The sequence below is a fragment of the Rhinoderma darwinii genome, chromosome 2 (genome assembly GCF_050947455.1).
Source record: "Rhinoderma darwinii isolate aRhiDar2 chromosome 2, aRhiDar2.hap1, whole genome shotgun sequence".
In the NCBI taxonomy this organism is placed as follows: Eukaryota; Metazoa; Chordata; class Amphibia; order Anura; family Rhinodermatidae; genus Rhinoderma; species Rhinoderma darwinii.
Genome location: NC_134688.1, coordinates 126,128,853 through 126,200,941, shown reverse-complemented (window position 1 = coordinate 126,200,941; position 72,089 = coordinate 126,128,853).

The following is a 72,089-nucleotide window of genomic DNA, read 5'->3' as shown; positions in this document are numbered from 1 at the left end:
TCCCATTTTATTTAGGTGTATCCATATAAATGGCCCACCCTGTATAATAAATCTAAGAGGACATCGCAAATTTTTCCCTTCTCCTACGGGATGTTACATACGTGTAGACACACAGACAGTATGAATGAGGTACACCGATGCTCGCTTTTGCCATCCTCAGGTACTTTATAAACACTTCCCTTTCTCTTCATTTATTACTAGGGACTATTCTATATATTTACGTAATTTAATCTCAGTCTCTTATTTAGTACAACTGACTTACTTACCTGTTCCCACTTCAAAGATGGCTGCATCCGCGTCTTCGCTGTATTGCGCATGCGCGGCTGCATGCCGGATATCACTGATGCCCTGAACGAGCCGTAATTACTCACGCATGCGCAGAAGCGCTTCCTGTTCGTTGCTATGATGGAGTCGTGTATGTGTAGTTCCATGAGGTGATTTTCTTTTAATTAATTTTAATACTTACACATGTATTGCCCATATGTTTACACTTTACTCTATTGGATACTTTAGACTGGATGTTATCTTTTATGATACATGCTTTGGATTATCCATCTTATTTAGACACATTGTTTGTATTTTATCCACTGTTTTACATGGTATGCTTTGTACATTGTTTATATAATGTTTTGATGCATATTTTGCCTAATTGTATTGCTTTTGTAGTGTTGATTGACACCATGTTATATACGCTGTAGTAATCACATGTTAGTTGGAAAGATCTATTCTCCATCTTAATATGTAGAAAAAAATGCTAAATTGATTGACATACTGTCACAAGGCCTGTGGAATAAATCTGTCACGAGGCCAGCAAAGAGTGGTGTAAATCCACCTTGTCACCAAGGGATTTTACGTAGGGCTAAATCGGGGAGCGGAGTCTGTACTTTACTGCAGGTGGACCCAAGGTCGCTATCTCCAGAGTAGTCTCCCTTGGTGACGGCCAACTTAATAGGTGAAGTGCAACTTAAGTACAGTAAGCAGAGTCAGGTATAGCAATAGGTCAAGGCAGGCGGCAGAGGTTTGTCACGGTCACTAGCCAGAGGTCAGGGCTGGTGGCAGGCAAGGATGGTCAAAAGAACCAGCAGATAAACGCAAGGCAAGCTTGGGTGAACCAAATTGTTTTGGCAAATCGCACAGGCAGTGGAGGACTCTTTATAGCCAGGAGAAGCTGGGCGGAATATTTTGGCGCGCTGGCCCTTTAAGAAAGCGAATATCAGCACGCACGCGCACTGGGACCCAGAGCAGAGCGTATGCAGCGTGGGAGGATGCCAGACGCAGGCCTTGTAGAAGAGGAGCATGCCCGGCCAGGAGAAGGAAGACGCTGGGAGCAGGTAAATAAAGAACAGGCAGTGATGGTATAGAATACCAAGATAGGTGATGATCTCATTATTCCCAGATAGAAGTGCAATACATAACATATTTCATAGGAACGCGCTTTGACCGATGGTTGTAACTTCTCTCCGTGGTAAAGGTCTTGACCACATTGAAAACTGTGTTGCTGTGAATCACGCTACCTCTTTGTAGCAGCTAGAAAAGTTATTTCCAGCCCAGCATGATCCACAGCACAGTGAGATTGTGCAGTGAAAGAAGCTGGGCTGGAACAATGAGAAGTGTAGGACACTGATTGGTCACTGATTGGTCAGCCTCATACACTTCTTTACAACACCCACTTGGTCAAAAGTAAAAACACGCCCAGTTGGGCATTAAGAAACTAAATCTAAAATTGCTCATAACTTGCTCAAAAATGTTCGTTTTTCAAAATAAAAACCACTGCTGTTATCTACATTTCAGTGCCAAACCGATTATGTAGAAGATAGGGCACTTATAACCTGGTGACAGAGCCTCGTTAACTAGGTGGTGCCGCCTCATGGAGCCCTCTGCAGTCAGTCAGATGCTCAGCCCCCGTCCCCTTGAAGTATAGTAAATACTGAGAGCTCTATGGGGGGGTGGGGGAATTATTTCCCCCATAGTGCCTTCTGCTGTCAGCAAGATGCTTAGACCCCCTTGCTGTATAATCCACCCCCAAAGCATAGGCCGATCACTATTAAATTAGTGGGGGCAGGAGGCTGAGCGCAGTAAATGGCGCTCTGTCAGCCTTACCTTTCAATTCACAGGCCCTTCTGCTCCTCCTGCTGACCTGCTCCTCTCTGGTGGTGTGTGCTGCGAGCAGCATCAGAGAGGAGGAGTATTCTAGCAGATGTGCGCCTATCCTGCTGCACGTCTGCTAAATAAGTGCTGCCTTGCCCTGAACCCCACCCATGATGGACTACCCCCCTGCCCAGTCCGTACCTGGCTCCTCGATGGGATCAAGAAGACACAAGTAGACAAAGTAAAGACTGTGCACAAAATGCCGCCCCCCTTTTTAACTAGGTGGTGCCGCCTCATGGCAGGTCCAGCCCTGAGGTAAGACACTGGTGTTGGAAGGGAGTGCCTGGCTCACAATCTCTAACTGTTCCCACAAAGTTGGAAGCATACAATTGTCCAAAATGTCTTCTCTATGCTGAAGCATTAACGGGGTTGTCCATGACCAGACAAATGATAACCTATCCAAAGGATAGGTCATTAGTATAAGATCGGTGCGGGTCCGATACCCGGACCCTGAACCAATCAGCTGCCTCCAGGCGACCAGATGTTTTGAATGGTATGCAGTAGCCAGAAGCAGAAGGCTCCGAACACTGCATCGCGGCCGTTCTGTGGTTGGGCCGCTATTCTGTGACTTGAGCCATCTGCTTCTGGCTCCAACTACTGCATAACATTCAAAACATCTGGTCGCCTGGAGGCAGCTGATCGGTGCAGGGTCCGTGTGTAGGACCCCCACTGATCACATACTGATGACCTATCCAGTAGATAGATCATCAGTTGTCCGGTTGTGGACAACCCCCTTTAACCCCTTTAGTACGCAGCCTGTTTTGGCCCTGTCGCACAGCCGATTTTTTTAAAATCTGACGTGTTACTTTATGTCGTCATAACTTTAGAATGCTTTTACCTATCCAAGCGATTCGGAGATTGTTTTTTCGTGATATTGTACTTTATGTTAGTTCTCCCGGGTATGGAGATGCCATATATGGGGATGCAAACTGCTGTTTGGGATCGCTGTAGCGTTCAGAAGGGAGGGAGCGCCATTTGGCTTTTGGAGCGCAGCTTTTGCTTGGTAGTACTTTTGTTTGGGGTTTTACTGGCATTTTAGTTTATAACGTGGGGGCATATGTAATCTGTGCGGAGTACATCAGGGTATAATAAGAGGGTATAATAATGGGGTAAATAAATAAAAATCCACAGATATGTGGCCTGTGTCGCACTGATAAATGGTGCCCAATCTTATCTGCACATGTTGTGTTGCCATATTCTGAGAGCAAGAACTTAATTTTTTCTCCACCGGAGCTGTGTGAGGCCTTATTTATTGCGGCACAATCTGTCATTTTATTGGTACCATTTTGGGGTACATGCGATTTTTTTATCACCTTTTATTCCATTTTTTGGAAAGCAAGGTGATCAAACACAAGCAGTTCCGACAACGGTTTGTATTATTTATTTTTTTTCAGTGTTCACTGTGCGCTATAAATGTCAATTTTATTTTATTCTGCGAGTCGATACGATTACTCCGATAACATATATATATATATATATATATATATATATATATATATATATATATAGTTTTTTTTATGTTTTGCAGTGTTTGCACAAAAAAAAGAAAAAATCACCATATTCCGAGAGCCATAACTTATACTTATAACTTAACATATTTTTCAACTAGAAAGAAGTATATGCCGGTGGCTTAGTTCAAAGTTTCGGTCACAATTGACCTTCATCAGGCACTGTGAAAATATATTAGAACAGTTTTTAGAGAATATATTAACTTCATATAAAATCAAGTAAATGTCATAACTTATATACAATAGAACAACATGTGCGCAGACATGTATACAAACAAATGTCATATAGTGACAAGCAGAGACATATAGTCAAAATCTTGGGTTAGGGTGCATGGTGCAGGCGGACATATCCTGTTAGGTAGCAAAAGCAGGATAATAGAATTTTAATGGAGAAACAGAGTATAACTATGCAAAAAAAGAAGGCAATAGTGATTATAGAGGGACACAAATAGTCAGCAGAAAATCCTCAATTAGGCCCTATGCACACGACTGTAAAAATTCTCCGTAATTGCGGACCAATTCAGTTCTATTGACCGCGGACACCTTTCTGTATCGCTACGGATGGGTGTCTGTGCCATAGAACTGTGCCGGGAATTATGGAGCATGTCCGTTTTTTGTGTTTTACGGGCCGTGCTCCCATACTAGGTATGGGAGCACAGCCCGAAATAATGGAGTCAATGAAAAACTGCTCCAAAAACGTTGCAAGAAGGGACATGCACTTCTTTGACGCGGGCGTCTTTTTACGCGTCTTCTTTTGACAGCGACGCGTAAAAATACACCTCGTGGGAACAGAACATCGTAATTCCCATTGAAAGCAATGGGCAGATGTTTGTAGGCGTATTAGGGGCGTTTTTTCAGGCGTAATTCGAGGCGTAAAACGCTCGAATTACGTCTGAAAACAGTGCGTGTGAACATACCTTTAGGGTATGTTCACACGCAGTAGCAAAATACGTCTGAAATTACGGAGCTGTTTTCGCCTGAAAACAGCTCCTGATTTTCAGACGTTTTTGTAACTACTCGCGTTTTTCATTGCGTTTTTTACGGACGTTATTGGAGCTGTTTTTCAATGGACCCATGCAATTCAATGGGGCCATTCACACATGCGTTGTTTTTCACGCAGCGTGTGTCCGTTGCGTGAAACTTACTGCATGTCCTATATTGGTGCGTTTTCACGCACCTACTCGCCCATTGAATTCTATGGGTGCGTAAAAACCACCGACATCACACAAACGACATCAGTGTGCTGTCCGTATTTCACGCATCAAATACATTGAAAAGCAGAGAAATAAAAAAAAATTCAAGTTCTTGCACGGACGTGAAAAACACATACCACACGCAAAGCACACTGATGCCAATACGCAAGGCACACGGACGAGAAATGTGCGTTTTTTACACGCGCAAATTGGACACGCTAATCTGAATGTAGCCTAAGGGCTTGTTTTTTGCGGGATGGGTTGTAGTTTTTTAAGCAACTCACGTTTTTCGCAGCGTTTTTTTTACGACTGTTTTGGAGCTGTTTTTCTCCAAGTCAATGAAAAACGGCTCCAAAAACGTCTCAAGAAGTGACATGCACTTCTTTTTCGTGGCCGTTTTTTTACGCGGCTGTTTTTCAAAACGGCTGCGTAAAAAACGCCTCATCGGAAAAGAACGCCATTTTTTCCATATAAATCAATGGGCAGATGTTTGGAAGTGTTCTGCTTCCGATTTTAAGCTGTGTGAACATACCCTTAGGCCTCATGCACGCGACCGTAGCCATGCGCACGGCCGTGATTTTCGAGTCGGCCGGGGGCGGAGTGTCACCCGCGAGCCGCCCGCAAATCGTGGGACGTGCACATGGCCGCATCCATTATTTTCTATGAGCATGGACCACAGAATACGGCCGTAATAAGACTTGTCCGTTCTTTCTGCGGTCCAGGCTCCTGGGCCATGCACGGACTGTGGAAACCACAGTCGTGTTCATGTGCCCATAGAAATGAATGGGGCCGCAATTCTCCCGTGGATTTTCGGGGAAATTGCGGCCGGAAAAAAGCACGTTCGTGTGCATGGGGCCTTACAGTACCACATTTAAATTCAGTGAGCTCTTTAGAACAACCCCTTCTTTCACAAACGTCTGTAAAGGCAGACTGCATGGCTAGGTGCTTCATTTTAAACACCTGTGGCAATGGGACTGAATGAAACACCTGAAGTAAATGATAAAGAGATGTGTCCCAATACTTTTGTCAATATAGTGTATTTCTATACACATTTAAGATGCATTTTCCTTTTCTTTTAATTCACAGGCAGAGCTAATGTATTTCTCAGATTTTCGGTTGCTAAATGTTAAGAAACAAACCATTGCTTATTTATAACTAAAAAGGTTACATTTATTTTTTTTTTGTGAAATCTATGAACTGTAATTCCCAGTGGTACTGCTCTAAACGAAGAAGGAAAGTCATCTTTTGGCATCACTCTGGAAATAATAAATACATATGTTACCATTTTTCTACTTAAAGGGGTACCTAAACACGTTTTCCCACAGATTACAATTGATGGCTTATGGTCCCAGCAGCAGGACACCCTGTGGTCAGATTATCTTTGGGAAAATCCTTCTAACAAACAGGGATTGTCTAAAGAATTATACATGGTTTGGTGCAGAAGTGGCATAACACAGGATCCGTGGCCAGTGCCAAAAAATAGACAACTATGTGTTCGGACACCCATCGTTCTTGCAGATATCTAGGAGAGGATTATGAGGAGCCCAAGGAAAATCGATGTGAAAATGATCACAGAAGGTGCCAGTCACAGAACAATATGTGTACTAAAATCCCTTCACCTGAAGCCATACAGAGTGTCAGTTGTGCAAGAGTTTAAAAGTAACTGTACTTTTGAAAAACTTTTATGTCATAAAGACAAAGACTGGGTGCGGAGGCAGCCGCCATAGTTGAAACGAAGGGACAGAATCACTCAGCTGAAAGCTTCTGCAACTTGATTGGCTCTCCTCCTGAGGGTATGTGCACACACACTAATTACGTCCGTAATTTACGGACGTATTTCGGCCGCAAGTCCCGGACCGAACACAGTGCAAGGAGCCGGGCTCCTAGCATCATACTTATGTACGATGCTAGAAGTCCCTGCCTCGCTGCAGGACAACTGTCCCGTACTGTAAACATGATTATACTACGGGACAGTTGTCCTGCAGCGAGGCAGGGACTCCTAGCATCGTACATAAGTATGATGCTAGGAGCCCGGCTCCTTGCACTGTGTTCGGTCCGGGACTTGCGGCCGAATTACGTCCGTCAATTACGGACGTAATTAGTGTGTGTGCACATACCCTAAGGCTGAAGACAGGCTCACATAGAATGTCTATAAGTCCGTCTTCAACCTAACAAGGAAGGTGCAGAGATCTCAGCTGAGTGCTTCTGTCCCTTCGCTTCAACGATGGCAGGGGGTCTCAGCACCGAGACCCCTACTGAGATATGCCGAGTTCATTCAGCATTCACAGAAGAACATACTGTGAGCAAAGGGTTGTGGCCTCCATGGTCAAGAGACCGAACGTTGTGCAACATTTAGGGTATGTTCACACGCAGTGGTTTCAGAGGTAATTCAGGAGTTTTACGCCTCGAATTACGACTGAAAAAACGCCCCTAATACGCCTACAAAAATCTGCCCATTGCTTTCAATGGGAATTACAATGTTCTGTTCCCACGAACCTTTATTTTACGCGTTGCTGTCAAAATACGGCGCGTAAAATGACGGCTTGTCAAAAGAAGTGCAGGACACTTTTTGGGACGTTTTTGGAGACGTTTTTCATTGACCCTATTGAAAACAGCTCCAAAAACGGCCGTAAAAAAACGCCGCAAAAAATGCAGCGAAAATCGCGAGTGGCTTAAAAAATGTCTGATAATCAGAAGCTGTTTTTCCTTGAAAACAGCTCCGATTTTCAGACGTTTTTGGTTAAGCGTGAGAACATACCCTTATATGTGTAGCCGACGTTTTCTTGAAAACTAATCCTCAGACAGTACAAAGATCTAAAACGTGTCTTGCAAAAGGTATTTGTGGGCATGTTAAGACAGGCACAACTTTGCATAGCAGCTGGCGGAAACCACTTTCAGCATCTCCTGTAATGGGTAAGTAAGTAATTCTTCCATTATCCTGCACAAACCATACAAGGGAAACTGGGTTCTAGTTTTGGTGGCTCACAATATTTTATATATACAGTAAAAGAGTTGAGGGATGGAGATAAGGGAGGAGCTGCAGGAATCGGGGGACACTTCAACAGATGTGATAGGGTGGCCTGCTGGCCATGTATTGAGTTTGACATGTGTGTAGGCAGTGGCATACCAGCAGGGTCACAAGATCGCTGTTGCAACTGGGCCCCAAATCCTAGGGGACCCAGAGGTCCCCCTGCCACATCACTGGCATAACCACGAACAAAGAGGAGTCTGGTCTTGGGTCTGAATTTGTTTTGGGATCTGAAATAATTCAGAAGTCTAGTCTGGGGTCTGAATACATTTTTGGGTCAGGTCTGGGGTCTGAATTCATTTGGGAGTCTGGTGTCTAAATTAATGTAGGTGTCTGGTATGGGGTCTGATTCATTTGAGGGTCTGAAATAATTTAGGGTTCTGGTTTGGCGGTCTGAATTAATTTTGAGTTTTGATCTGGGGTCTGAATGCATTTAGGGCTCTGGTCTGGGGTCTGAATTAATTTAGGGGGCTGGTCTGGGGTTTTTATTTAAATTAGGGGTCTGGGGTATGAAGCCATTTTGGGGTCTGATCTTGGGTCTAAATTAATTTTGAGGTCTGATCTGGGGTTTAAATTTATTTTGGGTTTTGGTCTAGGATTTGATGCCTCCCATGTCTCCATCCTGCATTTTTTTTACTTATGTACCGGCATGCTCTGATCATTTATGAGGTGATGCTAGGAGTTGTACTTTTACAAAAGTTGTGGTTATTTTTACCGCTACTTGGCCAGCAGGTGTGTCCTCTACCTCACTTTCACATGGATGTGATAAATGCTGAAAGGGGAAATTTACTATAGGGCCCAGAACTTTCTAGTTATGACCCTGTGTGTAGGGTATGAGGTCAAAGGAAGTGGGGAAAATGCATTTTTAATAAGAATGTCAGGGATGGATGAGAAAAGGGGGGACATAGGGGCAAACTAAATGAAAGATTGTCTATCTAAGGGTATGTTCACACGGCCTATTTACGGACGTAAATCGGGCGTTTTTGCCCCGAATTACGCCCGAAAATAGCGCCTCAATAGCGCTGACAAACATCTGCCCATTGAAAGCAATGGGCAGACGTTTGTCTGTTCACACGAGGCGTATATTTACGCGCCGCTGTCAAATGACGGCGCGTAAATAGACGCCCGCGTCAAAGAAGTGACCTGTCACTTCTTTGGCCGTAATTGGAGCCGTTATTCATTGACTCCAATGAATAGCAGCGCTAATTACGGCCGTAATTGACGCGGCGTTCAAGCGCCTGCACATGCCGGTACGGCTGAAATTACGGGGATGTTTTCAGGCTGAAACATCCCCGTAATTTCAGCCGTAACGGACGCCCTCGTGTGAACATACCCTAACAGCTGCCATATTAAACTTTAGGAACCAAGGGTTGTTGAGACACATTCTGAAACCATTGCCTTAGGTACCAAGAGAGCTTGTCCAGCCCCTGCTTCCTGGTAACGTATGCAAATGACATAGGGTAGTGATATGTCGGCATTGCCTATAGCAATGTATGAACTTTCTGATGTTAGACTTTAAAATGCATGGAAATATTGTTCAGAGGTACTAGAGGGATTAAGAGCACTATAACATTTATGATGGGCCTCGTGCAGAGAAAATATATTCATATTCATTTTCATATTCATTTCTAGTTTTCTACAAATATAGCGTCCTAATCCTCAGTGTCTAGTAATGCAGGTGCCTTCATCGACAACACAGGAATCTGTAAATGTTTGTAAAATTAATAAGAATTTTACTAATTGAACTACTTGTAGTTGCTTTAAAATCACACAGAAGGGGAAATTTGAACATAGGTATTTACAATACCTTATACAGTACACTTTTGCATCATTTTTGTGACAGACAGAGATCCTGAAAGGTAATACTATTAATAAAGCTTTAATTAATTTTTAGGTTTTCACTGTAACATTTCAGGGATGTTTAGTTCTGTTCTCCACTTAACATCTGTCTTCCAAGTTCAGTGTGTCGGTTTACTTGTGTCCATTGTTAGCACAATATAAGTGACATCTCTCTTCTAGGACTGTGCGCATGCCACCATCCTGCAAAGGCCAGGGGGGGAGGGGGTTTAACTATAACCCTTAAATAATTAGACCGACACCAATTTCCTTTTAACGTGGGTTGACTCGAGGGTCGGCCACAGCTTTATTTATTATTTCTTTATTATCCAATTTCCACATAACTTATTAACCGTTTCATACCCGTATGCCAGCCTGCCTAGGGCAGGGCATGTAGGTCACTTTTCTTATAACAAAATAACGCCACGAGGAGGATGCGCATTCTCAACTGCGCACCCCTCCTCCCCCACGACCCCCGGTCAACCTGAACAAAGCCTCCTCCATGCCATCCTGGATACCGGACAAAAAGATGTCCAGCCCAATATCCGTGAGGTGCACCCCATCCGGCAACAGTAAACATCTATTATCCCCTTCCAACTGCCTATGCCGAATAACCACCCCCCCACCAGCTCTGACATACCTCGAGATCCTGGTGTTCAACAGGCGCCTCCCCCTTTCGATAGCGTTAAGGTCACGTTCTCCCGCCCATTCCGCCCGCGGAATCACCTCAGACCATACTAAAACCAACTGGGAGAAAAATGACGTAAACCTTTCTAAATCAGACTGAATCAACGCTATCAGCTCTCCCAACCGCACCGAACACAGGTTATTCCCTCCAACATGTATCACCAACACAGTAGGAGCCGCCCGCTGCCTACTAATCGCCACCACCTCCGGTAAGACATCCAGCCATCTTAGTCCCCGAACTCCTCTCCAGTGCACATCAGCTCCCAGGATCCCCAACGAAAGACCTCCTGGCCGTATAGAAGCCCGCCGTTCAGCCCAAAAAACATAGGAATGGCCGATAATCCAAATAACCGGACGAGGACCTGCAATAAACATAGTATTAATGTAAAATCAAATCCGGGCGAATATAACCAGCAAAACACTCAGAACGCCAACGCCCTATGCGCCGCACCTCCCCATCGGGCAAACCCAACTCGCTGGCCGTAGTAGCAGCACCTATCCGGAATGAGTGAGTACCAAACTCCTTGGGGGGAAAACCAGCCCTGGATAAGGCGGACCTGAACACCGCCGTGAACTGGAACCTGGTAAGAGGTTTGCCATCTGCATGGGCTAGGAACTGGGCCCCGGGCAACCTAGCCCGCGCGTATTGTGAAATGGCTTGTACCGGGCAAGCCGGCCCAGGTACCGGCCGCAGAGAAATCCAACAACCCTTCCCAAACGTATCTGTCTTGGACCTACGTATGCGAAAACGGACGCCGGCGCTAGCCAACACCACGTCGTCAGCCAGCAGGCCCCCCGGGCGGGTGGCCGCCATGGCTACCAATTCGGAAATGCGTAGGGCACCGAAAAAGGCCAATACAAACGCCGCAGTGAGCAACTTAACTTCAAACTATGATAGGAAATATTTCGAGGAGCGTCAAATTTCTGCACCAGCCCCGATCACGCCACACTGTAGGCCAGGGAGAAGCACACCAAGGTGAACCGAGAATAGCGCCAAAACCAGCACAACCAGCGGCATCAGTAAACAACTGAATCTCGTGGCTGGATACCGGGGGGGGTACGCCAGCACGTACGCCCGTTATAATCAGCTATGAAATTGACCCACACCTGTAAGTCACTCCTCAGCCCTGCAGTAATGCGCACATGGTGTGTAGGAGACCGAGCCCCAATCGTGGCTAACGACAACCGACGCGAGAAAATACGGCCCATGGGCATGACCCTGCTTGCAAACACCAACAAGCCCAATAATGACTGAACCTGCCTTAGCTGCAACTTTTTGGCCGCTATGGCCGCGGACAGGTGAGACCTCAATTTTGAGACCTTGTCCGCCGGCAAACGGAACACCATCTGCACCGAGTCAATCTCGATTCCCAGGAAAGACAAAACCGTAGTAGGTCCCTCAGTCTTTTCTTCCGAAAAGGGAACGCCGAATCGCCCCGCTATACTGCGAAACGAATCAAGCAGCGATTGGCAACGTGTCGAACTGGCGGGGCCTACGAAAAGAAAATCGTCTAAGTAGTGTGTCGTGTACTTACAACCCGTAACGTCTCTCAGAACCCACTCTAGGAAAGAACTAAAAACCTCAAAATAATAACAGGAAATGGAGCATCCCATCGGTAGGCACATATCATAAAACACTTGCCCTTGCAACTGGCAGCCGAGTAAGTGATAACAATCAGGGTGGACCGGCAGCAATCTGAACGCGGATTCCACGTCGGATTTAGCCATGAGAGCACCCCGGCCCGCCTGGCATACTAATTCAACTGCCCTATCAAAAGATACATAGGAGACCGCCGCTAGGACTTTATCTATACCGTCGTTCACCGAACGCCCCTTGGGGTATGACAAGTGGTGTATTAAACGAAATTTCCCGGGCTCCTTCTTGGGAACTACGCCTAAAGGGGAAACCCGTAAGTTAGGGAATGGTAAGACCGAGAAAGGGCCAGCCATCCGGCCCAACTCCACCTCTTTGTCCACCTTGGCCCTGACGACCTCCGGGAACTCAGATGCCGATTTTAAATTTCCCGAAAAAAGGGGCGCCGAGTTAAAAACGAAAGGGATAAAGAAACCGAATGAAAAGCCCGTCCTAAGCAAGGCGACGGGGACGGGGGCCTTGGGCGCTCCGCCGATTGCACCGCACGGCCGGGTGGGCGGCGCCACAGGATGAGCATTCGTGCTTGAATTTGCAGGAAGCGTAAAATTTACAGTGTCCCTCATTGAAAAGCCAGCAGGACCCGTTGCGCTTACTGTTGAGGGCCCCAGCCCCCGCGGCTGGAAATGCTGGTGGGGAAGGGGCCCCGGGCTGAAAGGGGCGTTGTGACATCATAAGTCTAAGCCACACATCCGTTGCCTTAGTGTCCCAACCCACCTCCGGTTTTTGTGACATGCGCCTGCGAAACTCCTCATCATAACGCCACCAGGCCGTACCCCCATGAGACTTATAAGCACTAAAAACCGTATCTAAATACACAAAAAGTTGGAATGATTTTTCCGGGTTATTCTGGGAAACTACACATCCTAACACCGCAAACGCCTGTACCCAATTATTAAAAGTGCTCGCTACTTTGGGCTTGGTCGGGACCCCCCTTTCAAAACGACGTTCCCTATCGACGGTAGCCGAGTCCACAGACACCAAGGACCAAATATCCACGTACTCATTACGCGCTATTTTTTCCCGGGTATCATCAGATAAATGAGCTCCAAGGGGGGGAATCCCGCAAAAATACGTATCCCTGAAGGCGGGTAAGGAAGGGCCGGTCATAGACGTCGACGCTTCCACTAGCGTCTTTGGTACCTCCAGCGGTGCAGGGGTAGGTAGGGCAGTCGCCCCACCCGCCAACAGGGATCGTAATACATCACAATTTCAACATCAGATGTGGCCCCCGAACCCCAAGCCCGAAGGCAATCATACTCACTGCGTCCAGAAGCTGGCGCTGGGACCAGAGCCGTTGAAGGCGGCGGTGGGGGAGGAGCAGGTGCAGAGGATGCTACTGGCACCTCTCCCATCCTTGCGCTCGCGGACCTTCGGCGACCGGACGCCCGTGTGCTATGGCGACGCCCGTCATGGCTGCGGCGCCTGCCGTGATGGGACGACCCAGTGCAAGAGCTCGATGATCCAGAACTTGAGGATGAAGGAGTGCGTCTACGTCGCGATCGCCGCCTGCTGCGCCTGGAGGAGCGGCGTCTGGAAGACCGCCGTGAGCGGGATCGCCGAGTCCTGTTGGTGCCCCTTGAGCTGACTGACGACGCCTGCTCAATAACATCCGTAGCCGCAAGACTAGGACCCCCCGGCAGTAGGAACGACCAGTGCATCCACAGCAGTCGTAAGAAGAGGCGGCGGTAGTGGTGCCGGTTGCGTCACTCCTGGCGGATCCTGTCCGCAGTGAAAGAAGTCCTCCTCACTGTCACCTACTGAATCGCTGTCCACCACATCCAATGGGGGGGGTGACGTTTCATGCCACCCTCCCGTAGCAGCGCTAGGTGGGATGTGCTGCGGGACTGACCCTCTGGTGCTGCTTCTAGTTCCCATCCCACGACCTGTTGGAAGGAGAGTCGCTGCCGGATTAGCCTGTGTACACCCCAGCGGCGGCCGTACTGCTGCCCTAGGCCGAGCCCTTCCCAGTCCAGTGGAAGTAGCCGGGCCTGGAGACGGGGGGATCACGTCCTCCTGCCGGTCTTGCGATAGCTGCTGCGCGGGACCTAACTGTGCCTGCGCCACCCGATTAGGGGCCTCTGCCCGAACTCGCTGGGTACCGGAGGGAGACAACCGCACCGGCGGCCTAGAGCGACGCCCAGAACGCCTCGCAGGGAGCTGGCTGCTTCCAGGAAGTTCGGGTGCCACAGTCTTGTCTAACAGAGACCGCAGCCATACTGAACCCTCATTATGCAGGCGAAAGCGGATAAGTTCCTCTAACTCTTGCCGGTTCATGTTCCCGAGGTAAGTTTACTCACCACCGTGGACACGCAAACGGCCAGAAGAGGAAGATGGCCGCCCTCCGCTGACTTAAAGGGAATGTGTTGCCAGAAAAACATGTTTTTTTAAAAAAAATTAAACATTTAGTGTGTGGGTGATTAAACATTGTTCAAATTTTTTTTATTTTTTTGCACGAGTCCATGTAATATTATAAATTATTTCTAATTTATAATACTACCCATTTTTGGTCACTAGATGGAGCTGTTCCCAAAATTGCAGCATTGCAACATTGGGTTAAAAGCCCTCGCTCTAGTGAGCTCTCAGCATCCCCCCCTCCTTTATCCTGGCTAGTGCCGGGATAAACGAGGGGTTTGAAAGGTTTAACCTCCTACACTGTGTGTCGCCATTTTTTGAGGTAACCCACAGTGTAGTAGGTTTACATACAGTAGTAAACACACACAAACACTAACATACATTGAAATCTCTTACCTGCTCCTGCCGCCGCGGCTCCCTCCGGCCCGTCCGCTCCCTTTGCTGCCGCTGTTCCATGTGCACAAGTCCGGAAGCCGCGACCGGAAGTAGTAATATTACTGTCCGGCCGCGACTTCCGGTCCACAGGAAAATGGCGCCGGACGGCGCCAATTTCGAATAGGACTGTGTGGGAGCGGCGCATGTGCAGTTCCCACACAGACGCCGTACACGGCAGTCAATGGGACGGGAGCCGTTCGCAGTCCCTATGGGACTGTGGCTGCCGTATTCCATGTCTGTGTGTGCCGTTAATCGACACACACAGAAATGGAACAAAAAATGGCAGCCCCCATAGGGAAGAAAAAGTGTAAAAATAAGAAACAGTAAAACACAAACACAAATGAAAATAAACGTTTTTATTAAAGCACTAACATCTTTAACATATAAAAAAATTATTTGTGATGACACTGTTCCTTTAAGAAACCTTTGCCATGAAGGGAGGGTCCCCCAACCACAGCCCGCCTCCGGAACGCCCATAGGGGCGGGTCCTTATGCCATTACGATTCCTTACACACGCTACTCCCTGCTCTACCCGCCCTGTCCTGCCTGTTAGCTCCCTTTAACCCCCGCTGTGCCGCACAGTCATGAGCCCAGCGGCTAATACGCCTGAGGGCTTCCAGAACCTGGATCATAGTGATACAATTTCAACTGTCTAAATGTCTAAACTGGGAAAGTAGTAGATGGTATTTCTTGCTTGCTGAAAGTTAGATAAGTAATAGACATGACAGTGGAGTAAAACGCACACCTCTTGCAACAGTGTTGCTGAACAAACATTTTAGGGTGCCTAGACACATTATTTTAAGGTAAACAACACTTAGTTTTACCATTGCTGTTTTTTATGCTTAACTCAGAAGACCTAAATCTATATAGAACAATACAACCTATAATATCACCATACAGTGATCATTTAGTCACATACCAGTTCTACACAGGCGCTCTGCAGAATATTATCACACTGTAGACCTTATATAATCGAACACCATACAGTTAAATCCAGTGACTTACAGTTGATGCCTTCCCTGATTGGAGTCGTTCAATTTCGTTATCTTCTTTATCTGACCCAGACCGCCATGACCGACTCCCAGCCACCACTTGTTTCTGTAGAGTTGGCTGCCTCCGTTAGTGCACCCATAGTGGCTCCTAAGTGCCCCCATAGTAGTGTCCCCCTGTGTGCCTACATTTGGTAATGGTGCCCCCTTAGTGCCCCCACTCAGTACTGATGCCCTTTATTACCCCCACTTAGTAAGGATGCCCTCTAAAGCCCCCATTTAATAATGCTGCCCCATAGTGTCCACACTTAGTAGTGATGCCCCCAGTGTTTCTGCTCAGCAATGTTGCAATTATAGTGTCTTAACTCAGTACTACTGCCCCCATAGATGGCCCCACTCAGCAATGCTGGCCCCATAGTGCCTCCACTCAGCAATGCTGCTCCCATATTGTCCCCCACTCAGTAATGTTGTCCTCACTCAATAATGCTGCCCCCATAGTGCCCCCTACTCAGTAATGGTGCCCCCATAGTGTGCCCCACTCAATAATGTTGCCCCTACTTAGTAATGGTGCCACCCCACTCAGTAATAGTACCCGCATTCAGTAATGGTTCCCCACACAGGAATAGCCAATTAAAAAAATAATACTAATACTCTAGCCCAGTCTAACTATGAACAGATCTGCTCAGTCTCTTTAGGCCTGCAGCTTATGAGAATCTGGGAGGGGATCCCTGTGCAGACTGAAGCATTGACATCACTGCGTCGCGCTGGCCTTCCCAGAAGTCCTGTCCCAGATTATCATAGGCTGCAGACCTACAGTGGCCTGTAGCCTATAAGAGTGATTAGCAGAGCAGAAACCTGTAAAAAAATCAAGGGGTTGTGCCCTGGATGCCTGTTATGAGCGATAGCCCTACCAGCATACTAACTTATATCTTCAATAGACTTTAATGGAAAAGCACTGCACCAGTCTGGCCATTTCTTCACATGGATTGGGAATCAAGAATCTCCATTCTCAGAAATGACGGGGACCTAGAGTTTAGACCCCTACAGTTTAGATATTTATGGCATATTCACGGCTATGAGAAAGTAACACCATAGTTCGCATAGCTGCAATGGAACAGAATCTGGTGATGGAAGTGTAATGTTTCTGTATTTACATCAACAAATAGTTTATTAGGGGTCAAGATTACATGTAATGTACATAGCAGCCATGTGGCACATGATTTCAAGTGCTTAGGCTTCGTTCACATCTACGTTGGGACTCCGTTCATGAGTTCTGTCGGAGCTTTCCATCAGGGGAACCCATGAACAGAATCCAAATTGAAACAAACGGAAACCATAGGTTTCTGTTTGCATCACCATTGATTTCGTTGGTGATGGATCCGGTGAAAATGGTTTCTGTTTGTCACTGTTGTTAAAGGGTTCTGTCGTTTTGACGGAATCAATACCGTAGCCGACTGCGCGATTCATTCCGTCAAAACTACGAAAAACTTAAACAATGGTAACAAACGGAAACCATTTGCAACGGACCCGTCATAATTTTAATAAATGGTGATGCAAATGCAAACCTATGGTTCCGTTTGGATTTCGTTCATGGGTTAACCCCGCGGGAAGCTCTGGCGGAACCCATGACCGGAGTCCCAACGCAGATGTGAATGAAGCCTTAACCTGACCAAGCAATGCGGGCAAAAACCGCATTGCAAAACCACAGCAATTCACAGTAAGACTGTATTTTTGCCACACGGCCACTATATGTAAGGGCACCCTTAAATTTGCTCTTTGCTCATGGTGTGTCTGCAAATGGGGTCCTAATATGTAGTCATTCAACAATGATATTCAAGCAATGTAGTTGGCAATAGGATCTTTGACTGCTAAAAGTCACCTGTTACATATAGACTTAATTAGATGTGTTCAAATGGTTTATATATGAACTGTGCTTTACCATCTAGCAGCTGTAGTAAGCTTTCCCTTATAACACCTAATTGGCCAACTTTCCAAATGATCTCATGTCAGATCATTGTCCCAAGTATTCCTGTACCTTACCATCAAATTGTCTATTACTGTAATGTGTTCCATACTGTGTCTTGGCAGCATGGCGGTGCATTACTATTTACCGTAATATTTTTTTAAATAGAACCATACTGTAGATTAATATGTTAAGGGCTCACAGATTGGATGCACAGCTGTAACCATGTAAATTAAACCAGGTTCCTATTAAAGATGCTGACCTATCAGTAATATTGCTTTAGCCAACTTTCACAAGTTTGTGGAAAGGAAAATGATGTGATGTCCAGCTCATTAAAGCTTTATGAGAACAACTGTGATGGTGCAAACATCAAATCTTGGAACAACTGCCACGGAAAGTACAATTCAGGGTAAATCTAATTCATAAGGCAAATGTCTGTCTGGACAAGAGCCCAGATAAACGATTACATATACAGTCACTAAAGGTGAATTTGGAAAGGACAGACAATAAAATATATTTTTAAAGGCTCTTTTAAACTTCCTTTTTACTTGTTATGTTTTTCAGAATGCCAAAATATATTTTTTAAGTTTGCACATTTACTTTGTTTAATGTTTTCTCACTTTTAACCAGTACTAGAAGGTCAAGATATAGGTGCGGGAAGGGATACTAAGAATAAATAATATTAATGACCTAACAAAACGATCTAACTTTTTTTTTTCTTTTAGGCATTATCAGTCACCACCCCAGTTCCTTACAACCCAGAGACTTGTACATGAACTGAACATAGTCCTAAAATGCTCTCATAAGGCTCTCAGTTCTTCAATGAAATTCGCCTTACTAGTTACAAGACTAGTTACAAAAACTTCGCCTTACTAGTCTACTTTCTGTTGATTAAGAAGAGTAGGAAGGATAGTGTGTACTCCCTATCTTAGTGACCCCATAATACGGAGTACCCTCCCCAGTGGCAAGTGGGTGGCTCTCTGGGCAAGCATCAACTCCTTAGTGGCCCTTCATGAGAACGCTCGTTCCCGATCACTGCTTTGTGTGAACTGCACAACATTTAGCCCATGAACGAAAAATGCTCCTTTATCGACTGATTGTATCATTTATGCTGCAAGAAATATTATCGTTGTCGGGCCGTGTAAAAGGACCCTCAGTAATACAGCATACTAGGTGTAGCCATGGTTGACGTTTATTTCCCTAGCCATTATCAGAGGGCAGTGCAAGAAAGTGAGATTGTAGCAACTGCCATCTGGCTACACACCTCTACAAGGTGATGGGTCTTTATTCTAGTAGCCCACCTTGCTGTTTGCACAATATAGACCTCTACACACACAACACAGGCTCTATTGTAATAAAAATAAGTCTACAATTAATATAAAGACTAGTGTGCATTCAATTATCCTCCATGGCATGGTCTTCCTCTAGCAGGTTTATTTATAGCACTATTGGAATAAAGTCATCTTGATCAAAGTACAATGTGTTTTGAGGCTCTCATTTGGAAATGTGTGTATGGTATGCATATTTTTGAGAAAAAAGATGTAACCACATTTAGAAGATTAGAAGGTTAAAGACAACATCTGTGTATGTGGGACAAAATTAAATGCATCCATTCTGTACTTTGTGTAGAGCTGTATCATGAATGTATACCCATGGAATGCATTGTACTTGGGTACACAGTGGGCAGGATTGAAAATATATGGCCAACCTTTGGTCTGAAAACAACAATAGTTTTGATTAGCGACCCCGCAATAATCTGTCCCCATCCTTACAGCAGCCTTGTAAGAGCACTTTACAGTTCCTATAGTAACATAGCAAATGCTGTACCAAGATCTATACGATATACTTTCTAGGAATCTCAACTAAGAGCCAGCATGCATTGTCGGAATTTTCTCATTTTTATAATCCCTTGTATGGGAGTTGATTTTTATGTTTGATGGTTTTCATATGAACAGAAAAGAATAATCTTATTTGTTATGTCTGTCAGTAGAGAAATAACTAATATTATATAATCCTTCTTTACGTGAGGAGGGTATATTTTTCTGTATGGCAGTGGCAGAATACCTACCAGTTATTCATAAGTAGAAAAAAGACTAAAATGTTTAAAATATACAGGAGATCCAAACACAAATAACTGTATATAAGCTACACAAAAATAGTATTTAAGCAACACCACTTAGTGAGGGCATAAATATGCAATCTCATATAGGATATCAATGCAATGGATAGATATTAATGAAATTAATACACAGGGTGCATATAAAACCTGTGTATTGACCCAAAAATGGTTCATAACAATGCAAAATTGTAATTGCATTCAAAGAAGGATAGAAGTAAATCCAAGTAGAGAAACGGTATAAGGTGAAAACACCTGTGAGTATGAGGGTATATAGTGAGTAATGCAATTACCATTTTGTATTGTTATGAACCATTTTTTGGGTCAATACACATTTAATTAATATCTATCCATTGCATTGATATCATATATATGTGATTTCATATTTATGCCCTTACTAAGTGGTGTTTAAATGCTATTTTTGTGTAGCCTATATACAGTTATTTGTGTTTCGATCTCCTGTATATTTTAAACATTTTAGTCTTTTTTCTACTAATAAAATTGAGATTTTCTACAACTATATAGATAGAGTATGACTCCTTGTCCTCTTGTTTATATATGCATTATCTTTTGGAGTTCCTATTTCATTTATTAAGGAGGTGTATTGCCGTATTTTTAAAACACCTAGCCGACGTCCTAACTCTGTCCTAGAAGACATATGATCATAGTTATTAATAAGACAACCCTAAAAACGTCTCTCTATCCAGCACAAGGAACAGAAAGTCACTCTCATACTGAGCAGAATTTCTAACAAACGGGAAATTTATGCGGCTCGATTTTTAACATCAAATAAAAAAATTAACTTTATATGGATTCAGTACATTTCTTGACTTGGTAATAAAACTGGAAAGGTTTACTGTTGGCTAATAAAAATGAACAGTCATTGTAAACAGGTCAGCTGAGTTTATACTAAAAAGTATGTGTTTGGAGTTTGTAAATATAAAGTAAAAGCTATATGAAGCTCAGTAGCCTAAAATAAAAGTAATGTGTATGATGGACAAATCACTGAAAAGAGAACTATATTAATTTAGTGACCGCCAATACGCCTTTTCAAGGAGTCCACTAACGGTAATAAATGTGCGGTGCCGGGAGCAGTGGAAGCTCCCTGCTCTCAATTACCGGAGGTAGCTCATGGCTGGGAGCAGACCTGCTTGAGCAGGTGGGATCTAAATCAACTTCGATCCCGCCCGTTTAACCCCATAGATTCGGCGGCCAATAGCGACCGCCACATCTGAGTGTTTTAGAGGGAGGGGGCTGCCTCTCTCACCTTACCGGCACACCCGCCATATGATCGCAGGATGCCAATGGTTTCTATGGCAGCCAGGGGCCTAAAAGAGGCCCCCAGGTCTGCATCTAGTGAATGCCTGTTAGGTCATGCCAGATGCCTAACAGATGCCTGTCAGTTTTACACTGACAGGCAATAATATACTGTAACACAGAAGTATTGCAGTGTATTATAAAAGCGATCAAATGATTGCATAGTGAAGTCACCTAGTGGGATAACAAAATAGTTTAAAAAAGTTTAATAAAAAGTTTTCCCCTTAAAAAATGCTTTATTATGAAAAAAAAGTTACAAAATTAGACATATTTGGTATCGCCGCATCCGTAACGACCCCACCTATAAAGCTATTACATTATTTGGAGCTTTGGAACTTGGCGTGCCACATGTCATTTGATGTGATATATGCCTTTTAAATCTATTTTCTCAAAGGCATCTGTTTTCCTTTTCTTCCTGTTGGAGTAATAGATCAGCGACTGAGAAAACAACTAAAGTCAGAACGCTGCTATACCACTGGTGGAATTATAAGGGCTTATTCAGAAGAACGTGATATACGTCCGTGCAACGCGCGTGATTTTCACATGCATTGCACAGACCCATGTTAGTCAATGGGGCCGTTCAGACAGTCTGTCGTTTTCATGCAGCGTGTGTCCGCTGCGTAAAACTCACGACATGTCCTATATTTGTGAGTTTTTCATGCATCACGCACCCATTGAAGTCAATAAACAATAAATTAAAAGAAAATAAATTAAAGAAGTCATATACAGCCCCTTGTAGATAGCTCAACACACAGCCCACTTGTAGATCTCTCGACACACAGCCCCCTTGTAGATCGCTCCACACACAGCCCCCTTGTAGATAGTGCCACACACAGCCCCACTTGTAGATAGCGACACACCGCTCCCCATGTAGATAGTGCCACATAGCCCCCCCCCTTCAGATGGTGCCACACAGCTGCCCTTTCAGATGGTGCCACACAGCCCCCTTTGTAAACGGTGCCACACGGCCCCCTTGTAGACGGTGCCACACAGCCTCCCCTTGTAGACGGTGCCACACAGCTCCCCCTGTAGATGGTGCCACACAGCACTCCCTTGTAGGTGGTGCCACACAGCCCACCCTTGTAGATGGTGCCACACAGCCCCTCCGTATTATAAGCTGCAAGCCAAATATGGCCTGTAGCCTAGTGATGGCGGAGCAGATACAATTGAATGTGTGAATGTGGGGTAGCACCCCCCCCCCCCGGTGCTAGTAACGCCACCGAGCATGAGGTGGCCGTGCCGCCCAGCTCACAAATGTAATCTGCTGGGCAGTGCGGGCCCTGAGAGGATGGGAGCAGGGCAGCCGTGTCAAAACAGCTGATCACTGCTGATAGGCGCCATGTATGCAGGGCAGCTGCAGCAGCGGTCGGCTAGCTAATCGCTGCCGCGGCCGCCCGGCATACAGGGCGCCTATCAGCAGCGATCAGCTGTTTTGATACGGCTGCTCTGCGGTCCCCCTTCCCTACGCCGTAGTTGTGCCTGCAGCACATGGCCCACATGCCCCCCCTAGCTACGTACCTGGGATAAGTGAATCCTCTAAACACTTCTGACTGCCTTTTCAATAACCGTCTGAGCGGTAAAAACGTATACATTTATCTATTACATTATTTAACCCGTACGGCGAACGCCATAAAACATAAAATAAAAAACAATGCCAGAATTGTGGTCTTCTGTTCAGCCTGCCTTCAAAAACATTTGATAAAAAGTGATCAAAAAGTCGCATGTACTCCAAAATAGCACCAATAAAAACTACAATTCGTCCCGCAAAACAAAAGCCATCATACAGCTGCATTGGTGGAAAAATAAAAAAGTTATGGCTCTTAAAATATGGCGACACAATTTTTTTTTACTGTGTAAAAGTAATAATACATAAAAAAAAAACTATAGAAATTTGGTAACGTCGCAATCGTAACAACGAAGTTATGTTATTTATACGACAGGGTAAACGGCGTAAATTCAGGACGCAAAAAAGAGTGGCAAAATTGCTGTTTTTTTTCTATTCCCCCCAGAAAAAGTTAATAAAACTTATATGTACCACAAAATGGTGCTAACATATCCTGCAAAAAAAAGTCCTTATACAGCTATGTAGATGCAAAGATAAAAATAAAAAGCTATAGCTCTTGCGACGATGGAAAAACGTAAAAAATAGCTTGGTCATTAAGGCCTAAAATAGGCTGGTCACTAAGGGTCACTGAAAAAGGTAAACACCAGTTCCCAGTAGGATGCAGACAGGCTACAATGTTATATAAAGGAGATCGTGCAAGGTGCAAAATACTGATGAACATCCACTCTTATGTTAAGGCAACACGGAGCGGCACTGACCTGGCAACTATGCGGCCAATAACTGCGTCGACACCATGCATGGCGCGGCTGTCAAATAGCCTGTTAATGCCTACGCATTGTTGCAGGTAAAACAGCCCTTTACCTACAAAATCGTGTGGCCTTAAAGGGTGTATTAATTATTGGCCGCACTATTTTGCAGGTAAGTGGCCGCTTTACTTGCTACAATGTGCAGCCATTAACAGGCTGTTTGACAGCCCCGCCAAATATGGTGCCAGCGTGGTTGTCGGATGCATGGCAACCGGGTCACCGCCTTTCGTGTGGCCTTACCCTTACACCTATCATTTATGGAAGGGGTGGCTGCTTAGTATTATCATTGCACACAGATAAGGCTTCTATAAGAGTGTCAGTCACACGGTTACGTGTAGTCCACCATGCTGGCTTATAGCCTATTAGTTACGCCCATACTATTAGATCAGGGGAATAAAACGGTTTCCATTTTTATTTTTTCTTATTATTTTTTTCTTAGTTCTGACATGGTTAGAACTTTTTTCTATCGCTAGAATGAAAGGGCACCAGTGTGCCCCAATGCAAAATCTGTAACAATGCCGCTGACCTATCATGTGCCACCTATAATACGGGTGTTTTATTATATGGCATAGTTTAGTGAGGAGAGTGAGGGGACTTTGTGATCCATCAGGCAGCAGGGCACGGCTGTGACCTCTCCACCCCCTGTACCTACGACAAATTTCAAACTAATAAGAAAAATATAAGGGATTTTCTACATTTTCCACTGTTGCTATGCCACGTCAAGACAAGACAGTCCATTGGGGTAGCTTGTAGTCTGTCAAAGGACTTGCAGACACTGTCATGAATCAACCTGTGTGTCTCGAAATTCCCCCCAGCCCTGCAGTTTCTACCACACCACTCCAAGTCCTACAGGAAGCTTTTCTAATAAGAGGTTGCTATTTATGCGATTTCTCTCATATGCAATTTATAGTGACTCCAGGGCAGTTTCATTTTAATAAACCTTTCTGCAAAATTGACTGTTCTGTCAAGATGCATCAAATGAGCTTTCTGTTTTAGATTAGTGAAAATTAATCATTGTGTAATGAAATGCTAGGCAACTTTCTAATATAATTTGTGTTTTAGTTTTTCACAATGTGCAAGATTTATGTTTGCTGTCAGTGAGTGAAAGTGTGAAATCTTATTTATATCTAGTGGCTGAAAAGCCATATAGACCTAGTCCTGCTGACAGCTGAGAGGTGTATACATTTGTATCAAGTCTAGGTAAATATCATGGACTCCAAGCTGAAACACATTCAGGGGATACAGAAGACACAAGTACTATAAATGGCACGTGTTGGTTTGGGGTGGCTGGTTCAGATTTGTTAGTGGGGCTCAGGAGCTTGTGTTTACACCTTTACCTATGTAGATGCATTGTAGCAAACTATCAGAACAGGAGAGAGATTGTGATGCTGCTGAAGTATTTATCTCACACCATGTTAAACCATGCCTGATAAAGAGACCCAAGAAGTTTTGAAAGGTTGCTACTTGTCTTCATTGTGCCATTAAAGAATATCAACTACTGTGGACTTTGAATTTTCATCTTTTTATTTTTTTTTATCTCACACAGAATTGCCTAGACTGGGTAGAATTGTATTCAGCTCTCATCCAGGGCCGGCATTAGGGGTGAGGGGGACAAACTGGGCAGTTGCCCAGGGCCCCCTGCCCACTATAGCAGCCATAGCGGCTGATACGGGGCCCAGAGGGGACCCTCGCCACCACGCACATAACATTTATGGGACGGACAGCACGGCCAACCTCATGCCCAGCCACATTCAATTGTATATGCATCCTCAGGACACAGATACAATTGAACACTATAGGCTACAGGCCCCGTTAGGCCTGAAGCCTATAAGGCGCTAGGAAGAATCCCTGCGCAGGACGGAGTGATGTGGCACTGTATACAAGGGGAGGGGGAGCTGTGTGGAACTATATACAAGGGGAGGGGGAGCTAAGCAGAACTATATGCAAGGAGGAGGGGCGGTGTGGCACTATATACAATGGGAGGGGGAGCTGTGTTGCACTATATACAAGGGAGGCCGTGTGGTACTATATACAAGGGGGTCCATGTGGCACTATATACAAGGGATGGGGCTGTGTGGCACAATATACAAGGGAGGGGGGCTGTATGGCACAATATACAAGGGAGGGGGTAGCTGTGTGGCACTATATACAAGGGGAGGGGGAGCTGTGTGGCACTATATACAAAGGAGGGGGCTTTGTAGCACTATTTACAAGGGAAGAGGGCTGTGTGGCACTATAAACAAGGGGGGCTGTGTGGCACTATAAACAAGGGGGGGCTGTGTGGCACTATATACAAGGGGCTAAGCTGTGTGGCACTATGTACAAGGGGTAAGCCGTGCGGCACTATATACAAGGGGGTAATCTGTGTGGCACTATATACAAGGGGGGGCTGTATGGCACTATATACAAGGGAGGGGGGATCTGTGGCACTATATACAAGGGAGGGGGGCTGTGTGTCACTATATACAATGGAGGGGGCTGTGTGGCACTATATACAAGGAGAGTGGGGAACTGTGTGGCAGTAGAAACAAGGGAGGGGGCTGTGTGGCACTATAAACAAAGGGGGGCTGTGTGGCACTATATACAAGGGGATAAGCTGTGTGGCGCTATATACAAGGGGGTAAGCTGTGTGGCACTATATACAAGGGGGTAAGCTGTGGCACTAGATACAAGGGAGGGGGCTGTGTGGCACTATATACAAGGGAGGGGGCAGTGTGGCACTAGATACAAGGGGGGCTGCATGGCACTATATACAAGGGGGGGCTGCATGGCTCTATATACAAGGGGGAGGGCTTTGTGACGCTATCTACAGGGGGCTGTGTGGTGCTATCTACAGGGGGCTGTGTGTATTCGCTATATACAGGGGTCACAAAGGGGGAATTATTACTGTGGGGCACAAAGGGGCACGGTTACTGGCGGGGCACTTTTATTGTGTCGAGCACTGATAAATCATTATTACCAACTGAGGAACTGTTGACTACGAGTTATTTTTAGAGGATGGGGTAAAGGTGTGAAGCGTGCTGGAAAAGCATGAAACCAATATGTCTGTGTGTCAAATTCTGCAGAAACGAGTCGTGGCTGGAATAAGTTGTCACAGTTGTCTTGACCGCATGAAGAAAAAAGGGAAAGTGAACGACTTCAGTCAGAGAAAACATCACCTGTGAGTCACTGGATTTAAATGTGCTGTAAGCACTTATATGGTCTGCCGAGCTCCTGTGTATAACTGGCATCTACCACTGTATGATCACAGTATGGTGGTAATATTGGTCTTTATTCAGTAAGGGTATGTTCACACGCAGAGTCAAAAACTTCTCAAAATACGGAGCTGTTTTCAAGAGAAAACAGCTCCTGATTTTCAGACGTTTTTTGTGCCACTCGCGATTTTCGCTGCGTTTTTTTCCAAAAACATCCCAAGAAGTGTCCTGCACTTCTTTTTCGCGACCGTTTTTTTACGCGAAAAATGCTCGGAACATTGAAATCAATGGGCAGATGTTTGGAGGCGTTCTGCTTCCAATTTTTCGGCTGTTTTTCGGGTGTTTACGGCCCGAAAAACTGCCAAAAATAGGCCGTGTGAACATACTCTAACAGTATTGGGGTATTATTCAGTCACTATGTGGTTATGGTGTGGCGGTATTAGTCAATATCAGTATGGGAGTATTATTCAGTCACTATGTGGTTATGGTGTGGCAGTATTAGTCAGTAACAGTATGGATGTATTATTCAGTCACTATGTGGTTATGGTGTGGTGGCATTATTCATTAACCATGTGGGAGAATTATTTAGTCGCTAAGTGGTTATGATGTGGCGGTATTATTCAATAACAGTGTGGGGGTATTATTCAGTCACTATGTGGTTATGGTGTGGCGGTATTATTCAGTCACTATGTGGTTATGGTCTGGAAGTATTAGTCAGTAACAGTATGAGTGTAAAGGATCTGCCAGACACAGCTTCTGTGTCGACGCCCGTGGTTAATCTATCTGAACATGCTCCTAAGTCTGATAGAGTGACTTGATCTGCTACCACTCAGGCTGGGAGGCTGAGGAGTGGGAGAGCCTATCACAGCCTGGCCAGACGGAGCTAGCTCCCGCCCTGTCTATTTATATGTTCATTTCCTGCTCCTCCTTTGCCTGTGATTTTGTCTGGTTTCCTGGCTCTGCTGCTCCTGCTAGTACTATTTACCTCTGCTTCATATTGACCCTGGCTTTACTGACTACTCTCCTGCTCTGTGTTTGGTACCTCGTACACTCCTGGTTTGACTCGGCTCGTTCACTACTCTTGTTGCTCACGGTGTTGCCGTGGGCAACTGCCCCATTTCCCTTAGCTTCTGAGTACCCTTGTCTGTTTGTCTGTTGTGGACATATTGAGCGTAGGGACCGTCGCCCAGTTTTACGCAGTCGCCCAGGACGGGCCGTGCAAGTAGACAGGGACTGAGTGGCGGGTAGATTAGGGCTCACCTATCTGTCTCCCTACCCCGTCATTACAATGAGGGTATTATTCAGTCCCTATGTGGTTATGGTGTGGCGGTATTATTCAGTCACTATGTGGTTATGGTGTGGAAGTATTAGTCAGTAACAGTATGAGGGTATTATTCAGTCCCTATGTGGTTATGGTGTGGCGGTATTATTGAGTCACTATGTGGTTATGGTGTGGAAGTATTAGTCAGTAACAGTATGAGGGTATTATTCAGTCACTATGTGGTTATGGTGTGGCAGAATTAGTGAGTAAAAGTATGGGGGTATTATTCAGTCACTATGTGGTTATGGTGTGGTGGTATTATTCAGTATCAGTATAGGGGTATTATTCAGTCACTATGTGGTTATGGTGTGGCAGTATTAGTGAGTAACGGTATGGTGATATTATTCAGTCACTATGTGGTTATGGTGTGGAGGTATTATTCAGTAACAGTATAGGGATATTATTCAGTCACTATGTGATTATGGTGTGGCAGTATTAGTGAGTAACGGTATGGTGATATTATTCAGTCACTATGTGCTTATGGTGTGGCGGTATTATTCAGTAACAGTATGGTGGTATTATTCAGTCACTATGTGGTTATGGTGTGGCGGTATTATTCAGTCACTATGTGGTTATGGTGTGGAAGTATTAGTCAGTAACAGTATGAGGGTATTATTCAGTCCCTATGTGGTTATGGTGTGGCGGTATTATTGAGTCACTATGTGGTTATGGTGTGGAAGTATTAGTCAGTAACAGTATGAGGGTATTATTCAGTCACTATGTGGTTATGGTGTGGCAGTATTAGTGAGTAAAAGTATGGGGGTATTATTCAGTCACTATGTGGTTATGGTGTGGTGGTATTATTCAGTATCAGTATAGGGGTATTATTCAGTCACTATGTGGTTATGGTGTGGCAGAATTAGTGAGTAACGGTATGGTGATATTATTCAGTCACTATGTGGTTATGGTGTGGAGGTATTATTCAGTAACAGTATGGGGATATTATTCAGTCACTATGTGGTTATGGTGTGGCAGTATTAGTGAGTAACGGTATGGGGATATTATGCAGTCACTATGTGGTTATGGTGTGGCGGTATTATTCAGTAACAGTATGGTGGTATTATTCAGTCACTATGTGGTTATGGTGTGGCGGTATTATTCAGTAACAGTATGGGGGTATTATTCAGTCACTATGTGGTTATGGTGTGGCGGTATTATTCAGTAACAGTATGGGGGTATTATTCAGTCACTATGTGGTTATGGTGTGGCGGTATTATTCAGTAACAGTATGGGGGTATTATTCAGTCACTATGTGGTTATGGTGTGGCAGTATTATTCAGTAAAAGTATGGGGGTATTATTCAGTCTATGTGGTTATGGTGTGGCGGTATTATTTGGACCTTATATTATGTTGTTATTGGTAATATTGGTCTTAGAATAGTGAGTTGTGTTAAGCAACAGTATGCAGGTAATATTTTATCTGGTATAGTGGTATGATTTAATAACTGTATATGTAAACACCTATTTAAACTTTATATACAAGAAAACCCTAAGGTGGCATTTAGCACATAATATACAAACAAAAGAAAGGTGATTTACCAGATGCTTAACCTTATGTGAAAAGTGTCTTTCCATACAATCTTCCCCTCTGTAGAAAATAGCACAACAAACATTTATTTCCCTCATTTAAGTTCTCCGTTGTAAATGACTCATCTTCATGTGCCGAAATGCTTACAAACCATAATAGTGCAGTCTGTATCAAATGGGAATCAAAACACTTGTAAAACCAGACTTTCCTTCAGCAGAGTTTGTACTTTGTAGCTAAATTTTATTTTGAGGTTTTCCAGTCATGTTTGGACAGCTGAATAACTAACAATTCTGTGCCAAGTGTAAACCTTTAAACTGCCATTTTTGCACATTTCTATTTTACTCACAAGCACTATAAGCCGGGTCAAACACTATAAGCCGGTTTTAGAGTATATATATTATTTTCCAGATGACCAGTATTTTACTTAATCACAAACCTTTCCTTGTCTTTTGTTAACTAACAATAAACTGTGTGTTCAATTTAACGTGGATTTTATGTCTTTGGCGAAATGTGCCTAAAAAACGGCCTAGTAGTGCTGTGTGTGTGATGAGGACAGAAATTCCCATGAATCATCCCTTCATGAGAAAGCTGCAGGAATAGTAGTTTATCATGCACTATGAAGCAAGGACGACATAAAGCAAGCTGGAAAAGCAGCTGATTAAGTGCAATGGTTATTTCAGTCTCACTAAGCAATAAGGCAAAAGAATAGTCTGCAATAAATGAAAGTCAAAGACAATATAAGGAAGTATACGTTTCCAATACAGACAATGTTATAGATATATTATAATATGCTGTTATACAGGTTGTGTGAATGAAAGTACAGAGAAGTACTGTATAAATCAAAAACACATGAAAAGTTAATTAAAAAACATTACAAAAGTAAATAAAAAAATGCTGCAAAACCTGCACGTGTGAATACATCCTAATTGTGCCAATGATTACAATAGTACTGGCTTATGCTTCAAACTTAAGGCTCATGCGCATGGGATGCTTACAGCTTCGTTAAACCTATGGCACCCATATCAGTCTATGGGGCCCTACTATACCGCTGTATAACTCTGATTTCATACAAAGGCATACAGAGGGTTCTTTCTGTTGGATTCTGAATAAATTAGAAAAAAAAAGTCATGGCATGCTCCATCAGATGTCAAATTATGGAGGTTATCTCCCCTAGAAGCATTGTTGTATGGAGGCACCATGCGGACTACAGAGTGCCATACTACAGCACCTTTGGGACTCTGCCGAGTGCATGGGGTTTAAGTATGAGGTTTCTTACCTTCAGCGGACTAACCTGTGGGTGTGGTAGTGCAATAAGAGGTGCTTTCAATCTCTTCGATATAACGTATAGAAAATAGGCACTAATACAGACAGTAGTGTCAAAAAGTAGAAAACTGTATTAAATATTTTTCTGTGTCAATTGACAGAAAACAAAGGCATCACAATTGCCAAATGTGTACAAAATATTTCACCCATTTGTAAGGTTAGAGTCCTGGAAGTGTCCTGGTTAGAATTCCGTCTTAGTCTTCCCAGTTAGATCCAGGGCTTTCGCCGATAGCAGAGACAACATGTGTGGAGGGTCGGCGTCTGAAATAGCGTAGTCGACTCGCCAATGATTCCGTCAAAACGACTGAACCCTTGCACAACTGAGACAAACGAAAACCGGGACCGGATCTGTCACCATTCAAATCAATGGTGATGGAAACGGAAACCTTTGGTTGAAAAGCTCCGACGGAACGTCGGAACGGGACCCTGGCGTAGATGTGAATGAAGCCTTAGTGTAACATATATGTAATTTCAACAGAGGACATGCTGTATATAGTACATTTGCTGACTAAAAAAATAAACAAAGACATAAACAAATATTCAGTCATAAGATCTTGCTATGGTTAAAGAAGAACATGATTTTAATTCCTTAGGCCTCATGCACACGAACGTAAAAATGGCCGTAATTACGGGTCGTAATTACAGCCCGTAATTACGGGCCCATAGACTTCTATTGGCCACGGGTACCTTCCCGTTTGCTTACAGGAAGGTGCCCGTGCCGTTGAAAAATATGGAACATGTCCTATTTCAGGCCGTAATTACGGCACAGGCAGGCCCATAGAAGTCTATGGGGCTCCCTTAATTACGTGTGGCTACATGTGTGCACCTGTAATTACGGGAGCATTGCTAGGCGACTTCAGGGGATAGTCGCTGTCCAGGGTGCTGAAAGAGTTAACTGATCGGCAGTAACTCTTTCAGCACCCGGAACAGTGACTACCGCTGGAGTTAATAGTATTAAAAGTTAACTTACCCAGAATTCTTCCTCTAGTCCGGCCTCCCGGGATGACGTTTCATCCCATGTGACCACTGCAGCCAATCACAGGCCAATCACAGGCTGCAGCGGTCACATGGACTGCCGCGTCATCCAGGGAGGTCGGACTGGATGTCAAAAGAGGGACGCGTCACCAAGACAATGGCCGGGGTACGTATGAATTTCTTTTACTTACAATCGCTGCGTTCCGCTGCGGAAACTCTGCCAGAAATGGCTGCCACTTCTCTCTATCCACCACTGATAGAGAGAAGGGGCTGCCGATTAGTGCAATGCAATTTTGCAGAGAAAACGGGTCCGTAAATATGGGTGGAATACTGGTGACAACGGGCCCGTATTTACGGGCACGGGTCCGTAAATACTGGTGGAATACGGATCGAATACGTGTGACAAAGTACCCGTATTTACGTCAGTATTTACGGGAGGAAAAAATCAGTTTGTGTGCATGAGGCCTTATTATGAACTTGCGGATCTTGATTTACTGAATTATTACTATGTGAGTCAAATGTGAATGTACAGCATGTGGTATAGATATATGGAAAGTGACTGTACTGTTTATGTATGAAGAATCAATTATAATACTGGTTCTCAACCTTAACCAGAACCAAAGTATTGATTGCTTTAAATTCCAAGTAAGTTCCAATAAAATGAATTGGCGCAGATTCATCGATGTATTTACACCAGTTCTCTAGTGTAAATATATACTGAAAGTCCTTTTTATGAAGCCCCTGAACCACATACATAAATGCAATAGAAAAAGAAAGTGCCGTTTTAGGCTACATGCACATGTTGTTTAATTTGCTGCGGAAAATCCGCATCAAAACCGCAGGAAAACGAAGGAAATTCGCGTGTGAAAGGTGCGTAAATAGGTGCTTTTTTATGCTGTGCGTTTTGGTGCGTTTTTCTTTAGAACTAGTCAGATACAATTTGCAAGCAGAAACGCAAGATAAATTGACATGCTGCGGATTTAAAAATATGCACCGCAGGTCAATTTACGTGATTTTCTTGAAATCTCAATTACTTTGCTAGTACTGTATTATGCTGCAGATTTCCCACACACAAATACGCACAGCAAAACTACACGTCATACGCATCATTTGGATTCGACCTCAGAGACACAAAGAGTAAGGCTCAAATATATTTTTTTCCATTGCCCCCCAAAAAAGTCATAATAAAAGTTAATCAATAACTCCCATGTACCCCAAAATCTAAATCTAAACTACGTCTCGTCCCGCAAAAAACAATCTCACATATCTCTACTGACGGAATAATAAAAAAATTACGGCTCTTGGAGTTGAGAGGATGAAAAAACAAATCATTTTAGTTCAAAAGTTTTTATTGTGCAAAACATAAAAAACCTTTACATATGTGGTATCGTCGTAATCGTACCGACCCATAGAATAAAGATAACATGTTATTTACGCTGCACAGTGAATGGCGTGAATTTAAAACGCATAGAACAATGGTGGAATTTCAGGGGGGTTTTCTATTCCCCCCCCCCCAAAAAATAATATAGTTAATAAAAAAATTATATGTACCCCAAAATGGTGCTATTAAAAAGTACAACTAATCCCGCAAAAAACAAGTCCGCAAACAGCTACGTAGATGGAAAAAAAAATTATATATTTTTGAATGAGAATATAGAAAAACAAAAAAAATAGCTTGGTCATTAGGGCCTTAAATAGGCTGGTCACTAAGGGGTTAAAGGGCCAGCACGCAGCAATATTCCGCTCAGCTTTCCTAAACTATAAAAGGGTTTTGCCTGGTCCCCTCCAATGCCTGAGAAATTAGGTTCTACACTAGCTTGCTAGTTGTACCCTGCAACCGTGATTGAAAATCTGCCGCCTGCCCTGACCTACGCTACATCGGCTTGGCATTCTGTCTGCTGATATTGTATCCCGCCTGTCCACGTCGGCCACTGCTCAGGGAGACTACTCAGGAGGTAGTGACCTGGAATACTAGCAGCCAAGTCAACATCTCCCTACGGAGGTGAACACCTAGTTATCCCTTAGACTCCTCTCCCTAGTTAAGACCTACGCCAATTCTCTTAGCAATACAGTGGATTCACACCATTCTCTGTTAAACCCCGTGACAGTGACTGCTTCCACGGGTCCCGCGACTGCCCGTTATTGCAGTTCAACCCCCATTACTGAGCTGCCATACCAGGCATTTTATTAGGTATTATAAGTATAGGGTACACAAATACATTTGTTTTAAATGTTCAGAACAAAGTGTGCTTTTATTTTACAGCAAGCCAGGATGCATTTTTTTTCTGAAATTAATGCATTGTGAAATTTCAGGAAAATTTATTACAACGGGGAGAGATAATTGGATATGATTTTGCACCTTTCTTTAGTTAATGACTCATGTATCATGTGTAACGGGTCTAGGTTATAAAGAAGAACCTAGTTGCATGTTGGGAATACAACTGAATGTAATGTATATGACACTCTGATTCAGAGGTGCGACCAGTGAGAGGTGAACAAAAAAATATGCCAAATTATATATAATTTGCGTGTTTAAAGAAACTTTTTGCAACCGGAAAACAAACAAAATATGACTGTGAAAATGAATACCCCCCCCCCCTCACTTACACATTAATATGTACATTTGGTTTTACCAAACATGCAAATTCATATGGATGCAGGGTAATGGGCGGCTGCCAGCCAGATCTCTTTGGCAGTGTCATGGTCTGGGGCAAAATAATTGACTGTTCAGCTAAGTATTTCTCAATATTTATATATATATATATATATATATATATATATATAGGCATATACAGAGTTAGGCAGCACTGGCAGCGTGTGGGTGCAAGCTCTGAGGAACAGACCAAGTTCCAGGTACATACAAATCGAAAAAATGAGCAGCAACTCCAAAGATCAAGTGAAAAAAATGGGTACTTTATTGCCCGTGCGACATTTCAGCTCCGTCCACTGGAGCCTTTCTCAAGCAGAGAAAGGCTTGAGAAAGGCTCCAGTGGACGGAGCTGAAACGTCGCACGGGCAATAAAGTACCCATTTTTTTCACTTGATCTTTGGAGTTGCTGCTTCATTTTTTCGATTTGTATATATATATATATATATATATATATATATATATTATACAGGTCAGCACTCCAAGTATGGTGAAAAATGGATCTTTTAATCAATACATGCAACGTTTCAGCCCTGCTCAATGGGGCCTTTCTCAAGCAATACATTTCAATGTGAAGTGCACATATAAATACATGGTTTACAACATCGTTGTGATAATGCAATACATTTTCAATCAAGTCTAAAAACTTAGTTGTATTCTAAAAACAGTGTGGTGCAAAAATCACCATATAGAGATATCATTTATTCAAATGAAATACGTGCAATAGATAATAGGGCATAACGCCCGTACTGTATAAATCTTTAAAATATAGTCTAATTGGCAAAGTACCAATAGAGCCAGTGCAGGTGTATAATATCAAAATTTATTAAAAACATACTTTAATTAAGCAAAAATCCGGCTCACCCTTCCATGAATCCCCTGTCCTCCACCATGCTGATAGTGCGCCGGTATTTCCGGGTATCAGTGCGCATGCGTCACATCGCATGTTTTGCATAAGGTAGTTGCTGCTCAGAAACTAAGAGTGAGTCGTGGAACACACTCGCTCTAATGGAACGCATCTCGCGCATGCTCCGTTCGTCCCTATGTTGGAAATCTTCAATGCCGCGATACATTCACCTTTCACTATTAATTCATATTTTCGTATCTTTGTTTGTATTATCCAGCTCTGTTGCATATTTTAACATTTAATCCGTTCAGTATAGAAATTAAACGCAATATGCTCATATGTTAATCTATATGTCATTACTAAACGAATTTGGCTTTACATTCACTTTCACTTTTTTTCAACTCTTTTCAATTTTTCACAATAATTTATTGTAGAGAAATGTTTTCTATACTGAACGGATAATTTTATAAGTGTTTTCCCACTGAGCCTACAATAGTTAAAATGTCAGCTGGCCGCATGATACAATAAAGGCCAGAGCCAAAAACTGAAGACTGGCTGGCTCTGCACTAATATCCTGTTGCACTATGAAATTATCCTTTCATCTGGCTGACAGAATGTTAAACTATATGATTTTCACAGCAGATATGGAACAAATGACCCATCTCGTCTGCACACGTAACAAGCGTTTTCAAGTATATTTCTAGTCCTCGATCAAGACTGTGAAAAGCATTGTATTCATCTAAAACATGTGCTACAATTGCCTCTACCACATAATGGGACAATGTGCCAAAATCCAGGTACTCTTTCAATAAAAGCAATACTTCCAAACTTTTCTCCCGGACACCACACCCTCTGTTAAAAGTGGGATTTTGTCTGAGACTTTCCTTAATTAAAAAAGAGAACTTTTCATATAAGTTACATACACGCCAACAAGCTCCCAATTATATTCATGACATTGTCTCTGTGGTCCATGGATCACAATAAAGACAATATCATAGAATGTAATTACATCATGGTTGTTATCATAATCTAAACACTCCACAACAATTTATACCAGTGGCTTCAGATTGGAAGGTAATTCTATTCTAACAAGGAGTTGTATTGTATTGTCGTAGTTGACAGTGAAAAATCCATTCTTGGCATTTGACATTATGCTCCTGGGTAAACAGTTTCTTCTTCTAAAAAAAAAAGTTGGTTTTCCCCAGTGGTCAAGAAAACAATTGACGACTTAATACATTCAATCTTTAATTCATGGACTTGTACAATCTCCACATGTTGTATATGGTACTATAACTTTTCTTTCTATATTTCAATAACGGTGACTACAGCAGTGTTATCCAGTTTGGACAACCTACATACCAAACTTACTACATAACAGGAAGCCCATTGATCAGCTGTTTACTGTTATCTCATGCAACACTACATGAACTAGAGAATTAAACATCGCCCATTGAAATCAATAGGACGACTGTGTAAAGAACTGATCAGCCGGGTGCTCCAGTAGAACAGCTGCTCATTGCCCCTGCTCTCCGTTCTGTCTAATAGCGGGGAGCCCAAAACGGGGGACTACTAGGCAATATGGACAGATATTTTACAAAACGGACAACCCTTTAAAGAGAAAAAAGCCTATCAAAGCTATGTTTGAAATAAAACACGTTAATTTTTTTTTTAAATGTACAACCAATTACTAAAAAAAGCAAATGAAAGAAAACCAACCAGAACATTTAAGTATGAAAATGGCAAATGTCAGTGATACTGTTTAGGAATAATGTTCAGATTGACAGTCCTAGTGCCAAAAGCCCATTGGATCATTCGGTGCCAGTAATATGGTTCGCAGTCTGGTGTCAATTAGTTGGTTTTAAAAGTGGGTGGGGCTTAGCATTTGGGGGCCGGACCACCTGCAGGTTGACAAATGCACTATAATTTATGCCAGAAATTGGGCAAAATTATAGTGAAAATCTATGCTAGCTAGCTCATGTCTGACTTCAGTGCTCTTTAGATTAACCGCTTTCTACCGCAGCTATTTTTTTTATTTTCATGATTGTTTTTTTCTCCCTACCTTCCAAAAGCTATAACTTTAATTTTCACCGACACAGCTGTATAAGGGCTTAATTTTTGCAGATAGAGTTGTATTTTTTATGGCACAATTAATTGCACCATACAATGAACTAGGAACTGTGAAAAAAAAAATTTGTGGGGTGGAATGGGAAAAAAAACTATTCTCTATTGTTTTTTTGCACTTTGTTTTTACGGCGTTCACCGTGCAATTAAAACAATATGTTTTCTTTGTTCTGCATGTCAATACGATTATGGTGATACCAAATGTATATCATTTTTTTTATATTTTACAACTTTTACAAGAAAGAAAATTGCAAAAAATTATATTTATTTTGTGTCGTCGCATTCTGAGAGCCATAACTTTTGATTTTTCCGTCGATTGAGCGGCTTATTTTTTGCGGGATGAGCTGTCGTTTTTAATGGTACCATTTTGGGGTACGTGTTAGTTCTTGATCACTTTTTATTAAATTTTTTGTGGGAGAGGGGGTGTCCACAGAATAGTGATTCTGGCGGTTTTACATTTATTTTGTTTTACGACGTTCTCCGTACAGATTAAATAATGTTATATTGTAATAGTTGAGACTTTTACGCATGCTGCGATACCAGTTGTTATATATATTACATTTTTTTACAATGCTTTCGGGAAAATGGGAAAAAGTTTTTTTTGTTAACCTTTTATATGTATTTTTTTAACATAATTTTTTTTTATTTTACTAGTCTGGATCGCTTGTACTATATACTGCTATACTAACGTATAGGCATCTATTAAGCCTTGCACTGGTGCAGAGTATTGTAGTCATGTAAACAATCTACTGGCACACTTATCGTCCTTTATTAGGAGTAAAATACACGCTCTTCATTTCTATTATTTTAACAATACAGTATTCCACAAACTAGTGCAAGTAAATGCCATTAGACCTGTTTTGAACCTAAATGAGTTTTCAAAAAACGACAAATTTGATCAATTTTCACATTTTGTAAAATATAGATACTTTCCCTTCACAATTGTGGCTGTAAATAACATACTAGTCGAATAAAACCATTTTAGAATACTACTTTCTAAAACATCAAATATTTTACATCCATTAATGAACCACAAATATTCTTGGCTAAAACCTTTAAACAGAGAAATTGCACAACATTGATCATTTATAAAACATCTACAAAAGGTTAATAGAAGCATAACCCAGTGAGTCACAGCAACTCTCAGTATGTAAATAATATCTGCAGAACAATAGGCTCTTTGTCAGGAATCAAACAAGCAGACAAAACATTGCCATATTTGTATACTACAGAAATTTTGCCTGCAGGCTTGTTTAGCTGGAATTAATACGAACACCTACAGCTGGTAGGCAGATATCGTGTTTTTCCAGTCAATGTTTTCTGGAGAAGTTAATTCATTCCCTGACTAATGGCTAATAAATTGACCTAAACGAATTGACACATTGTACTTGAAGTAAAATTATATTAAGTTTTAGGTCATTCTTTATAACGAATATCAGTACATCTCAGTACACTTTACACGGCAGAGTTTATAAGCACTTTCTACTTTTATACGTAATTATTAGAATACATTTTCAGTGTAGTCAAGGGCTGAATATGCAAGAATGAGGAACCGAGTAGTAGAATCAGCTGTAGTAGCGCTCTCAATGCCCACGCCTCAGGAATCGGTGGTATAAAAGGTAACACTTTAATTTAGCTAAACAAAGTGTCTCGGCTAGGGCTGAATATGGTTTTGTAACTCATTAAATTTCATATTGCAATAAGGAATTAATTATATATATATATATATATATATATATATATATATATATATAAAAATATACGTATATATACATATATATATATATATAAATATATATATATATATATATATATACACACACACACAGAGTGCTGTGTAAAAGTTTAAGGCAGTTGTGGAAAAATGCTGCAAAGTAAGAATGCTTTCAAAATGTTGCTGTTAATATTTTATTTATCAATTAACAAATACAAAGTGAATGAACAGAAGAGAAATCTAAATCAAATTCAATATTTGGTGTGTCCACCCTTTGCCTTCAAAACAGCATCAATTATTCTAGGTACACTAGCAAAAAGTCATGGATTTTGTAGGATTATAGGCAGGTGTATGATTAACCAACTATACCAAACAGGTTATAATGATCATCATTTTCATATGTAGGTTGAAACACAGTCAGTAACTAACAGAAACAGCTGTTTAGGAGGCTTAAAGGCCTGCATCTGTCTGACATTTATGACATACCCTGTGGATATGTCATAAATGTCCTTCATGGGAAAACCCCTTTAAGGCCTCATTTACACGAGCGTAATATACGCGCGTGCGACGCGCGTGCTTTTCACGCGTGTCGTACGCACCTATATTACTCTATGGGGCAGTGCAGACGATGCGTGAATTTTGCGCAGCGTGAGTGCGTTGCGTAAAACTCACGACATGTTCTATAATCGTGCGTTTTTCGCGCATCACGCACCCATTGAAGTCAATGGGTGCGTGAAAACAACGCATGACACACGGACGCTCCTGCGTTGCATGCGCGAAAATCACGCAAGAGCTGTTATGTCCATGCAAAAGAGTCTATAAAGCTGGACAAAGCAAACCCAAACCAGGAAGTGCCTGCGTTTCCACTGCGAGGGGGCAAGGCTAGTGAGTGCCTGGAGACTGTGTCAAGGTTGCTAGCTGTGTGTGAACTAATCTTCTGCCATGCCGCGCGGGATGGACGTAGAGCGCCTCATCCTCTTTGTCCAGGAACATCCTGCAGTGGCGGATTAAGTGTACCATGGGTCCTGGGCTGTTGATACAACACACACGCAAACGCAATGCAACCCCCTTTCCCCATGCGAGACTCATGAAAAACGCTTTTCTTCTTTGAACTTTTATTTAAACTTTAAATCAAACAATGCTAATAATATTTGTTTTCAAATGTAAAACCGTAGTTATTTTTTTTAGAGATTTTCAGAAAACTATTGAATATAAAGTGGCATTTACTTTATTATGTCATACAGAAAAATAAACCTAAGGCAACACAAAAGTACCATATGCAAGTGCAATTATGGTCAAAGATATAAATATTAATTAGAATAAATAATAATTGAACAATTATAACTTAGAGAAATATAAAACAAATAAAGTGGTATATACTGTATTACATCATACAGAAAAATAAACATAAGGCAACATAAGAGTACCGTATAGAAGTGCAAATAAGGACAAGAAAATTATACATTTGAATCTAACAATTTTGAAAAATATCAAACATAAATAATGAGGTCGTTCACTTCACAGTAATTAACAGTTATGAAAAGTGCAATGTGTGAGCACAGACAAACAATTCTCAATGGATTAAAGCCTCGGTGCTAAATTTATTATAGAGTTGCTTTACGGGCCTTCCTGTTGCTAAAATCATTGATGATTTCTGAGTGGTCCAGGGTTCTTAACAGATCATGTTCAATGCTCATTAAAGAAAGATGATTGAGTCTCTATTGCCCCATTTGACTCCTCAGTTCATTTTTAATCCGTTTTAATTTTGAGAAAGATCTCTCACCTGTGCAGTTTGAAACCATCATACATAGATATATTCTCAGAATTATCTCTGTGTTGAAAAAGGTTTGGGTGAGGCCATTTTGATGAAGAAATAAGAACATTTGGCACTCCGGTATTTTATCATCACAGGATGTCATTGTTTGTGACTTGGAAGTAGAAAGAAAACTTGCAAATTGGATCAGTTCTATTTCTGTAACACCTGGCATGAGGTCTTCTGGATATGACTGGACCAGGTTTGCAGCAGCTTTTTTAATTTCTGAAGTGGACAGTGTAGACAGGTTGGTTAAAAATCAAAACTTGGAGCACACATCACTATAAGCCTCCAGTCGTCGCTGTAAACCACTGTATAAGTGATCAATGACTGTGGTAAAGACTTCACATCTAAATTTTTCCCTGGGTGTTAACACAGTGCTTTCCCCTTGTCCGTCATCATAGCGTGGATTACGTGGTCGAAAACGTTTCTGAGCATCATTATACTCATTATGGCCACACAACTTGATGGCGTCCTGTTCATAGTGCTCAAATTCTTCTCTCTGGCTCTGTACAAAACTTGAAAGAGATTGCAATAATGCAACGACAGTGTTCAAATTCAAACCAGCTTCTTGGAGTGACAGGTTTGTAGTATGAAATCTTTCTAAAATGGTATTCCAAAGAACAACAAGGATAGTGGAATCCAGTTGACAGAAAGTGTCCAGCAAAGAGCAGGCTTCATTTCTGCATGAGCTGTAGTCAGGATCAGAGGACATGCATTCTAACAGACTGCATATAGACTCATAGCCCTTGTAAAGTGCTGATACAGCATCATGTCTCGCAGACCATCTAGTACCAGAAAGATGCTTAACAACTGGCAGGCCTAAAGCTTTCTGTTTTTCTACCAGCATTCTCCATCTGGAAGTTGAGGATGAAAAAAAAAACATACAGTTGCTCAAGATTGTTAAAAAATCTGTAGACAACTGGGTTACATTCTGCACTGTTTTTACCTACCAGGTTAAGAGAGTGTGCAGCACATGGTATAAATGTTGCATAAGGGCACTGCTCCCTAATGATTGTTTGTACACCGTTGTACTTGCCACTCATGTTCGCTGCATTATCATAGGATTGCCCTCGACAATCTTTAATGTTGATTTTCTGTTCGTCCAAAAAATCCAAAATTAGTTGTGCAATGTTTTTGCCAGAGTGACCAAGCACTGGTGAAAAATTGTAAAAACCTCTCCACAGGCCCAGTTGGTAAAACATATCTAACAATGAAAGTTAATTGATCAGAGTGAGTGATATCAGGCGTGGAATCCACAGAAATCGAATAAAACTTTGCTTTCTTCAATTCTCGCCCAATTATACTCAGAATTTTGAATCCCAAAATTTGTATTAGTTCTTCACAGATAGTGGAGGAAAGATACGACGTGTGGCCTTTTCCTTTGTTGGCATATTGTTTGATATGTTCGTCTAGAAACTCATCAACATTTGCCATAGTTTCTAAGATGCCTAAGTAATTTCCATTGTGAGGGGAGCCAATAATTTCATCTTTGCCTCTCAGTGGAAGGCCCCGTTCAGCAAGGTACTGGATAACAATGAGACATCTTTTAAGTACCTTGTGCCAGTACAACGTTTCACCCTCCAATTGGGAAATTATCTGGCTGTCAATTCGTCCAGAGATTTGACCTCTTGCCACTATTGATAAGATGGATTGTTTGTGGATATCACTACATTCATGATTGAAGATTCTATCCTCTGCGTGCCACGTTTACTGGGGAATAACATAACCAATTTCTCTCTGAGATTTCTTTAGTTTTTGGGTTAACATGGGTGAAGTATGATTTGTTGCAGTAACGATAATATCCTTCACTTGAGAATACTCCTGAGTTTTTAAAGTCAGCATCAACATTTTGGCAAACCTTGCTTCCCCTTGAAACCCAGTATTCCAGCACTTCTTTGGAAATATTTTCGCCCCACAGTCCAACATCCGAAGGAAATTGCACAATTTCAACATGTGCACCCAACTCTTCAATACTTTCCACGGGATCATCTGCCTGAATATCTAACTCGGCATTAACTGACCCTGATTCAGTGGAAACATTAGTTGGGTCAGATGCTGAAGTAGACGGTAAACTGCTGCTGGGCTCTTGGTCTGTTCCAGGTTGGGTTTTCTTTTTAAAGAATGTGTCCAACTTTGGAATTTTAGCAATCTCTTCTTTTTGTTGTTGTTCTCTAAACTGTTGCACTCTTCGTTTTTGAGCGCCCGATTTATGTGTTGACTGCATCTATTAAAATATGATGGTGGAAATTGTGTAAATATGTATTGTGCCATGCACATACAGATGTGTCCTTCCTTACATTTCTGCTTGTTTTGAGATATCCCTACATATGTGGTGTGAGATGACCAGATTAGAGTAAAAACATAAATAGAAAACAATGTTTGAAAAGCTGCTCATCTCATGCCATATATCTCAGGATATCTCAAAACAGGCTAAACAAAAGTAAGGAAGGACACATAACCAACAAAAAGCTGTTCATATATTTTATGTAGTGGAGCAACTCTTTAACCCCTAAATAACCAGCCTATTTTAGACCTTAATGGCCAAGCTATTTGTTACGTTTTTTCATCGTCTCATTCAAAGAACTGAAACCTTTTCTTTTTTGCATCGACATAGCTGTATAAGGTCTTGTTTTTTGCAAGACAAGTTGTAATTTTTAATAGCACCATTTTGGGGTACATAGAATTAATTCATTAACTTTTATTAACTTTTTTTGGGGAGGAATAGAAAAAAAACCAGCAATTTCGCCACACTTTTCTGCGTCCAAAATTTACGCCGTTTACCGTGTGGTATAAATAACACAATAACTTTATTCAGCGGGTTGTAGCGATTGCAATGACACAATATTTGTATAGATTTTGTATGTTTTACTACTTTTACACAGTGAAAACACTTTTTTTTTTCAAAAATGTTTTTGTGTCTCCATATTTTGAAGAGCCGTAATGTTTTTATTTTTCCGCCGATGCAGTTGTATGAGGGCTTTTTTTTTTTTTTGCAGGACGGCTTGTAGTTTTTATCGGTACCATTTTGGAGTAGATGCGACTTTTTGATCACTTTTTATTACATTTTTTTTAAGGCTGGATTCAAAGAAAACAGCAATTTTTGCATGGCTTTTTATTTTATTTTTTACGACGTTCACTGTGCGGGTTAAATGATGTAGTAAGTTTATAGTTGGGGTCGTTGCGGACGTGGCGATACCAAATATGTGTAACTTTTTTACTTTATTTTGTTTGTTAATAATAAAGAAGTTTGTAAGGGGAAAAAGTGTTTTTTTCATTTTTTTATTAAACTTCTTTTGTTACTTTTTTACTAATCCCACTAGGGGACTTCACTGTGCGATCGTCCGATCGCATTTATAATACACTGCGATACTTCTGTATTGCAGTGTATTATGCCTGTCCGTGTGCTAGGCCTCCGGTATGACCTAGCAGGCATTCACTACAGGAAGACCTGGGGGCCTTTATTAGGACCCCGGCTGCCATCGGAGACACAGACACTCGGTGATCTTATCACCGGGTGTCAGTGGGATGAGAGGGAGCTCCCCCCTCTCTCCAAAACCACTCATGCGGTGCACGCTATTGAGCGCCGCATCTGAAGGGTTAAACGGGTGAGATCAATACTAATATCGATCTCACACGTTCGAGCAGGGACGCCCCCAGCCCTCTGGCAGATTTCACAGCCCCCTGCTCTGTTTACTTATTCCGATGCAGCGACGTAAAAAGCCTATTGCATCGGAATAAGGCCCGTTAGTGACCGACATAGAAACACTATGGGCCGGTCACTAACGGGTTAAGTCTTAAACTGCCATCACATCGTGCCCCACTGCGTAAGTATCATAGAATTTAAATAATAGTTTACAGAATAAATGTGAGAATAGTGCAGTGTCTAAAGTGGAGTAATAGGGGAAGAGTGCCTACCTTTTCATGTGGAGAACCAAGTCCTGATAGGTTGATATTGGTATCTGGACTGGAAGCACTTGATGCTGCAAATACTTCTGGTCGGTGCCTGTGTCCACTATAAAAAACAAAACATGAAATTCATTACACATCCGTAAAAGGCTTTTTGAGCTTTTAAACAATTAGAAAAATGATAGTGAATACTCTCTGTTCATAATTTATTAAATGTGGAACAGCAACTCCGCCCGTGTAGAACTCTGCTACCTGTCAACGGAAAAATCATCCGACAGGAAATAATATTTCTTTATGGCGGAGTAAAAGAAAGTGTCACCTAGGAATTAGACTTACTTGTACTCAGCCATGGGGAAACATTTTTACCTCTGGTGGATGACTTTTAGTTTACAGGTAGCAGCATTACATGAGGGGGAATTATTTTTTATTGACCTCTAGTTTCTATTGCAGCACAGGGGAGAAAAAAGGACAGAAGACTGCTCTAGGTGAGTATAATTTTTTTTTATTTTTTGTACTAACTTTTTTTTTCTTTTCAGGTAGGTTCCGCTGGACCGTTTGGACTACAGCCTAGACTTGTTGGACTACTTTGATGATTTACTTTTGTTTTTTCTTCTTAAATGATATGGTGAGAGGATTGGGTGGGGGAGTTTTTATTTCAATAAAAAGTGTTTTCGTATGTCTCGGTGTATTTTTAATACTTTATTACCTCAGTAATGGCCGTTGTCTGAATGACAACATCCATTACTAAGACGGGGCTTAGTATTAGCCGGTTAAAAGGTTAGCAATAACTCCCCATTATTAGGCCTGATTTACACGAGCGTGTGCGTTTTGCGCGCGCAAAAAACGCTGCGTTTTGCGCGCGCAAAAGGCATTTGACAGCTCCGTGTGTCATCCGTGTATGATGCGCGGCTGCGTGATTTTCACGCAGCCGCCATCATAGAGATGAGGTAGTCGACGCCCGTCACTGTCCAGGGTGCTGAAAGAGCTAACTGATCGGCAGTAACTCTTTCAGCACCCTCGACAGTGAATGCCGATCACAATATACACCAACCTGTGAATAAAAAAAGACGTTCAAACTTACCATGAACTGCCTGCTTCCTCCAGTCCGGTCTCCCGGCCGTTGCCTTGGTGACGCGTCCCTCTCTTGTCATCCGGCCCCACCTCCCAGGATGACGCGGCAGGCCATGAGACCGCTGCAGCCTGTGATTGGCTGCAGCCTGTGCTTGGCCTGTGATTGGCTGCAGCTGTCACTTGGCCTGAATTGTCATCCCGGGAGGTCGGACTGGAGGAAGGAGCCGGGACTTATCGGTAAGTCCGAACTTCTGTTTTTTTTTCACGTATATGTATATTGTGATCGAAAGTCACTGTCCATGGTGCTGAAACAGTTTAAGTCTTTGAGCACCGTGGGCAGTGACTGTCTCCTGACGTCGCGTACTCGAACATTTTTTGCCGGGTTCGGTCAAAACGAGTTCGGCCAAACCCGGTGAAGTTCGGTGCGCTCATCTCTAATTTGACACTCCGTTTGGATGTTTGTAAACAGAAAAGCACGTGGTGCTTTTCTGTTTACATTCATCCTTTTGACAGCTCTTGCGTGATTTTCGCGCATGCAACGCAGTAGCGTCCGTGTGGCATGCATTGTTTTCACGCACCCATTGACTTCAATGGGTGCGTGTTGCGTGAAAAACGCACGATTATAGAACATGTCGTGAGTTTTACGCAACGCACTCACGCTGCGCAAAATTCACGCATCGTCTAAACTGCCCCATAGAGTAATATAGGTGCGTACGACACGCGTGAAAAGCACGCGCGTCGCACGCGCGTATATTACGCTCGTGTAAATGAGGCCTTAGCCCGCTACCCACCGCTACCAGGGGTACTGAGAAGAGCCGGGTACGATGCAGTACCTAACCATCTGAAGCGACAGCTGGGTACTGGGGCGGCCGCAGGTTAGTATTATCATGCCCGGAAGGGCTAAAAACCATGGGCCTTCCCACCCTGGTAATGCTAGGCTGCATCTGCTGTGTTGTATATGGCTGATTATGAAAAATGGGGGGGACCCCATGTTGATTTTAAAAAAAACATTAAAAAAAACAACATGGGGTTCCCCCCCTTTTTTGATAACCAGCCAGATACAACATAGCCGTAGCAGGCAGCATTACCAGGGTGGGAATACCAGTCTGCGGCGGCCTCAGTACCCATCCCTCACTACAGAGGGTCGGGTACTAGGTTGTATCTGACTCTTCCCAGTACCCCTTGTTGCGGTGGGTACCGGGGTAATAATGGGGGGTTAGTGCTAGCCTTTTTACTGGCTAACACTAATTCCTAGCCTTAGTAGTGGACACTGTCTATTACACAGCAGCCATTACTAAGGTGGTAATAAAGTGTTGAAAATCACAGAGACATGAGAAAAAATTTTTTTATTGAGATAAAAACTCCCCTACACAACCCTCTTTGACCATTTTATTTAAAAAAAATGTACATCGAAGTAGTCCAACGAATCTACAACGTAGTCCAAATGGTCCAACGGAACCTGCAAAAAAATAAAAAATAATTAGTAGTATGAAAAATCATAGAAACTCTGACACACACGATCCAATAACGTAGATGTGATCGATTGCAGCTCGATCCTTCGTGTCAGAGACCCGCAGGAGCCAGTGACACTGAAACTATCAGACCCGCTGTCCTGACAATACAGGTTTCAGTGCTAGATACAGCGGCTCTGTATAACAGGATACAAAGCAGCTGTATCTGAAAAAGTAAAAATTATTTTTAATAATTATTTAGAAAGGTTGCACCAAACACCATAAACTATTTTATAAAAAAAAAAAAATTGTGAAAGGTTTACACAGCCTTTAACACATCAAATTCTAACACCTCTTTTTAAGGCCTCGTTTACACGAGTGTGATATACATCTGTGCAACGCGCGTGCTTTTCACGCGTGTCGTACGCACCTATATTACTCTATGGGGCAGTGCAGACAGTTGCGTTGAATTTTGCTCAGCCTGAGTCCGCTGAAAAAAACTCACGACATGTCCTATATTTGTGCGCTGTTCGCGCATCACGCACCCATTGAAGTCAATGAGTGCGTGAAAATCACGCAGGTCACACGGAAGCTCTTCCGTGCGAACTGCGTGATTCGCGCAACAGCTGTCAAACTATGAAAGTAAACAGAAAAGCACCACGTGCTTTTCTGTTTACAAACATCCAAACGGAGATGAGCGAACCGGGACAACCGAACCCGGTTTCGGTCCGAACTTTGGGAAAAGTTCGGTTCGCAGCGAATCCGAACTTCACCGGGTTCGGCCGAACCCGTTTTGACCGAACCCGGTCAAAAATATTATACAAATCGGCAGCCACTTGTCTCTATCAATCACTGATAGAGAAAAGAGGCTGCTGATTAAAAATAAAATAAAAAGCATTTCATATGTACCCGGTCGTTGTCTTGGTGACGAGTCCCTCTTCTTCCTCCAGTCCGACCTTCTTTTCTGACGCTGCAGCCTGTGATTGGCTGCAGAGGCCTCTGCAGCCTGTGATTGGCTGCAGAGGCCGCGGCAGCCTGTGATTGGCTGCAGCGGTCACATGGGCTGTATCGTCATCCAGGAATGTCGGGCCGGATGTCGAGAGGGACGCGTCACCAAGGCAACGGCCAGGAGACCGGACTGGAGGAAGAAGCAGAAAGTTCTCGGTAAGTATGAACGTCTTTTTTTTTTTTACAGGTTACTCTATATTTATTTATTTATTTATTTATTTCAGTTACTTATATAGCGCCAACATATTACGCAGCGCTGTACAGAGGTCCACTTTTTTTTTTTTTTTTTTTTTTTTTTTTTTTTACTGTCCCCATTGGGGCTCACAATCTAAATTCCCTATGGGTATGTTTTTCAGGTGTGGGAGGAAACCGGAGTACCCGGAGGAAACCCACGCAAACACGGGGAGAACATACAAACTCCATGCAGATGTTGTCCTTGGTTGGATTTTGAACCCAGGACCCCAGTGCTGCAAGGCAATAGTGCTAACCACTGAGCCACCATATTGTGATCGGTAGTCACTGTCCAGGGAGCTGAAACAGTTACTGCCGATCAGTTAACTCTTTCAGCACCCTGGACAGTGACTATTTACTGACGTCGCCTAGCAACGCTGCCGTAATGACGGGTGCACACAAGTAGCCACCCGTCATTATGGGGCCTCATTCACACGACCGTAAAAACACCCGAAATAGCGGGCCCATAGACTTCTGTTAGCCACGAGTACCTTCCCGTTTTCTCACGGGAAGGTGCCCGTGAATGTTAAAAAGATAGAACATGTTCTATTTTTTTATTTTACGGGCCGTGCTCGTAATTACGACTCGGGTAGCCGGCCGCTTTTGCGAGCCGTGCTGTCATTATAAAGTATAGCAGCACGGCCCGTAAAATAGAAAAATAGAAAACGGGAAGGTACCCGTGGGTAACAGAAGTCTATGAGCCTGTTATTGCGGGTCGTAATTACGACCCGCAATAACGGGTGTTTTTACGGTCGTGTGCATAATGGGAGCACGGCTCGTAAAAACGACCGGCTGCCCGTGGCCGGCCGTGCTCATCTCCTGAAATACTCTGTGCTGCCTTAAACTCTGTGGACAGGTCAGGATCCTGTTTCTTTTAAATGCTGCTAGGGAACCCGCTCGATCCACTATATAAGGCTGCGCTACAGTGCAGCATTTAAAAGAAACAGGATCCTGACCTGTCCACAGAGTTTAAGGCAGCACAGAGTATTTCAGGAGATGAGCGTGCAGATTCAGTGCTGCTGTGAACTCTGCTCTTACCATTACGTAGCCCTCAGTCTGTTACCTCTCCTCCACTACTGTCCTCAATAACACCTTTATGATTGGCAAGTCACCACGTAACGGTAAGAGCAGAGTTCACAGCAGCACAGAGTATTTCAGGAGATGAGCGTGCGAAAATCTCGCAGCCGCGCATCATACACTGATGACACACGCAGCTGTTAGGTGCTGTTTGCGCACGGAAAACGCTGCAGATTTTGCGTGTAAATGAGGCCTAAAGGGTAAGTAAATTTTTAACAAACTTCTAACATGTCATAGTGACATGTCAGAACTTTTGATGGGTGGGGGTCCGGGTGCTGAGACTAAGTGGCAGAAGCGCTCATGTGAGCGAAGAGCCACTTCATTTCTGCTTGGCTTTTTCCGGAAAGCCAAAGTAGCGGTGACTTTCTATGAGCCTGTACATAAGCTGCTCAGCTTTCCGGAAACAGAAACCAAGCGGCTCAGCGCTCACACGAGTGCTTCCGCCGCTTAGTTTTAATGATCAGAGGGAGTCGGCGAGAGACACTGCTTCCGTAACCATCATTCCGTTTTATGGGACTTACGGATGGTGGATATGTCATACATTTTTCTTATGGGAAAACTGAGGACTGTATGGGGGGATTATATTGCAAGGGGAGGTGAGTTTGTCTGACTTCTGGGGGCTCTATAGGGAGGTCTGAGTGTCTGATTCTGACATCTCTGTGGGGGGGGGTAGCCCCCCCCCCATAGAGCCCGTCGCTCAGACCCCCCTATACAGCCCCCAGAAGTCAGACAATTTGACTTACCCTTGTAATATATTAGTAACTAGTGAGGGCTGTATGGGAAGGGGGGATTATACTGAATGGGGGGGGGGGGGGGTTCTAACCATCTAAGTGACTCCAGAGGACTCCATGAAGGGGGGAATAACCCCCCATCCCATCCCCCATAGAGCCCTCAGTATTTCAGTATTTATTATACAGCAGGGATGGTTGAGCGTGTAACTCACTGCTGAGTGTCTATGGAGGGAAATTATTGTCCCTCCATAGACACTCTGCAGTGAGTTACACGCTCAGCCCCCCCCCATGCTGTATAATAAATACTGAAATACTGAGGGCTCTATGGGGGATGGGATGGGGGGTTATTCCCCCCTTCATGGAGTCCTCCGCAGTCACTTAGATGTAAATTAAGATGAGACGAACATGAACACTAACCTCCTCGTTGCTCGACCACCGCCCTTCTCGTCTGTTCCTCACTGGCGGTACGTGAAGCGTCAGAGGGGCGTGTTCTACCACGACTAGCAGACGCACGTCTGCTAGTCCTATCCAGACGTTGATATCCATCCCCCTCCTCATCAGCACTGCGCTGCCCTCTGTTGCAGTCCGCCCGCCCCTCCATCTCAACGGCCATTAGCGGCGCTTCTTCTGAACGGCCATTAGTGAGTCCGACCTTAAGCGGTTTAAAATGATGTGCGTTTCAGGTTGCGATGGGCCCCCTGCCAGCCTTCATTTAGAAGTGAGAGGTGATAGTTCTGATGGCGTGTTATGTGTTTGTTAAATCCAACAGTCCAAGATATCAAAACACGGTGGCGGAGCTGCCGTGACCAATTTCGCAGAGAGATGGGTGAAAGGGGACGCAGCGGGGATGGCCCATCTCGCAAGCGCCCCTATATCTATACGAAGCAGCTGATGTTCTTGAAGGACATCATGGAGATGCGCACGTAAGAGTTTATGCCTTTGCATGTGTCTAATGTGTGTTTGCCCATGTCCTGTTTGCCAACGTGTTGGTGTGGGCATTGTTCAATATTATATTCTTACGTTTTTTTTCTCCTTCTAGAACCACCGACAATTTGGAGGACACCGCAGAGGAGACTGACGTCGCCGAGTCTCAGCAAGAACCTCCTGCTCCCAATGTCCTGCCACCCAGTCCAGAGCCGACACCCCAGGAGCCCGCACCTGGCCAGTCTGCAGGGGCCGTCGCCTCTCCAGCAGAGGAGCGCCCCGTGCGTGCCCGCACTCGCCGTGCCCGTGCTCCACAGCCCTCCACAGCTGCCCAGGTAGATACTCGTGTCCTGGAGTATCTAAGGCGAGCCGCTGAAGAGGACGGGAATGACGCGTTTGGCCGAAGCATAGTTCCCCTCCTACAGCTGGTGCCCATGGACCGTATGGGCCGTCTGAAGGCGTCAATAGTGATATTGATCGACGCTTCCAGACCGCCCCACAATCCTAACATCTGCTTCACGGCCATAGAACAATGGCGCAGTTCAGCCATGCCGGCCACCACGCCCCAGGTGCCTGGGCCATTCCACCCTGTCCCCCAGATGGCACGCCCGCATCCGTACATGTGCCCTATGGCTCCCCACTTCCCTGGGCCAAAATTCCACCCCCAACATCAGCACCACTATGCTGGCGAGGAACAACCTACCCAGCTCCAGGTCCAGCATAGTGGTGCTGAAATGCAGGCGTATGCCTCCCCGGGCCAACAATACCAACACCTATGAGTGTGTTGATGGCAAGATTTTAGGACGCCACAGTTGTGTGTGGTGCAGGCCTGCCAACGTTTCGTTCGTTATCGTTTGGTGGATGTGTATTAATATACACCATGTTGGTGTTTTTCTTTTGATGCAAAAAGTTTGTGTTGTGGCCAAAAACAGCAATAAAAAAATTAATGGTTAATGGTTGGATTTCGTGTTGTTATTCATTGATACCACACAACACAAGGTTTGGCACACATTTCCTTTGCCTAGACTCTCACACACTTCTGGCCTTTTGGTCCAATGCATACACACGTGATATGAGGTTTTAGTTTATCTCTTGGGGTTTGACATGGATTGCAAGCGGTGGCAACGTTTAGGTGCTGGCGTGGGCCCCGCAGAAAACGAAGTACACTTGCAATTGGACTTTCAGAACTTTAGGCCGCACAACATGATATCTCCGGAAAGTAAGTCGGCAACTGTCAAAAGTCCTGCCCAAACCCCGACAGATGTAAGCTCGCAACCCGCGTCAAGGGTCCTCATGTTTTGCGAGTCCCTAACCCAACACGAACCCCCAAAAAAAGTAAATAACTGGTCACATGTGACGTGTGTAGTGAATCCGCCAAACAACAGACACCCCTTCAAAGGTCATCACTCCCCCACGGTGCGGTTCCAGATGGGCACTCAAAATATGCTGCCAAAGTATCCCGCACTCGAAGGCCGGAAGAGAGAGATCGGCCGAGAGGAATCACCGTGCCAATGTGACTGGTGCCTGCATGTGTTAGGATATATTCTGCATCAAAGGTAGCATCATTAATGCGGCAGAAGTTATGCAGAACGACACACGCTTGTATAACACGTGTGACATTCTGCATGGACAATTGCATTGTTGTCAGAAAGACACGCCACCTGTTCGACATAATGCCAAAGGCACATTCCACACATCGCCGAGCTCGGCCAAGGCGGAGATTGAACATGCGCCGACGGTCATCTAAGCCCCTTCTTGCAAAAGGACGCATGACTTGCCTTGTGAGTGCAAACCCCTCATCCGCCACGATGACATACGGGATTGGGGGGCCGCTGGAGCCCGGGAGGATGGAAGGTTCCGGCACCGCCAGTCGATTATTCACGAGTCGCTTCCCCATTCTTGATGAACGGAATATGCGTGCATCTGCCGAGCTTCCATACGAGCCAATGTCAACAATAGTGAAACAATAATTTGTGTCCGCCAAGGCTAACAATACCATAGAAAAATACTGCTTGTAGTTATAGAATTGCGAGCCACTGCGTGGGGGCTTTCTCACACGAATGTGTTTGCCGTCTAGGGCACCAATGCAATTTGGAAACTCACTTGCTCTAAGAAATCCCTCTGAAATACTTAGCCACTGTTCTGTAGTGGGCTGAGGCATGACCGTGCTCTTTAACCTCTGCCACAACACGACACAGGTGGATGTGACAATGAACGAAATGGTGGTCACTCCCAAAAGAAATTCAAAATGTAACGAATGATAACTATTGCCTGTGGCCAGAAATCTAGAAAACAACGAGAAAGAAAAAGAAAGCCACAACACATGTTAGTGGGGCTGGTGAATCAGACAGCGTCATGCACTAAGTAATAGCAGCTGCACACATACCTCAAGGTCACAAGCAGCTGTTCCTCGGCCGAAATGCAGCGTCTCATGTTGGTATTCTTGTAGGTGAGACCAGAGCGAGTTTGCTCAAGCAGAAGGTCAAATGTGGCCACAGACATGCGGCAGAAGGCTCGAAATTTTTCTAGATGCCGACGTAAGTCCTCAGACAGGGTATGGAAATGGCCTTTTATCGTACGTTGGGCCACAAGTGGATGAACCCAAATGCGACATCTTACAGGCGTCTGGTGCTGCAGCATGTGTCGGCGCTCCCCAAACCGACGTGAGATCATCCAGACAAGAAGCACACGTGCCAGCGATGGAGAAGGCATAATTGTGGCGTGTCAAGGCGATTCCAACGTGAAGGGAGAAACACACACTGTGGTTTCTGCAGAGGCGGAAATAAGGTTCTAAACAGGCTTCTCCCAGCAAGCAGGGGTTGGGCCAGCTGGCCTATTTGTAGGCTGGCGTCCCAGTAATCCCCTCTGCGTTTTTTACGCGCGATGCAAACGCTAGTCGTGCGCGCGTTTTAAACGCAACAACGCTGCGTATACGCAGTGCATACGCAATACCATCGCGTGCAAAACGCAGCGTTTTTTGCGCGCGCAAAACGCACACGCTCGTGTAAATCAGGCCTAAAACTGAGTGAGGAACAGCCAAACTCTACTACAAATGTGAGGTTGTGGAGGACAGTCTCATGTCACAGGTCCACCATGGCAATACTTAGCACAGCAACAAGACACAAGTTAGTTATACTGCATCTGCAAGGCTCTCCCAGACAAAGATTTAAAATCAGACTGGGGTTTCAAAATGTGCTGTTCAAGCTCTTTTCAAGAATCACAAAGAAACGGGCAAAATTGAGGACCGTAGAAACAGTAGTCGGCCAAGGAAACAGTGCAGCAGATCAAAGACACATCACGCTTCCCTTTAAATTTGGAAGATGTCCGGCAGTGGCATCAGCTAAGAACTGGCAGAAACCAGTGGGACCCAGGTACAGCCATCTACAGTATGGAGAAGTCTGGCCAGATGTGGTCTTCATGCAAGAATTGCGGCCAAGAAGCAATATCGTCAACGTGGGAACAAGGCCAAGTGACTCAACTATTCACGGAAACATAGAAACTAGGGTGCAGAGGGCAATTTGTTCACTGAAGGGCTGGAGAGCAGTACAATAATGAGGGTCTGCAGGTAACAATGAGGTGTAACGCCCATGGCCACGGACCGTTGGGATTACTCACCTCCCGACGGCCGCAGCCATGGATCTGTGAGCGCTGGCCCGCATCTCCTCCTCAGGAGACGCCGGCGCTCACTTCCGCTTCACGCCCTTAAAGGCCAGTGCACGCACCTGAAAAGTATGTCAAATTAATCCATGATCACCCTGGACTATAAGAAGGGCCCTGCCCCTTCCTTCATTAATGGAGTATTGTTGTGTTTACCCATGTTAGTCTTTGCAAATGTTCCCTTAGTCTTTTCCAGTTCCCAGTGTTCCCGTACCTGCTACCTGTATCTCATGCTACCTTGTTCCTGTGTCGTACAGAGTTGGAGTCGTGTTGTGCCATATACTACGCCTGCTGTGTTACACCACGCTTGGTGTCTGCCTGCTGCCAAGGTCCCATCCGAGCCTAAACATCACTACTGTCTGAATTAGCACAGGTACCCTTATTAGAACTATAGACATTGACTTGGTATCCTGTTGGCCAGCTGCTATACCGCTACGGTGGTATGTCCCAGTGGTTCCACATACCCACAGATTGTGACATGAGGCATAGTGGAGGTTCCTTGCAAGTTTGGGGCTGCATTTCACCAAATGGAGTTAGGGATTTGATCAGGATTAATGGTGTCCTCAATGCTGAGAAATACAGGCAGATATTTATCCATCATGCAATACCATCAGTGAGGTGTCTGATTGGGTTCAAATTTATACTGCAGCAGGACAGCGACCCCAAACATACAGTCAATGTTATTAAGAACTATGTTCAGTGTAAAGAACAACAAGAAGCCCCCAAAGTGATCATATGGCCCCCACTGAGGCCTGATCTCAATGTCGAGTCTGTCTGGGGTTTACATGAAGAGACAGAAGGATTTGAGGAAGCCTACATCCACAGAAGATCTGTGGTTAGTACTCCAAGATGTTTGGAACAACCCCCCTGCCGAGTTCCTTCAAAAACTGTGTGCAAGTATATCTTGAAGAATTCGCACTGTTTTTGAAGTCACACCAAATATTGGATTTGATTTAGATTTCTCTTCAGTTCATTGACTTTGCATTTTGTTAATTGATAAAAAAAAACTATTTACATTCCCCAACATTGAAATTGTAACACCAAGAAGGAAAAGTTTTGGAATTGTGAAAATCACAGGATTAATAGACATGTTAATGATATGCAAATTATAAGATTTTTTGAATATTTTGTTTCCATTTTTTTTTTTTTATTCTGTATTGTGTATGAGCACCACGCGCAGAACTATACACCTTGGCATGCTATTAATGAGGTCATTAATGGTTGTCTGAGGAATGTTACACCATGCTGTGTGTACTTGGGCATGCAAATCATCAAGATTGACTGTTGGCAGATCCCTTTGCAATTGCCGACCAATGATGTCCCAGATGTGCTTAATGGGAGACAGGTCCTGAGACCATCCAGGCCATGACAGCATGTTTAGGCCACGGTACCACAAGCAACATGTGGCCTGGCGTTGTCCTATTGAAGAACGGCTACTGGGACACTTTGGAGAAATGGCCGTACCGCTGGTTCAACAACCAAATCAATGTAACGCCGAGCTACTAGTGTACCTGCACAGAAGACTAGAGGGGTCGGGCTGCCGTACATTATGCCACACCACACCATAATCCCAGGAGTAGGACCGGTGTGATGTTTCCTTGTGTAGGCCTCTTCATGGCGTTGCCCACGTGGTCTCCAGACCAATCTCTGGCTATCATTGCGTTCTAGACAAAAGTGGGACTCATTGCTGAAGAGAATAGACCTCCATTTCAGCCTTCATTGCCATCTTGCTGTGCTCCATGATAGCCTTTGAGAGCGGTGTCATGTGGTTAATGGAACACCTGTAGCTGGAAGTCTCGTTCGTAGCCCAATGTCGTGCAAATGCCTTCTGATGGTTTGTGTCGAAACAGGTTGCCGCAATAGGCTTAGGATGTGACGTCCAATTTCACTTGCACTACAGAATAGATCACTATGCCCCATTCTTCAAATCAGACGATCCGTCCGCGCAGAGGTTCACCTCCACGAACCTGTTGCTGTCAATTCAATTCGTTGTTGTTCTCCCGACCTCCGGGACACGCAACTTTGAACAGTGCTGACTTCTTAGTCTAGGAGCGTAGCGATCTGTCAGAGTGATAAAGCTAGGTCTCTCAGTTTTAAGGATTCTGATCCTCTAAGTATGCCACAAGTGGCGATAACTGGCACGTCGTCAAACAGGAGATATCGCACAATCATCCCTCACCACTTGATCCGATTCTTGAGGTTTCATGTGGCTAAAAAACTTTCAGTCTGGCTTCTATGCCCTCCCACATGCCACAGATTGGATCTAGGTGCTTAAATATTTGATCATTTACAGATCGGCTACTTCCTCGATTTGCATAACCTTACGGCTTGCCTTTCTTGGTGTTGCAATTTCAGAAACTAAGCGGCTCAGCGATCACACGTGTGCTGCTGCTGCTTTATTTTAACCATTTGTGGGGGTCTCGGTGCTCAGACCCCCACCAATCAAAACTTCTGACATGTCACTATGACATGTCAAAAGTTTGTTGAATGTTTGGTTACCCTTTAAACCACTGCCAGTCTCTACAGCAGTTAGTGTTGAGTATAACTTTGAGGGGTGTAGTATCACTAACCACTTCACGCAAAATTTAATTATTAGTTTTAGTAGGGCCACTTTAACCCCTTAAGGACCAGGCCAATTTTGGCCTTAATGACCAATCATTCTTTTTCGTTTTCTCCTCCCCACCTTCCATAACAACATTTAGTCATAACATGTTTATTTTTATGTCGACATAGCCATATAAGGGCTTGATTTTTATGAGACGAGTTCTATTTTTTTAGTGCAAAATTTTTGGGTGTATATATTTTATTGCTTAAGTTTTATTATTTTTTTAGAGAAGGATTTAAAAAAAACAACAGCTATTCCAGCATGGTTTTTCGCCTTTCAAATTGACGCCATTCACTATGCGGTGTAAATAACATGTTAACTTTATTCTATGGGTCAGTACGATTACGGCAATATCAAATATGTATCAGTCATGTTTTACTACTTTTGTACAATTAAAATACTTAAAGAGGCTCTGTCACCACATTATAAGTGGCCTCTATTGTACATGATGTGATCGGCGCTGTAATGTAAATTACAGCAGTGTTTTTTATTTAGAAAACCGATCATTTTTGACGGAGTTATGACCTATATTAGCTTTATGTTAATGAGTTTCTCAATGGACAACTGGGCGTGTTTTACCTTTTCACCAAGTAGGCGTTGTACAGAGGAGTGTATGACGCTGACCAATCAGTGACCAATCAGTGTCATACACTTCTCTCCATTCATTTACTCTGCACATAGCGATATAGCTATATCGCTATGTGCAGCCACATACACAAACACTAACATTACTGCAGTGTCCTGACTATTAATATACATTACCTCCAGCCAGGACGTGATGTGTATTCAGAATCCTATCACTTCTCTGCGCGGCTCTTTGATTTACTGCACAGCAGGCGTAGTCTCGCGAGATTACTCTGTAAACTGTCATTTACAGCGAGATCTCGCTGTGCTGTTCTGTAAATCACAGAAACGTGCAGAGAAGTGGTCAGGATTCTGAATACACATCCCGTCCTGGCTGGTAGTGATGTATATTCATTGTCAGGACACTGCAGTAATGTTAGTGTGTTTATGTGGCTGCACATAGCGATATAGCTATATCGCTATGTGCAGTGTAATTTAATGGAGAGAAGTGTATGACGCTGATTGGTCAGCGTCATACACTCCTCTGTACAATGCCCACTTGGCCAAAAAGTAAAACACGCCCCGTTGTCCATTGAGAAACTCATTAGCATAAAGCTAATATAGGTCATAACTCAGTCAAAAATGATCGTTTTTCTAAATAAAAAACACTGCTGTAATCTACATTACAGCGCCGATCACATCATGTACAATAGAGGCCACTTATAATGTGGCGACAGAGCCTCTTTAACAAAAATAATTTGTTTTTGCATCGCCGCATTCCATGAGCCGTAGCTTTTTATTTTGCCCGTCGATGTAGCCATATATGGGCTTGTTTTTTCGCAGTTGTTTTTGTGTGTGTATTTTGCACAACGTTCACCCAGCAGTTTAATTAATTTGTTAACTTTATTATTTGGGTCGTTATGATCGTGACAATACCATATACACTACCGTTCAAAAGTTTGGGGTCACCCAGACAATTTTGTGTTTTCCATGGAAACTCACACTTATATTTATCAAATGAGTTGCAAAATGACTAGAAAATATAGTCAAGACATTGACAAGGTTAGAAATAATGTTTTTTTTTTAAATAATAATTTTCTCCTTCAAACTTTGCTTTCGTCAAAGAATGCTCCATTTGCAGCAATTACAGCATTGCAGACCTTTGGCATTCTAGCTGTTAATTTGCTGAGGTAATCGGGAGAAATTTCACCCCATGCTTCCAGAAGGCCCTCCCACAAGTTGGATTAGCTTGATGGGCACTTCTTGCGTACCATATGGTCAAGCTGCTCCCATAACAGCTCTATGGGGTTGAGATCTGGTGACTGCGCTGGCCACTCCATTACAGATAGAATACCAGCTGCCTGCTTCTTCCCTAAATAGTTCCTGCATAATTTGGAGGTGTGCTTTGGGTCATTGTCCTGTTGTAGGATGAAATTGGCTCCAATCAAGCGCTGTCCACAGGGTATGGCATGGCGTTGCAAAATGGAGTGATAGCGTTCCTTATTCCAAATCCCTTTTACCTTGTACAAATCTCCCACTTTACCAGCACCAAAGCAACCCCAGACCATCACATTACCTCCACCATGCTTGACAGATGGCGTCAGGCACTCTTCCAGCATCTTTTCAGTTGTTCTGTGTCTCACAAATGTTCTGTGTGATCCAAACACCTCAAACTTCGATTCGTCTGTCCATAACACTTTTTTCCAATCTTCCTCTGTCCAATGTCTGTGTGCTTTTGCCCATATTAATCTTTTCCTTTTATTAGCCAGTCTCAGATATGGCTTTTTCTTTGCCACTCTGCCCTGAAAGCCAGCATCCCGGAGTCATCTCTTCACTGTAGATGTTGACACTGGCGTTTTGCGGGTACTATTTAATGAAGCTGCCAGTTGAGGACCTGTGAGGCGTCTATTTCTCAAACTAGAGACTCTAATGTACTTGTCTTGTTGCTCAGTTGTGCAGCGGGGCCTCCCACTTCTCTTTCTACTCTGGTTAGAGCCTGTGTGTGCTGTCCTGTGAAGGGAGTAGTACACACCGTTGTAGGAAATCTTCCGTTTCTTGACAATTTCTCGCATGGAATAGCCTTCATTTCTAAGAACAATAATAGACTGTCGAGTTTCACATGAAAGCTCTCTTTTTCTAGCCATTTTGAGAGTTTAATCGAACCCACAAATGTAATGCTCCAGATTCTCAACTAGCTCAAAGGAAGGTCAGTTTTATAGCTCTTCTAAACTGCAAAACTGTTTACAGCGGTGCTAACATAATTGCACAAGGCTTTTCAAGTGTTTTCTAATCATCCATTAGCCTTCTAACACAGTTAGCAAACACAATATACCATTAGAACACTGGAGTGATGGTTGCTGGAAATGGGCCTCTATACACCTATGTAGATATTGCATTAAAAACCAGACGTTTGCAGCTAGAATAGTCATTTAGCACATTAACAATTTATAGAGTGTATTTCTGATTAATTTAATGTTATCTTCATTGAAAAAAAACTGTGCTTTTCTTTCAAAAATAAGGAAATTTCTAAGTGACCCTAAACTTTTGAACGGTAGTGTATACACTTCTAGTAAATAAAATGGTTTTATTTTTTTTACTTTAATCTTTTTTTTGTTTTGTTTTAATAAACTTTATGAAACTGTTTTACTTTTTTTTTTAGTCCCATTAGGGCACTTTACAATGCGATCTTCTGATCGCAGATATAATGCTTTGGTATACTTAGTATACCACAGCATTATTAGCTGTCAGTGTAAAACTGACAGGCAATCTATTACGCCATGCCTTTGCCACGGCCTAATAGGCATATAGCCAGGGCAGGCCTGGGTACCTTTGTTAGGCCTCTGGCTGCCATGGCAACCCGTCGGCGGTTGCATTCGCAGGTCGTCGATCGGTGACAGAGGGAGCTCCCTCCCTCTGTCAAACCACTTAAATGCCGCGGTCGCTATTTACAGCGGCATTTAAGGTGTTAAATGGCAGGGATTAGAGATCTCTCCTATCCTAGTCGTTGCAGTGGGAGCCTGGCTCAGATTGTGTGGGTACAGCTTCTGTGCCCGCACGATCACAATCACGTATATGCACGGCGGAATGCGGGAATAACTGCATTTCTATGCCGTGTATGTACATGATTACATGCCAAGGGGTTAATAATAAGGCAAATTCCGCAGCTGCAACAACCTTCCACTCACAGATTGCTAGTTTAAACCCTTCCCATCTTGCAAAGTAATAGTACATGGCAGTTCCCATGAGCCAACGGACTATTATAGGGCTTCTGTGCCATTACTTATGGGTATCGGCTATATTATACAGACGAGAACCCGCCCTCAATACAGACCGCAGCATTTAAGTGGTTAGACAGAGGGAGCGGACCTGTCACCCCATCGGCACCCCTGCAAAGCGATCATGGATGCCGATGGGTTGTTATGGCAGCCAGAGGCCTAACAATGTTCCTGCCATGTACGGAAGACAATTAATTTTACACTGACAAACATAATACACAAAAGAGGCATGGACTCACGGGACAGGGATGTAATATTGCCACTTTACAAAGCATTAGTGAGGCCTCATCTAGAATATGCAGTTCAGTTCTGGGCTCCAGTTCATAGAAAGGATGCCCTGGAGTTGGAAAAAATACAAATAAGAGCAACGAAGCTAATAAGGGGCATGGAGAATTTAAGTTATGAGGAAAGATTGAAAGAATTAAACCTATTTAGCCTTGAAAAGAGACGACTAAGGGGGGACATGATTAACTTATATAAATATATTAATGGCACATACAAAAAATATGGTGATATCCTGTTCCTTGTAAAACCCCCTCAAAAAACAAGGGGGCACTCCCTCCGTCTGGAGAAAAAAAGGTTCAAGCTGCAGAGGCGACAAGCCTTCTTTACTGTAAGAACTGTGAATCTATGGAATAGTCACCGCAGGAGCCGTCACAGCAGGGACAGTAGATGGCTTTAAAAAAGGCTTAGATAATTTCCTGGAACAAAAAAATATTAGCTCCTATGTGTAGACATTTTTACCTTCCCTTTTCCCTTGCCTTGGTTGAACTTGATGGACATGTGTCTTTTTTCAGCCGTACTAACTATGTAACTATGTAACTATGTAATACAGAAGTATTGCATTTTATTATATGAGCGATCAGAGGATCACATGGCCTAGTCTCCTAGTGGAACTAAAAGAAAAAAAAAGATAAAAGTTCAAAAAAGGTTTTAGAAGTAAACAAAAAACTTGTTTCCTTTGCAAGTCCTTTATTATTTAAAAAAAAAACAAAAAAAACGTACATTTTTTTTTTAACATAATTGGTATTGCCATATGTGTAATGATCTGTAATTTAAAAAAATAAAATGTTATTTATCCTGCCTGGTGAACACTATAAAAACAAAAAGTAAAAAACAATGCCAAAATTGTTTTTGTTTTTTTTATTCATACCTCCTCCCAAACAAATTAAATAAAGGAATTAAAAAAAAGAAATAATAGTAATCAAAAAGTCATATGTATCCCAACGAAAACTACAGCTGGATCTGCAAAAAATAAGCCTTCAAACAGATTTGGAAAAATAAACATGTAGCAACACAAAAACAAATAATTAAAAAAAAAAGTTTTTTTATTGTGCAAAAGTAGTAAAACACAAAATAAAAATTAGAAATTTGGTATTGCAAAAATCCTAATGACCCGCATGTAGTCATCACGTAATGTACACTGCATGGTGAACGCTATAAAAAACAAAGCCCACAAAACAATGGGGGATTTGATTTTTTTTTTCCACTCCTCCCCAACAATTTTTTTTAATAAAAGCTATACAATATATTATATGTACCAAATAATGGTGCCCTTACCCCTTGAGACACCAGGATGTAGCGGTATGTCATGCAATGCATAAACGCATTGGGATGTACTAGTGTATCAAGGATGTAAATTGTCACCCTGTCAAAGGGCATGGTGACAGAACCGTGCTATTAGCTGTTTATGAGAGCTATTATTGCAACGCACACCACTTTGTTACGAGTTTAAGCACCCCATTGAATTTAATGGGAAAACCTACAACAGAAGAGCTGCGATTCCACAGCATTAATTGACATGCGGTTGTGCCTTTTTTTCGGCAGCATTTTTCAGCAGTGTGGGGACAAGATTTGTTGAAATCTCACCCACATTGCTGCTACTGTAATACGCTGCAGATTATCCGCAATTAAAAAATGGAAAGGAAAGGAAAATCCGCAGTCTTTACGCTGTGTGTGTTCCTACACTAAACCTTTGAGTAAACCTCAGGTCAGCTAAGAAATGTAGTCACAAGCAATTTCAAAATCTTTTAAAGGATCAATGTATAGGGCAACAGGATGATGGCTAACTCAAGGCACACATATGTGTGTTCGGAGCGAAAGCTAGCCCATCTGGTCTGATCCCACAGAAGAGCTACTGTAGCAGAAATTGCTGAAAAAGTTAATGCTGGCAATGATTGAAAGGTGTCAGAACATATAGCAGAGGCGTAGCTAGGTTCTCCAGCGCCCGGAGAAAAGATTCAGTTTGGCGACCTCCTCACCCCCACCCCCCAACCTCTTTCCCGTCATTTCTTTCCCCCTCACCATGTTTGCTTTCTCTACGGATCAATGAGATGTCATTATTTATTTTTTCACTTTTTTTTTAATGTGACTCGAGCATAAAACCATTTGTAGATTTTACAAGCAATATAGTTATATAAGGAAGTTAACATAACAATAAATTAAAAGAAAATAAAGAGGTCAGTGCCTGACTAAAACAGATTGTATAACTGAGGCTAATGAGACTATATGGTGAAATAATGAACAGCCTCCCCTTGTAGATACTGCCACACACCTTTCCTTGTAGATAGTGCCACACCCCCGCCTTGTAGATAGTGCCACACAGCCCCCCAGGCGATAATGCCACATACGCCCCCTTGCAGGTACTGCCAGCCCCCCTGTAGGTTGTGCCACACAGCCCCCACCTTGTAGATATTGCCATCCTCCCCCCCTTGTAGATAGTGCCACACACACGCGCCCTGTAGATAGCACTACACCCCCCTCACTGTACATAGCGCCATTGGTGCTTCGTAGAGGAGCCCCTAACGTCACTGTCCATATATGGATAGTGACGTCAGGGGCTTCTCCAGGAGTGGAATCCCTGGGAAGAGCGTCGGCAACGAAGAATGCCCCCACAGCTGCCCCATACAGCATAATGCGCCTATTGCTGCCCCCATACTGTATAATGCTACCACAGCTGCCCCATATATTATAATGACCCTATAGCTTCCCCCATACAGTATAATGTCCCCTTATATGCCCCTAGTGTCAGTGCCCACGTAGATAGTGCCACAGTGCCCATGTAGATAGTGCCAGTGTCCCCTGTAGATAGTGCCACACCCCCTTGAAGATAGCACCACTGTCCCTGTAGATAGCGCCATTGGGACTCCCTCTAGGAGCGGAATGCCCAGTCAGAGCATAGGCCGGGGTTTCCGCTCCTAGTTGCTACTGTTCATTTATGGACAGTGTTGTCACTGATATCACTGTCCTGAAGCGGAATCCCCTGCCAGAACATCGGCACTAGGGATTACGCTTCAGAAGAGCCACTGAATTCACTGTTCATATATGGACCCTATGGGCCCCATAGCAAACTTTTGACTGCCCCCCCTCCCCTGGGTATCACACAACCCCCCCCCCCCTTGTAGATAGTGCCTACCTATAGATTCTGCCACACAGCGCCCCCTACAGATAGCACCATACACAGCCCCCTGTAGATAATACCTTACAGCCCCCCTGTAGATAATGCCATACAGCCGCCCTGTAGATAACACCATACAGCCCCCCTGTAGATAATGCCATACAGCCCCCTGTAGATAATGCCATACAGCCCCCCTGTAGATAACGCCATACAGCCCCCTGTAGTTAACGCCATACAGCCCCCTGTAGATATCGCCATACAGCCCCCCTGTAGATAACACCATACAGCCCCCCTGTAGATAACGCCATACAGCCCCCAACCCCCCCCCCCCAAAAAAAAAAATAACGGCCTATAGTTTGTCCTACAAATGAGATGTATCCCCTATCCACAGGATAGGGTATACATGTGTGATCGCAGCTATAAGGAGAACGGGGGACCAAAAGTCCCCCGAACTTCTCCATGACAAACCTCGGACTTCCGTGGTCTGCACAGTTCAATAAAAATGAAATGAGCGCTGGTCACACATGCGCACAAGCGCGACCGGTGCACAATTCATTTCTATGGAGCTGCTGACAGACCCCGGAAGTCCAAGGTTTGTCATGGAGAACTTCAGGGGACTTTCGGTCATGTCTTTTGTAGGAACAACCCCTTCAGTGCTGTCACGCTGTAGCAGCCTTAGCGGCTGCTAGCGGAGCCCCCGGCTATGCCACTGGATAGCGCTTAAAGTAGCGCAGTGCCCGGGGAGTCCTTGGAGTCCACCCTAAACTAATGCTGAAGCAGGGAGCTGATGGTTCCTTGCTTCAGCATTTGGTTCAACTGTATCTGTGTCCTGGGGATGCAGATACAGTTGACTGCGGGACATACCCCCCTGCCATCCAGGACAGCGGGAGGTATGATTCCTCTCCTGAAGGAGGAGAACCTGACTTCACTGCCCAAATATAGATAGTGAAGTCAGGGGGATTCCGCTCCAGGAGTAGTGTTCAAGTGTATCTGTGCCCGGCACCCCCCCACCTTCTCTCTTAGTTGGGCCCAGGGCAATGCCCCGCCTGCACCCCCTAGCTACGCCCCTGCATATAGTGCATCACTAGTTTGCTGCATTTGTAGCTAGTATCTGGCAGATCTGTCATAGTGTAAATGCAAGAACTCGGCATTCAGGTTTGTGGCGAAAATAATTTGTACATTTTATATTATGCAATCCACTTATGAACGTTTTTGGCCACATTAGGCCTTCATCAGATAATTCTATACAAAAAATACACCTGTCAAAGTGCCACACTGAACCCTGTCCACTGTTAAAAGCGCCTACAATGGGCATTTGAGAATCAGAACTGGACAAAGGTGCAACGGGAGATTGTCTGATCTGATGAATCACGTTTTCTTTTACATCATGTGATGGCTGGGTGCAGCTACGTTGCTTACCTGAGGAAGCGATGGCACCAAGATGCACTATGGGAAGAAGGCAAGCCAGGGGAGGTAGTGTGGGTAATGTTCTGCAGGAAAGCCTTGGGTTCTGGCATTGATGTGGATGTTACTTTGACACGTACCAACTACCTAGACCAAGTACACCACTTTATGGCTACAGTATTCACTGATGGTAGTGGCCCTTTTTCAGCAGCATAATGCGCTTAGCCACACCGTAAAAATTGGCAAAGAGTTCAAGGTGTTCCCTTGGCCTCCAAATTGACGTATCTGAGCGAGCATCTGTGGGATGTGCTGGAAGTCTGATCCATGGAGGCTCCCCTCGCAACTTACAGGACTTAAAGGATCTGCTGCTAACTTCTTTGTGCCAGATATCACAGGACACATTCAGAGTTCATGTGGAATCCATGCCTCGACAGCTGAGAGCTGCTTTAGTTGCAAGAGGGGGACCTACACAATTTTAGGCACGTGGTTTTAATTTTAGGACTGAATAATGTATATAATAGATATTTACTCTCAACACAATTAACTATTATTTTTGAAAGTTGGATAAGAATTTTAGTCACAAATTTTTAAATATTGTGTAAATGTAAGGGAAGGTTCATTATTCAAATTGAGAAGGATTTCTGGCATACATTTTGTGCGCCACATTCATTCTGTGCGCCACATTTATCAATGGTTTTAAACACTATCTTCGACACACTCGACAAGGGAGAGTGGTGTAGCGGCAAGGGAGCGTGGTCAACGGGAAAGAAGCATGGTTTAAAATGCTACACCATGCGCCAAAAATGTGCAAAAAAAATTGGCGTGAACTAAGCCAACGAATAGGTGGTATAAGAAAGAGAAAAGTATGTAGCAAGTCGAGAAAGTTGCACTGAATTTATCATACAGTATGCACCCCTGTGATAAATTTGGCACATTTTCTGACCGCCTGGTCCAAGTTTACACTGTCTTAAACTTAGACAGTATTAGTAAATCGATACAATCGATACTAGATACAAGATTTAAATTCTCCAAATTGTCTACATTTGATGAATATACAGTTGAGCAGTTGTATTGGGAATTTATCGTTGTATAATCTGTTTGAATCACAAGAGGTATAAAATGAGCAAAAGCCACTGGTAGCGAAACAGCGTAATCCTTGTCAAGACATATAAAGTTTAGATGTAACTAATATAAATACTTGTTTTTATCTGTACTCTGGTTCACTGAGGACGCTACAAGAAATCACATCTATTACAATTAAATATATTAAAACTTTGAATACAATTCAATTACAGTAAGAAAAATGACTTGCAGATAAATTCAATTACATGTCAATGATATAAGTCAGTTTATCTTCCACGTCTACCACCGATAGTCTAGTTATCAGTCTTTATAAATTGATTTACTTTCAAACACATAGTTTTAAATCAATATTCAATTGGGAGGAAAGCTTCAGTTGGGAATTAATTTAATAAGTTAGTTTATAAAGGGCACAATTCATGAAGATTCTAGAAAAGGAAACAATGCTCTGCACTAAAAAAATTAATTGAAATGTTAACACTTTCCCTTGCTACCCATAATAAAGTTATATGAACAGAACAGATATAAACCTGAACAATATTGTAGTGTTTTGGTTTAAGGCCACCCATACCTATTTCTTTGGGAAGGGGGATGGACAGTATTAGGATGTCACTGAAACGCCACAGTGCTAATCTGCAATATTTGCAAATGTGCACTTGTAATATTGAGCGTCATCCTCCTCCAGTAGTTGTAGATATGGTAAATCAGTCACAGATATCCGTAGCAAATAGTGTGTTTTTGCTGTGCATATTATTGCGGAAACGCTTCAGCCTGTGGACTGCAGGAAGAAGGAGAGCGTTCTGAGTAAGTATGATTTTTTTATTTTAGCGTAATTGCGATTTTTGCGGCGTAATCGCTGCGAATACACGCAAAAGTCGCAACACTTGTCTTTCTATTGGAGGATTTGCATCCCCGTTGAATTAAATGGGAAAAACCTGCAATGAAAAATCAACTAAAACGCAGCATAAATTGACATGCTGCGTAATTAGGGTATGTTCACACGGCAGCGTCCGTTACGGCTGAAATTACGGTGCTGTTTTCAGGAGAAAACAGCACCGTAATTTCAGCCGTAATGACATGTGCAGGCGGGTTTCGCTGCGTCCATTACAGATGTAATTGGAGCTATTTTTCCATGGAGTCCATGGAAAACGGCTCCATTTACGTCTGAAGAAGTGACAGGCACTTCTTTGACGCGGGCGTCTTTTTTACGCGCCGCCTTTTGACAGCGGCGCGTAAAAAAAATGACCGTCGGCACAGAACATCGTAAGACCCATTCAAATGAATGGGCAGATGTTTGCCGACGCTTTTGAGCCGCATTTTCGGACGTAATTCGGGGCTAAAACGTCCGAATTGCGTCCGTAAATAGTGTGAGTGAACCCAGCCTTAGGGAGTTTGCTGAGGTGTCTCTGTGTTCCAGAATCCAGTGCTGGACCTGTACCCCAAAAACAAAGGCAACCCTGTTTCTGGACTTTATCTTCTGGTATCCATTTGTATTCTTGAATCCAATGCTGGACCCTGTACCTGCACTTGTACCCCATATATACATAATCTGTACTCTGATTATTTATCTGAACCCTTTGGTCTGCCTGAGTGAAGGAAATGGGCCCTTGGGCTGTAAACTTGAACCCTGAATCTGATTCTTTTTCCTAACCCTGGGTGTATAATTTACCCCTTACCCTGTGCCAATACCCAGAGTCCCAACTATATGGCTGGGTTCACACACCCTATTTACGGACGTAATTCGGGCGTTTTAACCTTGAATTACGTCCGAAAATACGGCTCCAAAGCGCCGGCAAACATCTGCCCATTCATTTGAATGGGTCTTACGATGTACTGTGCTGACGGTCATTTTTTTTACGCACCGCTGTCAAAAGACGGCGTGTAAAAAAGACGACCGCGTCAAAGTAGTGCATGTCACTTCTTGGGACATAATTGGAGCCGTTTTCCATTGACTCCATAGAAAAACAACTCCAATTACGTCCGTAATGGACGCTGCGAAAAACGCCTGCACTTGCCTATACGTCTGAAATTCAGGAGCTGTTTTCTCCTGAAAACAGCTCCATAATTTCAGGCGTATCGGACGTGTACGTGTCAACATACCCTAAGCCTGCTGAGACCCCGCTGCAGAACACTATTTCCTGGGCATTCCTGGCGGTTGTTCTTATGCCGCGGACTCAGCTCCCCTAAACTCAGGACCTGAATCTGATCCTGTGTTTGGACAGCTACGGATACAGAGTTCAGGAAACAGGAACTGCACCAGTAACCTGTATTCTGTTGCCTGTACCTGAAGTTTTATCTTGTTTCTGTACTTGAACTTGTGCATGAATATAGAAACGTTGTATTTGCAAACTCGTCTTGGTTATTGTTTGCTATACAGCTCTGCTGCAACTGCTACTTCAATATCCCTTCATTGGTCTGGCTATCCAGTGAGCCAGACTGACACAGTGGAGGAAATAAGTATTTGATCCTTTGTTGATTTTGTAGGTTTGCCCACTGTCAAAGTCATGAACAGTCTAGAATTTTTAGGCTAGGTTAATTTTACCAGTGAGAGATAGATTATATAAAAAAAAAAAAAAAAAAGAAAATCACATAGTCAAAATTATATATATTCATTTGCATTGTGCACAGAGAAATAAGTATTTGATCCCCTACCAACCATTAAGAGTTCAGCCTCCTCCAGACCAGTTACACGCTCCAAATCAACTTGGTGCCTGCATTAAAGTCAGCTGTCTTACATGGTCACCTGTATAAAAGACTCCTGTCCACAGACTCAATTAATCAGTCTGACTCTAACCTCTACAACATGGGCAATACCAAAGAGCTTTCTAAGGATGTCAGGGACAAGATCATAGACCTGCACAAGGCTGGAATGGGCTACAAAAACATAAGTAAGATGCTGGGTGAGAAGGAGACAACTGTTGGTGCAATAGTAAGAAAATGGAAGACATACAAAATGACTGTCAATCGACATTGATCTGGGGCTCCATGCAAAATCTCACCTCGTGGGGTATCTTTGACCCTGAGGAAGGTGAGAGCTCAGCCGAAAACTACACGGGGGGAACTTGTTAAGATCTCAAGGCAGCTGGGACCACAGTCACCAAGAAAACCATTGGTAACACATTACGCCGTAATGGATTAAAATCCTGCAGTGCCCGCAAGGTCCCCCTGCTCAAGAAGGCACATGTACAGGCCCATCTGAAGTTTGCAAATGAACATCTGGATGATTCTGAGAGTGATTGGGAGAAGGTGCTGTGGTCAGATGAGACTAAAATTTAGCTCTTTGGCATTAACTCAACTCGCCGTGTTTGGAGGAAGAGAAATGCTGCCTATGACCCAAAGAACACCGTCCCCACTGTCAAGCATGGAGGTGGAAACATTATGTTTTGGGGGTGTTTCTCTGCTAAGGGCACAGGACTACTTCACCACATCAATGGGAGAATGGATGGAGCCATGTACCGTCAAATCCTGAGTGACAACCTCCTTCCCTCCACCAGGACATTAAAAATGGCTCGTGGCTGGGTCTAACAGCACGATAATGACCCGAAACATACAGCCAAGGCAACAAAGGAGTGGCTCAAAAAGAAGCACATTAAGGTCATGGAGTGGCCTAGCCAGTCTCCAGACCTTAATCCCATCAAAAACTTATGGAGGGAGCTGAAGATCCGAGTTGCCAAGCGACAGCCTCGAAATCTTAATGATTTACAGATGATCTGCAAAGAGGAGTGGGCCAAAATTCCATCTAACATGTGTGCAAACCTCATCATCAACTACAAAAAAACGTCTGACTGCTGTGCTTGCCAACAAGGGTTTTGCCACCAAGTATTAAGTCTTGATTGCCAAAGGGATCAAATACTTATTTCTCTGTGCACAATGCAAATAAATATATATAATTTTGACTATGTGATTTTCTGTTTTTTTTTAAATATAATCTATCTGGTAAAATTAACCTAGCCTAAAAATTCTAGACTGTTCATGTCTTTGACAGTGGGCAAACTTACAAAATCAGCAAGGGATCAAATACTTATTTCCTTCACTGTACATAAATCGGAATTCAACTACCCCTCCCCCGTGTGAAATGTTGAGCTATATAAACCTTGTGTTTTTCTTGAATGTGCAGATACGAGTACAGCACCACAACCTGCAGACGATACAGTCAAGTGTCGCATGACTGCATGGACTTGATTTCACAAAGTCATGACATTTTAAAGAAAAACATAAGAGAAAAAAAAATGCTGTAGTCACAGAAAATCCTTGTAAATTAAATGTACAACCCTGCATACCATTTTGACTTTTTAATCTCAATAGGTCCAAAATTCCGTACGGATTAATTTCTTAATATAGTTTTGTACTAGTTAAAGCTCAGTTTTTCTGATACAAAGCTCTAATTCCTCAGCATCGACATAGAGGAGAATTTATCAATGGCTATATGACAGTATTATGGTGGAAAAAAGTTGCGGATAATGCCGTTTACTTTCAGTCGATACATTTATGTCTATGGTCATGTGATTAACACACAGGTGCTGGGCAGTGGCGAATTAAAGGGGTTTTCCGGAAGTAAAAAATTACATTCATTTAAATTAAACAATGAAAAATATACAACTTTACAATGTACTTACGTTTCATCAGA